We start from the raw sequence: 64,529 nt of genomic DNA, 5'->3' as shown, positions 1-64,529 counted from the left end.
GCCAAAGAAACTGAAATGTCAGGTTGGAGCAGAGAAGGGTTTATTGTAGGGCCATGTGAGGAGATGGGTGGCTCTTGCCCCCAAAGTATCCTGAACTCCTTGAGCCAAATTGCAAGGTATTTTTAAAAGCCAGGTGGAGCAGGGGTTGGGGGGTCACAGGATAAACTATCAGCTTGTGCACACTTCTTTGATTGATTGATGGTGAGGGAACAAGGTGGTATCACAGGGGTTAATATTCTCAGTCTTTAGGTCCCAGGGGGCCTGGGGGCTATGTGCTAGTGGTTCTCAAGGACTGAACTTCTTCCTTTTGGTTGGGGAGATTTTCACATTTATAAAACAACTCAGGAAGTATGCATCAGATACTGTTTACTAGGTTATAAGGCAAAGGAAGTGGAGGAAGAGCCTGCCCCAGAAAGCACAATAGGGTCTTACTTGCTTACAATTTGAGATAGAGTGTCTATTTTAAACACAACAATGAAGCAACTTATGCTTAAGCACCTTCAAGGTCATGGTTTTTTGTTTTATTTTTGTTTTTTTTTTTGTTTGTTTGTGGAGGTTCCCAGGCTAGGGGTCTAATCCAAGCTACAGCTGCCGGCCTAAGCCAGAATCACAGCAACGCAGGGTCCGAGCCAAGTCTGTGACCTACACCACAGCTCACGGCAACACCAGATCCTTAACCCACTGAGCGAGGTCAGGGATTGAACTTGCAACCTCATGGTTCCTAGTCAGATTCGTTTCTGCTGTGCCACGATGGGAACTCCAAGGTCATTGTTTATTGTACTAGTGTTCTGATTATGAAATACATAAACTGGAAATCTATTTCAGTGTGTGTTCATTGGAAAGGAATCTAGGATGTCTGTACAGCTATTTTTCAATCTGAGAAATAAATTTAGTGCCAATAAATCTTTTCAGTGGGAATCCCTATGGAGGATACTATAGTTTACAAACTGGGTACTTTTAGTATTCCCACCAGAGCTAGAATTGGATGTCTGGTCCTTCTCAGAATATAATGTAATAACCAGAGAGAGCACTGAGACCTCACAAGTGGAGATAATAAAAAAATAGATGGAAAGCAAGAAATAGAAAAATGCAAAGTAGTAAAAATGGAAAAGAAGAGAAGCCAGGCCCAAAGAAAGATTAGATTAGATTTATTGCAACAGGAGTTCCTATGGAAAATGTGGATGGGACCACAATTTCCTGCAGGACAAACTGGTGGAGACCCATCTGTCCCTCATGTTCATCTGGAAATAATAGAAGTTACTAACACAAGGGATAACCAGTGGAGAATTTTAAAAGATGCTAAGATGAGGGTGAGAAATAAAACATTGCCTGCCATATCAGTAAACAAAGGATGTTAGATTCATCAGCATTGCAGTCACCTTGAGCCAGTGAACTAAGGAAGGAAACAAAGAATACAGGCCACTATCAGCCTTTAGATTGCAGGTGAGCCCTGAGTGAATTCAGATGTGGGAAAACACAGGATATTGGCCCTAGAAAGCTGAGGTGCAGATTGAAGGAAAGATTTCAGTGAGCTTAGACCTTGCATTGTCCCATACTTAGAAAAGTGCTAAATTCCTTAGCTTTAGATATCTAGTTTTCAGTTATTAACAGTAATTTTTTCTTCCTACCACAAACCATGATGACCAAAATAACACTGGAAAAGCTCTGAAAATTAGACTCATTGGAATCATAGATCACAAAAGTAGGGCAGGATATTCACATTAAGGAGTTTCCTGGTGGCTTAGCAGGTTAAAGATCTGCAGCATGCCCCAGGAGCAGACAAAAAAAAAAAAAAAAAAAAGAAGTGTTCCTCTCGTGGCTCTGTGGTTAATGAACCCAACTAGTATCCATGAGGATGCAAGTTCGATTGCTGGCCTTTCTCAGTGGGTTAAGGATCTGGCATTGCCATGAGCTGTGGTGTAGGTTGCAGACAAGGCTCAGATCCTGAGTTGCTGTGGCTGTGGTGTAGGCTAGCAGCTACAGGTCTGATTCGATTCTACCCCTAGGCTGGGAACCTCCATTTGCCATGGGTGTGGCCCTAAAAAGACAAAAGACAAACAAAAGAACATGCACAGTAAATCAAAATGGGATGACTACCTGCTAAAATAAAAATTAATAAAATAAAAAATAGTATGTCCAAACAAAATAGCCAAAATGTCTAGGATAGAATAGAAAATCATCCATACTATCAAGAACCAGGGAAGTAAGTTGATAAAAATTCTAAGTATTAAAATTAGGAATGGGGGAAACACCTCAATTCAATAAAAAGTTTCAAAAAACTTACAGCTAACCTCATATTTAATGATGAAAGGCTAAATGATTTCTCCCTAATCCCAGGAAAAAGGTAATTATTTCCTCTCACCACCAGTATTCAAAGTCATAATGACAGGGATGGAATAGGATAGTTACTATTACATAGGTAGTTGTGGAAGTCCCAATAAGGGACCATAAGACAGAGTGGGAACCCTAGGAAACTTTGGGAGATGACTGTAAGTTAATTATTGCTCAAGAAAGCCATCAGAGGGAGGCAGGCTTCCTTGACTAGTGGAGATATGCCTCAGGTCATTGGGTGGGGGATGGAGTGAGGCCTGCATTCAGGTTCAGACCTAGGGCTGGAATTTTAGGACCGCCCTTCTGCTGATTTGAATGAGCACCATGAGGGTCCTAGTTTGACCTTATCAGGTCAAATACTCTCTTACCAGATACCAAGGAGGAGCTACTACTCCAAAAAAGGAAGAGGCAGTCTTTTCCCATCCCCACTCCCCTTGCATTATAAAACTGTAGCCCACCTAATCCTCAGGGCAGAGCCTCCTTGCCCGCCTGCTTGCACCTCCAACAAGTGACCTATCTTAATAAATCTAGTTCTTGCCTATCACTTTGCCTCTCACTGAATTCCTTCTGAGCTGAGACACAATGAACCTGAACCTCAGTAAGTCCAGACACCGGGTGAGTTATTTTAATTTAAAAACCATGGGTTCAAGTCCCAATCTGAGTTTAGGCTGTCTTCAAGTCCCAGCATAAGGGTTTGAGTCCCAGCATGTGGATTCAAATCCCAATCTGGGTTCTGGTTAGGTTCATGCTATTAGTGCTGTCAGTTCCAGCAGTGAAAATTCTATTAATGCAGTAAGATAAATTTTAAAATAAAATAATAATATATACTATTATTATTATTTTAAATAATAATAAGATTAGAACAAAGATTAGAAAGAAATCTGCCTTTATTTGAAGATCCCAAGATTGTCTATGTAGAACCCCCCAAAATATAACAAAGAAAAAAACCTTTCAGAATGAATGAGTCAATTAATAAAAGATTGCAGGATACAAGTTCAACACACAAACACTAATCACTTACTATATACTAACAACATGAAGGAAAAAATGAAAAACTTAATAGTATCTATACTCATTCAGTAGAAAGTGAAATACTTATATACAAAATTAAAACATTCAGGATGTGAACACTAAAATTTTAAAGTGCTGATGTAAAAAGAATGAAAACCTAGATAAATGGGATGCACACTCTGTTTATAGATTTGAAAACTTACAGTAAATAGATCAGTTCTTTTCCAAAGTGATCTATAAGGTTAATGCAATTGTTGCCAAAACTCAGCCTCTGTCCACCAGAGAGGAATAGAAACATGGAGACAGAGTTTTGGGCAAAAGAGAACCAAATAGCTTTTATTGCTTTGCCAGGCAAGAGAGGCAGCAGAGGCTGATGTTTAAAGACTGTGCCCCCCTTTAGGGAAGGATTGCAGGGATTTTTAAAGTCTAAAAGGAGAAAAACAGGGTTTCATGTAAGAAAAAGTATTGGGGCAAACATGCATTCTTCTTTCTTTGGGGGAATCTTAGTCATTGATCCTGGCTTAGAAGAGCTGGGCATGAGCTTGTTGGTGGTCTTCTGGTTTATTGCCTAGAATAACAGTACTTGAGAAAAGGGAATATTGATCAGAGATTAGAACAAACTAGGAAAGTTTCTGAAAAATATCATCATCTTCTAAGCTTAAATGAGATCCTGCTGTGTAGCACTGGGAACTATGTCTAGTCACTTATGATGGAGCATGATAATCTGCAAAAATAGAATGTGTACATGTATGTGCAACTGGGTCATCATGCTGCACAGTAGAAAAAAAAATTGTATTGGGGAAATACCTATTTAAAAAAAATAATAATAACAAAAACAACCCTTAAAAATAAAAAAAAAAGAAAAGAATTCAACTCATACAAAACACTATCTACCGGAAAACAAAAACAAAAAAACATGTAGTTGAACATCAAAAGGTTACTGCTAATCACAAAAAACATACATCTCACTGATATTAGTGCTTTTCTGTGTGGGAAAATGTGAATCTGGGCTTATTAAAATTATTCATTTTTTTTTTTTTTTTTTTTGTCTTTTTGCCTTTTCTAGGGCCGTTCCTGTGGCATATGGAGGTTCCCAGGCTAGCAGTCAAATCAGGGCTGTAGCCTCCAGCCTATGCCAGAGCCACAGCAACGCGGAATCCGAGCCGCCTCTATGACCTACACCACAGCTCACGGTAACACCAGATCCTTAACCCATTGAGCAAGGCCAGGGATCGAACCCGCAATCTCATGGTTTCGTTAACCACTGCGCCACGACAGAAACTCCAAGACAGGACATAGTTTTGAGGCATTAGCCTGCTGTGGCCTGCTTTACCTGGCAAAACAATAAAGCTGTTCTTTCTGCTTCACCCAAAACTCTGTCTCTGAGATTTAATTGGTCATGGTATACAGAGGCTGGTTTTGGCTGCATTTGTTTCACACGCACCCGGGATCAGATCGGATCGTGGAGCCTCGCCACCAGGCTTTGTATTCTCACGAATGGAATTAATTAATAATTAATTACTGTGTTGCTTTTGAATTAGTGTGTCATGGAGGGAAAGAAGAGTCCAGAACCTCCTGTTCTGACTCTTGACAGTTTCTTTTAAAACTAAAACCTCATCTCTATTTGTAATAGCCAAAACCCAAAAAGAACCAGATGTCCTGCGATGGGTGAATGAATAGACAAATGCTATTACAACCACACGAAGGAATTCTACTCAGCCATATAAAGGGAATGAATTGTTGATACATGGAACAACTTGGTTGAATCAAGGTTAAGTCAAAAAGCCAATCACAAAAGTTTACATACTATGTGATTTCATTTTCATGACATTCTTTTTTTTTTTTTTGTCTTTTTGCTATTTCTTGGGCTGCTCCCACGGCATATGGAGGTTCCCAGGCTAGGGGTCGAATCGGAGCTGTAGCCTCCAGCCTACGCCAGAGCCACAGCAACGCGGGATCCGAGCCACGTCTGCAACCCACACCACAGCTCACGGCAACGCCAGATCGTTAACCCACTGAGTGAGGATAGGGACCGAACCCGCAACCTCATGGTTCCTAGTCAGATTCGTTAACCACTGCACCACGACGGGAACTCCCACACCTGTGTTTTGAAGCTCCTTGGCCAGGGACTGAACCTGTGCCACAGCAGTGACAATGCCAGATCCTTAACCACTAGGCCTCTAGGAACTCCCTGAAAAAAAATTTTTTTTAAGTTGACTTTTAAAATAACGGTACTGAATCAGGTCCAGCTGCTCAACACTGCAAAACTCAATATTCAAGGGAGGCAAATGTTGGGGGAAAGGAAAGCTGCTCTTCATCAGAATGCCAGCAGTCTGGGATGAGGGTGGACACAGTGTGCCTGTAAAACCACCACCAAAGATTCTGCTCAGCCATGAGAGGGTTTTTGTCCTTTTGCCTTTTCTAGGGCTGCTCCCACAGCACATGGATGTTCCCAGGCTAGGGGTCTAATCGGAGCTGTAGCTGCTGGCCTATGCCACAGCCATGAGGGATCTGAGCCGTGTCTGCCACCTACACCTCAGCTCACGGCAACACCGGATCCTTAACCCACTGAGCAAGGCCAGGGACCGAACCCGCAACCGCCATGAGAGTTTTGAAGATGAAAAAGTGAAGTTATCTCAGTTATTCATTGAGATGGGAGTCAGAGTCCTCTACTCTGGACAGGCTGGTCGACTTCTTGTTCACACAGTTTGTTCCTGAGGTCACGAAAAAGGAAGTTAGGGGAAAAGTCTGGTTATCTGCTAAATTTCTTATTTCTCATTTCTACTTTTTTGATCTACAAAAAGGATCAATAGGTTAGGCAAGAGATTGTGTGATCAAAAGATTTGAAAAGTGTGCTAGGGCCAGATATGTACACAGCATGGGGTGACTCATTTGAGGTTAGTGACAAGTCAAAAAAACCCAGCAGATACCTCTATCTGAGATGAAGTATTTCCTGCAAAAACTGTGTATGATAAAATCTCTATTAGATGAAGCAAAAAACCAGGCCACCCCTTTCATGCACATAGAGTCAGAACAAGCTACCTAATTTGCAGGGTCAAGTGCAAAATTTAAAATGTGGAGTGCTTTGTTGAAAAATTATTAATAATTCCAAGACATTGATGGCAGGGCATTAAGGCAAGTAGGGGGTCCTTTTCAGCATGGAGAACTGTGCATGCACCGTCTGCATGTCCAACCAGCTGATCTTTCACACAGAATCATTTTTGAGCCTAGTCACAATTCCCCACTGACTGTTCATGCTCTGTGTTCTTGCTTCTTGAAGAGTGTACTTTTCTCTACTGAGCTACCTAATAGTATCGCTTTCCTTAGCAGGCCTCACTTATTTCTCTGAGATCCTTTTCATGATGCACTAGGATGAAATGTATCATTTCTGCTATGCTTGAAGAGACACTAGTATTCAGAGTATTTAAACCCAGGCACTGGTCAATCAGAATAATCTCTTGCAAGTGTACACTTAGCGGGCACATCTTTATCTGAGCCTTGGGAAAAAAAAAAAAAAAAGGTTGATTCTCCAGATTAAAGCTTCACCAGGAAGATTTTAGGTACTAAAGTACATAACATTTCCTTAAGCAAGTATGAATAACTATAACTGAGCAAGATCCTATAAAGCCTTCCTGGGACATACACTGATGCAGGCACCTCATACACCTAAGAGAAAAGATATATGCCAGGAGTTCCCAGTGTAGCGCAGTGGAAATGAATCCAACTAGTATCCATGAGGATGTGGGTTCGATCCCTGGCCTCGCTCAGCAGGCTAAGGATCCGGGGTTGCCATGAACTGTGATGTAGGTCACAGACACAGCTTGGATCCTCCATTGCTGTGGCTGTGGTTTAGGCTAGTGGCTGCAGCTACGATTTTACCTCTAGCCTGGAAACCTCCATATGCCACATGGGCAGTCCTAAAAAGTAAATAGATACATATATTTCCTTCTGTGTCTTCTAGAAACGACCAGTTTAAAAAATAGCTTAGAGCCCTTCCTTGTGCTTCCCTTCCCTGGCTTAATTGCACCCTAAACACAACAACCCATGAGCTACAGATTAGGCGCCCTGAGTACAACTGTCTCTGGGTCAAAGATTATAAGCACATGATTTTTTCTTAAGGGACTTTCCTAGATTGTTCTAATCTCTGATGACTATGTCCTTTTGGCAAGTATTTTTCTTTCAGGAAAAATCAAGATATGATAACCAGAAGACCACGGGTATCATGCTGAGATCACATGACCCCAGCTTTAATGACTAACATTCTCCCAACAAATGCATATTTGTCCTCACCCTGATTGTTATCTGGAACCCTGTTTTTCTCCTTTTTACTGTAAAACTCCCTACAATTCTTTCAATGGAGGACGCAATCTTTAAGGCATTAGCCTGCCGTGGCCTCCTTTGCCTGGCAAAGCAATAAAAACTTTCTTCTCCTTCCCCCCAAACTCTGTCTCTGAGTTTCTATTCCATAGTGGCGGACAGAGGCCAAGTTGTTTTGGCAACAACGCCTTCCTCCTCGTCCTCAGCCTACCTCTTGTTTGTGGAAAAGCTATGGTCTCCGAGGCCTCCCCTGAGTCACAAAAGTCTGGCTCAAGAGCTAATGACTGAAAGAATGTAAACATGCAGTGATAACTACAAAAAGTAGCAGTTGGTCCAAGAGAACTGGTACCAAATGGGGTCAAATGGGAATAAATTTGCATGAACTTTTGCTGGGAGTGAGCTCATTTGTACAATTCCATATCATTGATTATATTACTTTTATATGAATCACTTGAGACAGTCATTGCTATTGAGTGATGGTTAATCTGAAGGAGCTTTTTCTTCTCTTTTTCCCATTCAGTAAATTAGCCATATGGCAGTCACAGAACCTTCAATTCCTCTCTGAAGTAGGAACATACTAGATACTCCTAGTATATTATATACCTGGATAACAGTATCTAATGCACATTTCCTGAGTTGTTTTATAGATACTAAAATCTCCACCAAATGGAAGACGTTAACTACTTGAAGTCTATGAGCATTTAGCACCCAGACCTACTGGAAACGCGGATTCATAGTGGTAACCCCCATGAACCCGCCCTGTGACCTCACTATCAAGCATTGTGCCTGATAAATGCTTGGCCTTTAAAATGCTTTCCTGAAAAAGCATTTTTTTTAAGGGACTTTCCTAGATTGTTCTAATCTCTGATGAATATGTCGTTTTGGCAAGTATTTTTCTTTTAGGAAAAATCAAGATATGATAACCCAGAAGACCACGGGTATCATGCTGAGATCACATGACCCCAGCCTTTAAAATGCTTTCCTGAAACCCATCAGGGAGTTTGGGTTCTTTGAGCATTAGCAGCCCCAGACCCCTTGTCTGGCACCTACAATAAACACTGTACTTTCCTCCCTCCATAATGTGGTATTTATAGATTGACCATATGCATATGGGCCAGCAGACCCAAGTTTGGTTGGGTAACATTATTGGTAGCTGAATAATAAGTATGCTGACAGCTGAAGTTGTTTGAATACCTTTACCTAAATCATGGGTTTTCTCCTTCTGTGTATACCTGTCACCATAGATTGTGAGAGGATTTAACTAATAGGCTGAGATAATTTCTATAATAAATTACCAAACTTTGTGGTCTAAAACCAACCCAAATTATTATATTGTAGTTCTGAAAGTCAGTGGTTAAAAATGGATCTTATTGAGCAAAAGTCAAGGTATTGGTAGAGCCGGGTTCCTTCTGGAGAGCACAGTGCAGAAGCTGTTTCCTTGTCCTTCACAGCTTCTAGAGGTGACCTGCAATCCTCAGCTGTGGCCTTTTGCTCCATCTTCAAAGCCAATAGCATAACATCTTCACACGTCTCTCTGACTGTGACACTATTGCTTTTATTGCTGAAATATCAGCTGCCTCTGTACACCGATGCCAAATAGAAACATGGAGACAGAGTTGGAGGAAACAGAAAATGTAGTTTAATTGCCAGGCAAAAAGGACTGTGCCCGCCTTGGAGGGGGCACTGAGGAGTCTTACTGTGTTCAAGGACCGGGGTGTGATAAGCTCCTGGATATTTCCCTGACTGGTTAGTGGTGAGGTAATTGGGAGTCAGCAGCATCAGCCTTCTGGTTCCAAAGGTCTAGCGTCTATGTGTTTGTGGGTAGCATCCAGTTAACTTCTTCCGCCTAGTGGGGGCTTTAGCACCTGCAAAACAACTTCAAGGACATGGCTTAGAATATTACCTATAATCTCTCTCTTTTTTTTTTTTTTTTTGTATTTTTTCCATTTTCTTGGACCACTCCTGTCACATATGGAGGTTCCCAGGCTAGGGGTCCAATCGGAGCTGCAGCCACCGGCCTACACCACAGTCACAGCAATGTGGGATCCAAGCCGCGTCTGTGACCTACACCACAACTCACAGCAACACTGGATCTTTAACCCACTGAGCAAGGCCAGGGATCGAACCTGCAACCTCATGGTTCCTAGCCAGATTCGTTAACCCCTGAGCCACGATGGGAACTCCTACCTATAATCCTTGAAGAAGAACTACTTAAAGTCCTTGACTTTGTGGAGTGGTTCAACTACTAATCTGTCTTGCTTGGTGGTGTTCCTTTTTCTTTGTATTTTCTCACTTGTCTGATTAAATTGATTCTTTGACTAAAGTTTTTCTATAGATTAAAAGGCAGGTGGACGACTCGAGTGGGGATCCACTCTGGGAAGCCCTCACAGCATTCTGCTCAGTTACACTTTCCTCTATGAAGGAGCCATGTGATTAAATTAGGCCCACCCAGCTAATCCAGGATAATCTCCCCATCTCAAGATTGTTAATTTAGCTACATTTTCAAAGACTCTTTTTAATTTTTTTTTTCATGTAAGGTAACATATCCACAGGTTTGTAGGGTTAGAACACCACATATTTGGGGGGAACCACTGTTCTGTCTACCACATATATGTAAAGTCAAGCAACTACCAGGCTAAAGACGTGTTATTTTATTTGGCTTATTTTGCTCCAAAGACTGTGTTATTTTTCCATCTCTCTCCTCAAATGCATTCCTCTTTCATTAAATACATCTACTATCCATTCTGTTGTCAAAGGCAGAAAGGTCCAAGGGGACTGTGGGCAGCGGTCAAATGGGAATACATGTGTATGAGCTATTGCTGTCAATGAGCTCATTTGAGTAATTTCATATCGTTGATTATATTACTTTTATATGAGTCACTTGAGACAGTTCCTTCTATTGAGTGACGTAGTGACTGTCTCAAGAGACTTTGAAGGGGCTTTTTCTTCTCTTTTCACATCCAGTCAATGAGTCACTCATTTCTGTCTACTAAATATTGGTCCAATGAAAAAGGGTTTTTCTTTTGGAAAAGAAAAATAAATTCCCTTTTCCTCAGTGGAATTAAAATAACTCTCTGTGCTCTCTCTCCCCTCACATGGCAACTCCCTAAACACCATGTAAAACCATACGACTGTATCTTATGTGTGGTATCAGCTATCAGATACAGGTCTTCATAAGTTAACAGGGATATGGGTTAGGATATCTAAATCCACACAGTATAACAAAAAGCCCTTGTGTTCATTAGAAAGTTATTTTCTCATACTTCTCCTTTCATGACTTGTGCTCAAGCCATGGTTTCCTAACTACACGACAGAGTTTCTTTTCTTTGGGCATAAATTAATGCAAGTGTCCTTCAACTGGAACACTTCTCCTTCCATCTCAAACACCTCACTTTTTCTCTTAGCTATCTCCTATTCAGTTCTTCAGTTTGCAGATTTATTAAACATTTCCGTGGGAAAATGTCCCCGGGGTAAGTACCTCATTCCGTGCTCTCATAATCATTCCTTTCGCTGCCTTTTGCACTTTGTCATAATGAATCATATACACCCACTTAACTTTTCGGTTTCCTGAAAGAGACCATAGCTTGTCATTCTCCAGCACTCGCAACTGACTTTGCATGGTGATTCAAAGGTATGAAGCTTCAAAAATATGTACCAAAATGGTACATGAGTGACCATATCATTGTGACTCCACTCAGCTTTCAGTTTTCATAAAGAGGGGAATTCTTAGAGAAAGCAGGATGATATGCCTCAGGATTCACACAATCCATCTAATAAGGACATTTACACAGTTTAAAATAGAAATCTAGGATTTTATGCTCACAGACTAACCCAGAAATGTCACATGAGCCAACACTTGACCTTTATTTTTCTTACCTTAATTTCAAACTAATTTCCACATCAAATCATTTAATTGTGGGCTCTTGTCACAACAGTGAACTTAGAACAAGCTTACTTGGTCCCTCTCTCAAAGAGCTCATCTTAAAATAAAAGTAATAATATCAGCCTCATTATCTAGCTGGACCAATTAAATGAGACCTATTGAAATCTTTTTGCAATATTTCTGGATCACAGTGAGTGATAAACTGTAGCTTTATGTTTTCATGCTATGATCAAGATAGTAAAAGTAATGTTATTCATTCTGTCAGCTGTGTGAGAATTCCAAGAAAACATGCAATTTATCAAAATTTACTTCCTTTTCGGTTTAACCAAAAAAAAAAAAAAAAAAGAAAGAAATCAGGAAATAATGTTAAAAGGATAAACCTGAAAGTTTGTATGTACTTCTGTTTATAATAATACAAATTGAGAGAGACCAAGTTGATACTGAGAAGAGCTGGGTACAAACCAAAAAAAAAAAAAAAAAAACCAAAAAAAACAAAAACAAAAACAAAAAAAACAAGATGTTTCTAAAGGGACTGGAAAGTTTTCAAGGAACTGGAGAAACAGGAGAGAAGTAAGTAAGCATTTGGGGAATCACTCTTCTCATAGTGGTACCTTGGGGATGGGTTAAGTGCTCAGAATCTGGGCAGAGGGCCACACTAGCAGATACTTTCCCAGAAGTGTTAGCACAAGCCTGTGTATGCCCGACACACAGTGAGGCCAAACAAATCAAATCATCAGAGTTTTGAGCAGAGAAAATTTATTGCAGAGCCACGCAAGGAAATGGGTGGCTTATGCCTCCCAAATATCTTGAACTTCCTGAACCAAAATTGCAAAGCATTTTTAAAGGCAAGGGAAGGGAAGGGTATGGTTGGTTGTTGCAAACTTCCTGGTTTAGAAATCCTTTGTTCCTGTCGCTGTCCAAGGAGGTCAGGTCGGGCCGTTCCTGTCAACCTCTGACAGGATACAGGTTATGATTCAGAGAGGAGCTAAAGCACAGGAAATGTGGGAAGGGCCTGCCCCAGGGAAACCCCATAGGGTCCTGCTGAGGTAAATCTTGAGAACAAGTGTTGGACAAGGAAGGGAATACAAGTTTAGGTAAAGAAGTTAATCACAAACCTGACAGAGATACGCATAGGGTCCTGCTCCGTTTTATCAGCAGACACTGCTTTGAGAGTGGCTGGTGGCACCTGAGTCTAACACAGCTACTCCATTTTTACTTCCAAATGCATTTCTCTCCTCAATGGCCAAAGTAGATGTTACCATTGATGATTTTAGTGCTTTTCTAGATAAGAGAAGATGCAAGAATTGGGGCTCATAAAATCTTCTCCTGAAACTATCTAGCTATCTGAAGGCTGGTTCTATCAGTTCTTCTGAGCGCACAGAGTGCCTCATTCCTGATACCCACCCTGAATTCCCTTCAGGGGGTGTTGAAGGTCAGCGACTGCAGTGGCTAGTGACCGAAATCCTTGTAGAGGCAGATGACAAGTGCCAAATTTTAGTTGTCAGGGCCCCTTTAGTGTCATAAACTTGACCATGGTTTGGGGGGCCTTTCATCCCATGGTGCCAGGAGTGCTCATTCCCAAGTCAGGTGACCATTGCTTTGAAAGGCCACTCAGTGTGTTATTACTGGACTAGGCCTTATTTAACAGTGGAGAGGAGTTCCCGTCGTGGCTCAGTGGTTAAGGAATCTGACTAGGAACCATGAGGTTTCAGGTTCAATCCCTGGCCTCGCTCAGTGGGTTAAGGATCTGGTGTTGCTGTGAGCTGTGGTGTAGGTTGCAGACGCGGCTCGGATCCTGTGTTGCTGTGGCTCTGGCGTAGGCCAGTGACTACATCTCCGATTCAGCCCCTAGCCTGGAAACCTCCATGTGCTGCGGGAGCGGCCAAGGAAATGGCAAAAAGCCAAAAAAAAAAAAAGAAAAAAAAAAAAAAAAGAAAAAGTAGCAAAAAAACTCTAGACCACTTATCTTACAAGTCTTTTATGGTTCAGGAAAATAGTCCTTCTTGTTGCTTCTTCCCATATCCAGAGTTACACAATTACAATCATGGATCTCATATGCAACTATGTATTATCAGAGGCTCAGTCACACATTTGTCAATGCAAGAAGCAACAATTTTCTAAAACAGGCAATATGTCATAAGTTGTTGCAAATATCTCCTGGCTTCAGAGAGGATGTTTTTTTTTTTTTTTTTTTTTTTTTGCCATTTCTTGGGCCGCTCCTGCGGCATATGGAGGTTCCCGGGCTAGAGGTCGAATCGGAGCTGTAGCTGCCAGCCTACGCCAGAGCCACAGCAACGCAGGATCCGAGCCGCGTCTGTGACCTACACCACAGCTCACGGCAACGCCGGAACCTTGACCCACTGAGCAAGGGCAGGGATCGAACCCGCAGCCTCATGGTTCCTAGTCGGATTCGTTAACCACTGCGCCACGACGGGAACTCCAGAGAGGATGTTTTAATTTCTTCTTTCCTGCAGCTATTCATGGGTGGGCTGGATTAGAATGTTCTCTGTGAGCTGAACAAAGTTATTTTAGTTTAGAGTCAAGCTTGGGGGGTGGGGCAGGTTCCCTGAAATGGGCAATTATATATACTATAAGCTGTACAAAGGTTAAAGGAAAAGAAACGGATATAATATGGAATCGGATTTGTTATTCCCTACTACAATTCCCCACTGTCCATGTCCATTCCACAGTCTTGTGGGAAAAGGGGTGATGGTCTTTCTGGCTACTTCCTGCTGAACTGGGGTGATAAGGGGTGATTGTGGAACAGAGCTCATCAGCCTTGGACTGGGACTGTTTCTTAGAATCTTTAGTAAATAGCACAATTATCTTTTCTTTCTTTTTTTTTTTTTTTTTTTCGTCTTCTTTTTTTTTTTTTTTTATGGCCATAACCATGGCATATGGAGGTTCCCAGGCTAGGGGTCCCAATTGGAGCTGTAGCCACTGGCCTATGCCACAGCCACAACAATGCAGGATCCAAGCCGCATCTGTGACCTATATCATAGCTCACAGCAATGCTGGATCCTTAACCCACTGAGCGAGGCCAGAGATTGAACCCGCATCCTCATGGATGCTAATCAGGTACGTTAACCACTGAGCCATGATGGGAACTCCTCTCTTTCCTTCTTTATCTACAATTATTAGAACCTGACTTAGCTCTGTTGTCATCTAGTTTGTAATTGAACATAGGCTTTTGGTCCCAGTTCCCATACCTATTAATTTTCTAACTGCATCATAATTATTCTGAGTTCTTATACTGTTCTACTGAATAAGATCAAACAAGTAGCTTGACTCACTCTGCTCCAGCTATGAGGAAGGAGCCATCCGGGAGATGGGCCTCAAAACAGTAAATGCAAGTCCTCAATTAACAGAGTCGTAATTTAATATCCATTGAAATAGTTTCTTCCTCTCTAAAAATACCCTCATTTTAAAATCAAACAGGAGTTCCCATTGTGGCTTAGCAGAAATGAACCTGACTAGCATCCAGGAGGATGCAGGGTAGATCCCTGGCTTTGCTCAATGGGTTAAGGATCAGGCATTGCCATGAGGTGTGGTATATGTCACAGATGTGGCTTGGATCCCACATCTGTGGCCGTGGGGTAGGCCGGCAGTTGTGAGTCTGATTCAACCCTTAGCCTGGGAAACACCATATGCCACAGATTAGGCCTGAAAAGCAAACAAACAAACAAACAAAAAATAATTCCTTCTCTTGTTAAAGTCATGTGTTAATTTTATAATCAATCCAGCCATAAGAACTCAAAAAGAGAAAGAGAGAAATTTCCCTTTCTGTGCTATTATAAAGCAAGTTTTAATATACTTTAAAGGGATAAAATAGTTCAGAGTATTTTTTACCATCCATAGTGGAATTAAGATAGATGCCGATAATGAAAGAATAATTTAATAATACATGTATCTGAGGTACCAAAAGACTACTAGAGCTCATCAATGATTGGTAAAGTTGCAGGGTACAAAATTAATGCACAGAAATCTGTTGTATTTCACACACTAAGAGTGAGCTATCGGAAAGAGAAATTAAGAAAACAATTTCGTTTACTGTCGTATAAAAAGAAATAAAATAACTAGGAATAACTTTAACTAAGGAGGTAAAGATCTATACCCGGAAAACTCTAAGACACTGATGAAAGAATCTGAACAGAAGGAAAATATACTTTGTTCATAGATTGGAAAAATTAAGATTGTCTAAAATGAAAATACCACCCAAGGCAATCCACAGATTCAATGCAATACTCACCAAGATAGCACAGACTAGAACAAATAATACTAAAAATTGTAAGAAAACACGAAAGACCCCAAATAGCCAAAACAATCTTGAGAAAGAACAAAGCTAGAGGTGTCACGTTGTCTGTTTTCAAACTGTTACAAATCTATAGTAAACAAAACAGTATGGCACTGGCACAAAAACATATACATATAGATCAGTGGAACAGAGTAGAGAGTCGAGAAATGAACCCACACTTAAGTGGGCAATTATCTGTGACAAAGGATGCAAGAATATATAATGAGGAAACGACATTCTCTTTAACATACAGTGTTGAGAAAACTGGACAATTACACTCAAAAGAATAAAACTGGACTATTGTCTCACACTATTCACAAGAATAGATTAAAAATGGATTCAAGACTTAAGTGTAAGACCTGACACCATAAAACTTATAGAAGAAAACATGGATTTTAAACTTGGAGTAGAGTTTCTCTGGCTGAATGTTCACTTCTTTCTCTGGCAGTCACCTCATTCTTTTTAATAGTTCTTATTTTCCTTGATTAAATAAACAAGTATCCATTTGCCTCGCAACTGACATACTACTAGTAAAATTTCTTCAGGGTCTTTAAAAAAAATATATGTGCAAAACCCAGTCTATTCTGCTGTGGCAAGGGCCTTCTGAACAAAAAGCTGCTCTTCTTTCACTACCTATATTTAACTACCTTGACATTTCTATTTGCTGAGAAAATCTTAACCTCAAACATTTGCAGTTGTTCTTAAAAAAAAAAAAAAAGTCAGATCTGAAACAGTTAACTGTGGTTTTAGCTCACAGATGAAAACTGGAGACAAAATGCATGAGACCAACATTGTAGAGAAAGACTTTTTTCCAACTGAACTGAGTGTAAATCCAGGTAAGAAGTTGGACTGCATGGAGTGAGTGTGGGAAGCGGGGTAGTAAGGTGATGGAATGGTCAACAGGATGAGAGATGGAGTTCTGGAGGTCATAAATTGGTTTATAATTTATAAACCTATAAAATATAAGCAGATATTGAAATTCTTGTCCTAGCAAGTAAGGAGAGGGAATTATTAAGAGAAAGATGTAAGAGAAAGGAATTGGGTTAAATTTATGATGGAGAATGAAATGATTAACTTCACTGAGGAAAAAAACATACTGTAAAGTGCTGCACAGATGCATATTATTATTATTAAATAAGGTAGAAAACCTATCATGGAAGCTTATAGGAGAGGAAATATTAAAAGGTAAGTAAAAGATATTTTCAAATTTAAAAAGTGAGCAAGGAGTTCACTTCTGGCACAGCGGGTTAAGGACCCAGTGTTTTCACTATAGTGGCTTGGGTCACTGCTGTGGCACAGATTTAATCACAGGCTCACTGGCACAGGAACTTCCACATGCTGCAGGAGCAGCCAAAAAAAAAGAAAGTGAACAAGTAAAAACTTAGTAGAGTGCTCAAATGAAATATATTACATTGGATGCACCGTAAAAAGAAAAATTATATATAAACTATATAATATCACATATTACATATTTATATATGAATTTAAAATTTAAAAAATTGTGTGATGATTTAAGTGAAAAATGGTTTTTACTAATTATGGGAAAAAAGTCATAATTTAAGTCAGAAGAATTTCTTTATCTTTGATAAAAGTAGAAATCAATCAACTCAGAGAGAAGGTAATTCAGATGAGGAAAGATGATTTCTAATTCTTGTTAAATGATTTCATTTATTTCTTCATTCATTTTGTATTTTGAGTATATTTATAATAGCTGCTTATAATATTTGCCAAATATTTCCAACATCTGTGTCACCTTGGTGTGGTTTCTACTGCTTGTCTTTCCCCACGCAAGTTAAGCTTTTCATGACTATTCATATGCTGTATAATTTTGGATTGTATTTTGGACATTTTGAATAAATATTTTGTATGAGATTCTTTACATTGTTTAAATCTTTGGAGCACAGGAATATTTTTGATTTTAGCAGGCAATCACTCTGGCTAGCTTCAGGCCTTTTGTAGGCTCTGGTTCCAATGTCAGCTCAGTTTTTAGAGCCTTTGTAGTGTTATTCAGATATTGCTTTTTTTCTCTTCTTTCTTTTTTAAATAAATTTTTATTTACAGTGTTGTATTAGTTTCAGGTGTACAGTGAAATGAATCCGTTATACATATACATATATCCATACTTTTTTCCATAAATTGGAAAAAAGTTATTACGGAACGTTGAGTAGAACTTCCTGTGCTACTCAGTAGGTCCTTGTTAGTTATCTATCTATTTTATATTAGTACTGTATATGTGTTAATCCCATCCTCTCAATATATCTCTCCCCACCACGGTTCCCCTTGGGGTCACCCTAGGTTTGATTTCAAAATCTGTGTTTGTTTCTGTTTCATAAATACATCCTTTTGTGTCATTTTTACTACATTCCATATATAATTGATATCATATGATATTTGTCTTTGTCTGACTTACTTCACTTAGTAGATATTTCTTGCAAGTGCATCAACCAGTGGCCAATCTGAAATTTGGGCAATGTTCCATTGTGAAGAGTTTATGTTTCATGTCTTTGGTACCTTAATTGGGGTAAGGTGTAAGTATGCACAGCTTGTATGTGTGTATGTGTTTATGTCTGTTTGGGGGTGGTGGGGAGTCCAGAAGTTTACTAATAAGATTCAGAGTTGTCTTTACAAAGTTCCTTCCTCTTCATTCATTTACCTCTGAGTCCATGTACCTGTTTTAACTAGCTAGATTCCTGCTAGATTAGCATGGACATACGTCTGAGGAGTTCTTATTAATTATGCTATTAGATACCACTAAATTGTTTTGTATAAAAGAATTATATCTTTTGTGAAAATCCTTGTGTAAATATACTCAAAGCCATGCTTCTTTTTTCTAGCCTCCAGCCAGAAATTTGTGACTGTAATTTCCTCACTCTACTATGGACTTCTCAATGGTGGCTGCATCTGTAAGACAGTGAAGCAGGAGGAAAGAGAGCAAGGAGGAAAGAAAAAGCAAAGGGTTTGGTCCACCTTCTTAGAATCACAGCTGTATCAAATGGAGAGGATGGTTCACCTCCCTCAGGATTTCAGCTATTAGGTGTCATAGTTGCCACAGCCCTGCCATCTTGAGATTGCCTGAGGTCTGAGGCATACCAGAAGAGAATGGAGTATTTTCATATTCTCCCTCTGTGTTAGGAGCTCATTTTCCTACTCAAACCAGAGCTAGACTGCCTCTCCTGGAGCTCTCTCTGTCTCTGCCCTAAGGGATGCTCAATACAGGTTTCTAGGTATGTTGTATTCTGGGTACCGATACTGCAGGTTGGAGGAGATGTAAATTCAACACTGGTTGATTTGGTGGTAACTTGAATTCTGGTGTTCTCAATATGATTCCTTCTACTAGATAGTTTTTCTTTTATTTATTTGCTTTTTAGGCCCACACCTGAGGCATATATAAGTTCCCAAGCTAGGGGTGAAATCAGAGCTACTGCTGCCAGCCTATGCCACAGCCATAGCAACTTGGAATATGAGCCACATCTGCGATCTACACCACAGCTCACGGCAATACCAGATTCCCGGCCAACTGGGTGAGGCCAGGGATCGAACCTGCATCCTCATGGATACTGGTCAGACTCATTTCCACTGTACCACAATGGTAGCTCCTACTAGATAGTTTTTAGAGTCTTTAAGTAGCTGTTGGATGCATTCTGTCCAGATTTGATATTTACATTTAGTAGGGGAGACACTATGTGGTGTGCTAATTCCACTTACATTGAACCATAATCACCCATTTGTTGGGTGTTTGTTGAATACTTTCTATTCATAGGCACTGACCTAGATTCTGGTGGTACAATGGCAAGCAAAAAGACAAGGCTCTGTCCCAGATGAAGCTTACCATTAAATGACAAAAGATTTTTATTAATCATCCTTCCTTTTTTAACACAACTTTTTTTGCCTTTGGCCTTTTTCAAATCAGTGCCCACCTCCCAATAAGGTTTTTTGATTGGTCTATCCTCTTCTACTCAGAAATACTCATGGATATCTAAATTTTATAGTTGAGACCTAACCTGAGACTTCTATTCTGTTCTGTAAGGTATATAAATTTATCATCACGACCTAACAGAGAAAACTACCTTCTAAAAGACTTCAAAGACTTCAGATGTCCGGTAGGAAATAAGAGGCATAGAAATCATTGCTCCCATCTATACAGGAAAAAAAAAAAAGGCTGAAAAAACTAAAAATCAACATTATCTCCTTAAATCAATCAGAGAATCAGAGAGCTGTGGTTACATGGAAAACAACTGCCCTCATGGGAATTCCTGTCATGGCTCAGTGGTTAATGAATCTGACTAGGAACCATAACATTGCAAGTTCAGTCCTTAGCCTTGCTCAGTGGGTTAAGGATCTGGCATTGTCATGAGCTGTGGTGTAGGTCACAGACGCTGCTCGGATCCCACATTGCTGTGGCTCTGGCATAGGCTGGTGGCTACAACTCTGATTAGACCCCTAGCCTGGGAACCTCCATATGCTGTGGTGCAGCCCTAGAAAAGACAAAAAACAAAAAACAAAAACAAAAACAAAACCCCAAAAAACACAACTGCCCTCATGAAGAGAGATACTGCTGGATACAGAGACCACACTTACTGGAGCAGAAGACCAGGAATAGGAAACTCCACAGGATTCAGTACAGGTTCCTTTTACCCAGTATATCTTCTCTGGCTTTGTGTTCTGACACCAATTGGGTGTCTTACAATTCACTTCAACTCTGACACTAGCTAGTTGCAAGTCGCATCAGATTCCACAAATTAAAGAGCAAGGTCCTCAATAAGACTGCCTTTACTTCAGACGCCAGCCACCAGTGAGTTCTCCAGGCTACTCACACTTCTGCCTGGCTGACTACAAATTGGAGCTTTCCCACAACCCCCTAGGGCTGCACCCATGGCATACGGAGGTTCCCAGACTAGGGGTTGAATCAGAGCTGCAGCTGCCGACCTCTGCCACAGCCACAGCAATGTCAAATCCAAGCCACATCTGTGACCTACACCACAGCTCATGGCAACGTTGGAACCTTAACCCACTGAGCAAAGCCAAGGATCAAAGCTGTGTCCTCATGGATACTAGTTGGATTTGTTTCCACTGAGCCACAATGGGAACTCTGGATTTTTCACCATAAGAAGAGAGAAACCCAGCAGTTGCTACATTCTGCTGAATGGCATCTATAATTACCTTAACATTCACAGCAGGACAATGATCAGAGAGTAAGCCAATGCCTTCTGTGACTTGTAAGAACTGTGAAAATAGGGATTTTAAAATTAGAGGTGGAAAGAATTTTAAAGCTCTATAAAGTTAATAACTATAAAGTTAATAACTCCACTTCAAAATATATCAAGCAAGAGTGATGTCAGAGAAGACGGCAGAGTAGAAAGCTCCTGGAATCTCTACCTCCACTTAAACAACTATTGAACTGACAGAAACTCTCTAAAGTAAATAATTTGATACTCTGGAGTCTAGGTGAAAAGTTGATCTCAGTGAGCTTTAGCTTTCCTATTCAGCAGTGGCTACCATCTTCACACCTCATTATAGTAGGGAGCCAAGGGACTGCTGTCTGTGTTCTTAATGTAGCTTTCTAGAGCCAAGGTTAGCATTGAGGACATGGTTCTCCAAATATTGAGGTTACGTGTTATTTCTGATTGCTACTTTCATTGATAAGTGCTCAATAGCATATTTGAACAGGAAGCAGAAAGGATCAGAAAATCCAAAGATAGGATAGTTGAAAGTATTTAGTATAAGGAACAAAAAGGAAAAAAAAAGTAATGAAGATAAATGAACACATCCTGAAGATCTATATTACATCATCAAGTAGACTAACATATACGTTATAAGAATACCCAAAGGAAAAGAAAGCATGGAGTAGGAAAAAAAAATTTTTTTTTAAGAAATAATGGCTGAAAACTTCCCAAGTTTGAGAAAAGAGATGAATATACATATTCAAGAGGTTCAATGAACTCCACCAAGCTAGATAAAATCGAACAGAACCACATTGCTACAAATTATAGTCAGGTTGTCAAAACCCAAAGAAAGAAGTCTGAAAGCAGCAAAAGAGAAGGGACTAGTCATATAAATTGCTTAATAAGATTAACAGCTGATTCATCCTGAGATACCATGGAAGCTGGGATGGCATTTTTAAATTTATGAAAGGAAAAAAAATTGTATCAGTCAATAATTTTGTATCTGGCAAAACTATCCTTCAGAATGAAAACAAAATGAAGACATTTCTAGATATGCAACAACTAAGGGAGTTTCTTATCAGTAGACCTAGCCTATAGGCAATAGTAAAGGCCAAAATTAAAGTACATGAGACAGTAACTCAAAGGGAAGAGAATAAGTAACATTCATAAAGGTAACCCCACAGGTGTATTAAAGCCAGAATTACCACTCTTTCAATTTTATTTGTAACCTCTCTTTTTGATATGATTTAACAAAGAAAGTCATAAAACAATAATTATAAATCTATGTTAATGGGAATGCAGTATATAAATATGTAATCTATGACAGATACATAAAGAGAGACAGTTGGAGATGAATAGGGACAAAACATTTGCATACTATTTAAACAAAGTTCATATTATGAATTAGATTGTTATAAGATATTAATTGCAATCTCAAGGAAACAACAATAAAATTACTAAAAAATACACAAAAGAGGAAAGAAGAGAATCAAAATGTAATATTGCCAAAGATCAACAAAATACAAAAAATGCAATAACAGAGAAACTGAAGAATTAAGAGCATATAATGTACACAGGAAATAGATAATAGCAGAAGTAAGTCCTTCTTCCTCTTCTTCTTCTTCTTTGCTTTTAGGTACACATCTGTGATATATGGAGGTTCCCAGGCTAGGCATCAAATAGGACCTGCAGCTGCAGGCCTACACCACAGTCACAGCAATACATGATCTGAGCTGCATCTGTGATATACACCACAGCTCAAGGCAATGCCAGATCCTTAACCCACTGAGTGAGGCCAGGGATTGAACACACATCCTCATGGATACTAGTCAGGTTCATAACCCACTGAGCCACAGTGGGAACTCCTGTAAGTCCTTCTTTGTAAGTAATCACATTGAATTTAAGTGGATGAAACTCTTCTATTGAAAGGTAGAGACTAGCTTTAAAAAATGGATTTGGTTTAAAAAACCACACAGGATCCATCTATATTCCCTCTATAGGAGATTCATTTTACATATAAGGACACAAAGGAATTGGAATTAAAAGGATGGAAAAAGATTTTCCATAAAAATAGTGACTGAAAGAGAGCTAGGTGGCTATATTATTGTCTAATAAAATAAAATAAAGCAAAACAATTTACAAGAAACAACAAAGGACATTATAGCTTGATAAAAGTTTTGATTAGCAAGAAGATCTAATAAGTATAAACATAGATGTACTTAATAACATAGCTTCTAAATATATGAAGGAACAATTGAAAGACTAGATATAAGAAGTAGATAATTCTAAAATAATTGTTGGAAACTTCAATACTCCAACATTCAATAATGGGCAAAACAACCAAATGGAAGAACAACAAGGATATAGAAGTCTTTAATAGCACTATAAACTGATTAGACCTAGCAGACATATACAGAACATGCCACCAACAGCAGCATATACATTCTTTTCAAGTGCAAATGGGATAATTTCCAGAATAGCCCATATGACATGCCACAAAACAAGTCGATAAATTTGAAAAGACTGAATTCATACAAAGTTCCTTTTGCCACCACAATGGAATGAAAGCAGACAGCAATAATGAAAGGAAAAATGGAAAACACACATATATGTGGAAATTAAAGCACCCACTCTTACATACTCAATGATCAAAAAAGAAATCACAAGAGAAATTAGAGAATACGTCAAAACAAATGAAATGAAAACAAACATACCCAAACTTACGGTGTGCCATGGAAGCAGTACTGAGAGGAAAATTTACAGCTGTAAATGTATTCTTATGTATTATTAAACTATATAAAGTTAAAAGAAAATTATAAAAGTGGTTTAAAAAAGGAATAAAGGAGAAACATAGGATCAACTGGAAAACAAGGTTTAAAATAGCAATAAATACATATTTATCAATAATTTCCCTAAATGTCAATGGACTGAATGCTCTAATCAAAAGACATAAAGTGGCAGACTGGATAAAAAAACAAGAGCCAACAATACACTGCCTACAAGAGACCCACCTTAGGGCAAAGGACACATGTTAACTGAAAGTGAGGGGATGGAAAAAGATATCTGATGCAAATAGAAATGACAGGAAAGCAGCAGTTGCTATACTGTTATCAGACAATATAGACTTTAAAACTAAGGCCATAAAAAAAAGTAAAGAACACTAATGATAAAAGGATCAATTCAACAAGAGGATATTGCAGTTCCTGTCAGAGGGCTCAGTGATAACAAACCCAGCTAGTATCTATAAGGATGGGAGTTCAGTCCCTGGCCTTTCTCAGTGGGTCAGAGATCTGGCATTGCCATCTCAACAGATACTGCAAAAATACAAAATAAAATGAGTACTATGAAAAATTTTATGCCAACAAATTTGACAACCTAGAAGATATGGACAACTTTCTAGACACATACAGTCCATCAAAACTGAATCAAGAAGAAACAGACCAACTGAACAGACCAATCACTAGAAATGAAATTGAAGAGGTCATAAAAACACTCCCTACAGATAAAAACCCAGGACCAGATGGCTTCACAGGCAAATTCTACCAAACATATAAAGAGGATCTGGTGCCAATCCTCCTTAAACTTTTTCAAAAGGCTGAAGAAGAAGGAACACTCCCAAAGACATTCTATGATGCCCCCATCACCCTAGTTCCAAAACCAGACAAAGCTACCACCAAAAAAGAAAACTATCAGCCAATATTTTTGATGAATATAGATGTAAAAATTCTCAACAAAATTTTAGCAAACCGAATTCAACAACATATCAAACAGATCATACACCGTGACCAGGTAGGATTCATCCCAGGTTCACAAGGATGGTTCAACATACGCAAATCAATCAACGTCATACACTTCATTAACAAAAGAAAAGTCAAAAATCATATGATCATCTCAATAGATGCAGAAAAAGCATTTGACAAAGTCCAACATCCATTCATGATCAAAACTCTCGCCAAAGTGGGTATAGAGGGAATATTCCTGAACATAATCAAAGCCATTTATGACAAACCCACAGCAAATATAATACTCAATGGAGAAAAACTGAAAGCCTTCTCACTCAAATCTGGAACAAGACAAGGATGCCCACTCTCACCACTGCTATTCAACATAGTTTTGGAAGTCCTAGCCACAGCAATTAGATAAACAAAAGAAATAAAATCATCCAAATAGGAAGAGAAGAGGTAAAACTGTCACTGTATGCAGATAACATGATACTATACATAGAAAACCCTATGGACTCAACCCAAAAACTGCTTGAACTGATTAATAAATTCAGCAAAGTAGCAGGATATAAGATTAATATTCAGAAATCAGTTGCATTTCTGTGTACCAACAATGAAATATTAGAAAAGGAATACAAAAATACAATACCTTTTAAAATTGCACCTCAAAAAATCAAATACCTTGGAATACACCTGACCAAGGAGGTAAAGGACTTATATGCTGAGAACTATAAAACTTTAATCAAAGAAATCAAAGAAGATGTAAAGAAATGGAAAGATATTCCATGTTCATGGATTAGAAAAATCAATATTGTAAAAATGGCCATATTACCCAAAGCAATCTACAGATTCAATGCAATCCCTATCAAATTACCCATGACATTTTCGTAGAACTAGAACAAACAATCCAAACATTTATATGGAAACACAAAAGACCCAGAATTGCCAAAGAAATCCTGAGAAAAAAAACCAAGCAGGTGGCATAACTCTCCCAGACTTCAAGAAATACTACAAAGCCACAGTCATCAAAACAGTGTGGTACTGGTATCAAAACAGACAGACAGATGAATGGAACAGAAGAGAGAACCCAGAAATAAACCCTGACACCTATGGTCAATTAATCTTTGATAAAGGAGGCAAGAACGTAATATGGGAAAAAGAAAGTCTATTCAGCAAGCATTTCTGGGAAAACTGGACAGCTGCATGCAAAGCAATGAAATTAGAACACACCCTCACACCATGCACAAAAACTCAAAATGGCTGAAAGACTTAAATAGAAGACAAGACACCATCAAACTCCTAGAAGAGAACATAGGCAAAACACTCTCTGACATCAACCTCATGAATATTTTCTCAGGTCAGTCTCCCAAGGCAACAGAAATAAGAGCAAAAATAAACCCATGGGACCTCATCAAACTGACAAGCTTTTGCACAGCAAAGGAAACTCAAAAGAAAACAAAAAGACAACTTACAGAATGGGAGAAAATAGTTTCAAAAGATGCAATGGAGAAGGACTTAATCTCTAGAATATATAAGCAACTTATAAAACTCAACAGCAAAAAAGCAAATCACCCGATGGAAAAATGGGCAAAAGACCTGAATAGACTGTTCTCCAAAGAAGATATACAGATGGCCAAGAAGCACATGAAAACATGCTCAATATCTCTGATTATAAGAGAAATTCAAATCAAAACGACCATAAGATATCACCTCACACCAGTCAGAATGGCCATCATTAGTAAATCCACAAATAACAAGTGCTGGAGGGGGTGTGGAGAAAAGTGAACCCTCCTGCACTGCTGCTGGGAAAGTAAGCTTGTACAGCCACTATGGAGAACGGTTTGGAGATACCTTAGAAATCTGTACATAGAACTACCATATGACCCCACAATCCCACTCTTGGGCATATATCCGGACAAAACGGTTTGGAGATACCTTAGAAATCTGTACATAGAACTACCATATGACCCCACAATCCCACTCTTGGGCATATATCCGGCATATATCTACTTAAAAGAGACACGTGCACCTGCATGTTCATTGCAGCACTATTCACAATAGCCAGGACATGGAAACAACCCAAATGTCCATCGACAGATGATTGGATTTAGAAGAAGTGGTATATATACACTATGGAATACTACTCAGCCATAAAAAAGAATGACATAATGCCATTTGTACCAACATGGATGGAACTGGAGATTCTCATACTGAATGAAATGTCAGAAAGACAAAGACAAATACCATGTGATTATCACTTATAACTGGAATCTAATATCCAGCACAAATGAACATCTCCTCAGAAAAGAAAATCATGGACTTGGAGAAGAGACTTGTGGCTGCCTGATGGGAGGGAGAGGGAGGGGGAGGGAGTGGTAGGGATCAGGAGTTTGGGGTTATCAGATGCAAACTTGCTCTTGGAATGGATTTACAATGAGATCCTGCTGAGTAGCATTGAGAACTGCCTAGATACTTATATCACAATAGAACAAAGGGAGGGAAAAAAAATGTATACATGTAAGTGTAACTTGGTCCCCATGCTGTACAGCAGAAAAAAAAAAAGAGTGCAGAAAGGGAACATTGGCATGCAGATAAATTTCTACCTCATCTAGATGGTAAATTACTTGATTATGTGGGGATTTTTTGTGTCTATGGGAGAAAATTCACCAAATTGTACACTCAGTATTTGTTGTTTTGTCTAAGCTATATTTTAATAAAAATGTCCTTGGAGTATAAAAAAAAAAAGAAAGAAAACTAAATATAGAACTAAATATGATCCATCAATTCCACTCCTGGGCATTTATCTGGACAAAACTACAACTCAAAAAGATACTCCAGTGTTTATTGCAGCACTATTCACAATAGCCAAGACATGGAAACAATTTAAATGTCCATGGAGTGATGGATGGATTAACAGGATGTGGTATATAAATGTAATGGAATACTACTCAGCCACAAAAAAGAACAAAATAATTATATTTGCAGCAACATGGATGCAAGTAGAGATTCTCATACCAAGTGAAGTAAGTCAGAAAGAGAAACTCAAATACCATATGATTTTACTTATATGTGGAATCTAAAACTTGGCAGAAATGAACCTATCTGCAAAAAGAAACAGACTCACAGACATAGAGAACAGACTTGTGGTTGCCAAGGGGGTGGGGAGGAGGGAGTGGGATAGACCAGGAGTTTGGGGTTAGTCAATACAAACTATTACATTTAGGATGGGTATGGAATGAGATCCTCCTGTATAGCACAAGGGAACTATGTTCAGTCTCTTGGGATAGAAGATGATTGAAGATAATATGAGAAAAATAATTACATATATATAACAGGGCCACTTTGCTGGCAGAAACTGGCATAACATTGTAAATCAACTATAATTAAAAAAAATTTTTAAAATATACCATTGGAGTTCCCGTCGTGGCTCAGTGGTTAAGGAATCCGACTAGGAACCATGAGGCTGCGGGTTTGATCCCTGGTCTTGCTCGGTGGGTTAAGAATCCGGCACTGCCGTGTAGATTGCAGATGCGGCTCAGATCCCACATTGCTGTGGCTCTGGTGTAGGCCGGTGACTACAGCTCTGATTCGACCCCTAGCCTGGGAACCTCCATATGCCGCAGGAGCGGCCCAAAGAAATAGCAAAAAGACAAAAAAAAAAAACAAAAAAAAAACAAAAAAACAAAAAAAACCCCCCAACCACCAACAACAACAACAAAAAGAAAGTATTCTCTAGTAACATGCTCTAAAAATTCTTAATTTAAGATTAGTCATAAAGGAAGAAAGTGCCAATTAGTAAGCTGCAAAGGCCACTCATAGGTGGCATAGTTGAAAGCCTACAAACTTGATTCTGGCCTCATCTATGTCATTTACCAAATCTTTCTACTTGAACAAACCACAAAACATCTTTAAGCCTGTTACTTATCTCTATAGCAAAATCAGTTGTACTTGCACTACTGATTTCACGGGGTGGTTGTGAGGATCAGAGATTTTGATGTATATATTAGCACATTTTAATTTAAAAATACTAAATAAATGTAAGTTAAATTGTTAAATAAAACCACCATTGCATCAATCTTCAGCCCTTTACAGGAATATTATGAAAGATGGTAATGATACTTAATATTTATAAGATTATAGTTATAATGTTTAAGACAGGTAACATTTGATATTGTCAAGTTTAATCTCATTTGCATATTTATAAGATCTTTATACTACTGAAAACATTTTGGATAATGCTAGAAGACTTGGACTCAGACAATTTCACTAAATACATGCTTGTCTGAGGTGACAAGGAGATTTTGACAAGCTGCTTTATGATAATACAGGAGTCAACATTGAAAATATAGCTTTGTTTAGCTGTAAGGGCCCTGGTCTAAACATTGGTAGGTTTGAAAACTACTTCTTATTCATTAACTTTTTGACCTTCCTTGGACAGATGATAAGTTTTAGGAATGAGAACTCATATTTACACACCGGGGTATCTGCAGTGCCCAACCCATTGTACATGCTTGATAAATACTTAGAGTCAACCTTTATTTCTTCCTTTACAAGTCTGAAATAATTTACTCTGTCTAATTTACAAAGTATTTTAAGGATCAAATATATTGTTAACTATCCAGGTGTAATCTGATTGTCACTATAGAAATGAAAATGTATTATATTTATTAAGACCTAGCTTGTCTCAACAATTAGCAAACCCTTTCAGAATACTGCAATTTTAACCAGTAGAGAAACTTATCTAAATGTTGACTTAAATGTCTATGTCAGATCATTGAAACAACTCAATAGCACTGTATTTTGAGTACTAGAACAACTAAGGAAGTAGGAAGACTATGATGAAACATGTGAAAAAAAAAAACTGCTGAGTTTTCAGTTATTTAAGGAAAAAGAAATTCAGTTATGTAAGGAAGTAGAATATTGCTGAAACTGAGAAAAAAACAGATGTCTGACCTTTCCTATGAGCCAAGTGGGGCTTTGGATGTAGTTGGAAGAATCCTATGCTTATAGATATAAGATAAATTTGATTCACTATCTTTATAGTTGATTGATTGTATCTCCAGCTAATCAAAGCCTATTGACTAGTGATCGATACAAAAGGCAGGAGAAAATCTGGGCCTATGAAGACAAAAATATTTACCTGTAACATAGCATTTCTTCATTCTATTTACCATTGTGAGCAAGGTGGAAATAGCCTACGCTATATGGTTTCATTGATTTAGGTATGAATTCTAATTTTATTTGCTATGGAACCTTGAGAAATTTAGTTTTTTGTTTATAAAAAGAGGTAATAATACATGTTTTACAGGGTAAGTTTTAATACTATAGATAAGGTATGTGTCATGTATAGTTATGTATATTTATAGGCTGAATTAAATTTTCTTATTTTCTCATCTTGTCTAGAGACACTGTTTGTTTCCTCTTTTAAATCTTTCTTTAGTGTAACTACTTTGCTCGAGATTCAGCACTTTCATTTTATTCAGATTTCTAGGATTATAATCCTGACTGTCAGTTGAGAGTATGCTGTTGTGGTTATTGTTTTTCATGAGCAACGTGGTTCTTGCCAATTGGCACACAAGGTTAAAGGGTATGATGGGCTCTACCCAGCTGCCTTCTCCTTGAACTGTTCTATGTGTGCTTGCCTCAGATCTGTCACTCCTTGAGACCTCAGCTTCTTGGTCCTCAGAAAGTGCTATGATTCATGGCAGCGAATTTGGCTTATGTTCTCCGGTATCTGCTGAAGTGAGGACATCCAGAAGTGCTGGGGAACATCATGGTTAATTTTGTGTCAAAATTGTTCTGGATATATCTTTTTTTTTTTAGGTGAGATTTAAATTAGTGGACTTTGGGAGTTCCTGTGATGGCTCAGTGGAAATGAATCTGACTAGCATGCATGAGGATGCAGGTTCAATCCCTGGCATCACTCAGTAGGTTAAGGATCTGGTGTGGTTGTGAGCTATGGTGTAATTTGCAGACATGGCTCAGATCCCATGTTGCTATGGTTGTGGTGTGGGCCAGCGGCTGTAGCTCCAATTCAACCTCTAGCCTGGGAACCTCCATATGCCACAGGTGTGGCCCTAAATAAAATAAAATAAAATAAATTAGTGCACTTTGAGTCAAGATGATTGCCCTCCATAATGTGGGTGGGCCTCATCCAATCAGTTGAAGACCTAAATAAAGCAAAGACTGATTTCTTCCAAATGGAAGAAATTCTGGCAGCAGATGGACTTTGAACTGGTGGTAATTTGTAACTAGAGGACACGGAAGGAGCACTGAGGAGGAAGGGCCTTCAATTCCTGTTTCTGATTACTTCAGTTCTGCTTTCTCTTTTTGCTCTTTCTATTACAGTATGCAACTAACATTCAGCTAACATTAAAAGTGCTAATTCTACCATCAAGAACCCTGTGGCAACAAGCAGATACAAATGCAAAACTATTCAGGGGCTGGAATATCATTTAACTATAAAAAGAATGAGATATTGATTGGCCAACAGGGACCTGCTGGGTAGCACAGAGAACTCTACCCAATATTCTGTGATAATCTATGTGGGAAAAGAATCTGAAAGAGAATAGATCTGTGTACACTTAGAACTGCATCGCTCTGCTGTACATCAGAAATGATCACACCCTTATAAATCAACTGTACTTCAATAAAAGTTTAAAAAATGAAAAAAAAAAGAATGAAGTACAAATACATACTACAGTCCGGTAACCCTTGAAAACATTATGCTAAGTGAAAAAAGTCAGTCACCAAGGATCACGTATTGTATAACTTGATGTGTATGAAACATCCAGAATAAGCAACATCATAGATATACACACAGATTGGGGTTTGACTGGGGTTGGCTGTGCTGGTGGGAGATGGGAAGCAACCGCTTAATGGGTACAGGGTTTCCTCTCAGGGTAATGAAAATGTTCTGGAACTAGATAGAGATGGTGGTTGAACAACATTGTGAATGTACCTAATGCCACTGAATCATCCACTTTAAAAAGAGTTAATTTTACATTATTCCAATTTTATCTCAATTAAAAGTAAAAGTATTTGGGAGTGACCCTCTCACAATGCGGAAAAATCCACACGTAAGGTAAGTTCACATAGAAAACAAAAAAGCATTATCTGGGAAGAGTCCACAGAAGCAACAAAGGAGAACTGGTCAGGACCAGAAGAGCCCAAAACCAGGTAAGCGATGACCTGAAAAACTACTAGAAAATAAAGGAAGTGATCTGAAGCAGTGTATTATAGTATAAAGGAGAGGAATTGAAACTGTTTAAAATAAAGGAAACAAAACAGGCATGTTTTAAAAATAACTAAACTGAACTTTTAGAAATAAACAATCTAAAAGCTAAAATTTTTAATGAATCAAATAAATATCTGATTAAATTAGACTGAAGGGTAAGTAATGTACTGTAACTTTTAAAAATTGAGGAAAATTAAGAGATTAAAAAATATGTAAGACATTTAAAAAACTTGGATGATAGAATGAGAAGATGCCAGAGAAGGTTTAATGAGAATTCTATAAGAAATAAATGAAATAAAATGATAAGAGAAAAACAATATTGAAGGAGTCAATGACAAATATTTTTTCCAGAATTCTCTTTATTGGGTAATGAAAATATAAACTGTTAGAATTCCTTTTAAGAAAAATTTGTCAATATCCAATGAAATCGAAGAATATGCATATTCTTATTTATTTTTTTTTTTTCAAGCAGCATTCATGGCATATGTAAGTTCCTGGGCCATGGGTTGAATCTGAGCCTCCTTAGAGACAATGGCAGATCCTTAACCCACTGAGCCACAGAAGGAATTCCAAATGTGCCTATTCTAAAAGCTCTTAATCCTATCTGTAATAGAGCCTACTTGTAGTTTTCTTTCTTCTTCTTTTTTTTTTTTTTTTTTTTTGTCTTTTTAGGGGCATGTGGCATATGGAAGTTCCCAGGCTAGGGGGTCTAATCGGAGGTGCAGCTGCTGGCCTACACCACAGCCCCAGCAACACCAGATTTGAGCAGCATCTGCAACCTACGCCACAGCTCACCACAACGCCAGAACACTAATTCACTGAGCGAGGTCAGGGATTAAACCCACGTCCGAATGAATACTAGTCGGGTTCATTAATAGCTGAGCCATGACAGGAACCACAAGAATGTGCATATTAAAAATAAAGATTAGGAGTTCCCGTCGTGGCGCAGTGGTTGATGAATCTGACTAGGAACCATGAGGTTTCGGGTTCGATCCCTGGCCTTGCTCAGTGGGTTAAGGATCTGGTGTTGCCGAGAGCTGTGGTGTAGGTTGCAGATGCGGCTCGGATCCCACGTTGCTGTGGCTCTGGTGTAGGCCGGAGGCTACAGCTCCGATTGGACCCCTAGCCTGGGAACCTCCATGTGCCGTGGCAGTGGCCCAAGAAATGGCAAAAAGATGAAAAAAAAAAAAAAAGATTGAGTTCCTTCTTCCTGGGTTACCAATGCTGGTGCTCCTTTGATGATAAGACTCCCTTCCCAGGTTCCAAGTCCAGACTGACTCACTGTGTACATACACAATGGTCTGTTCTCTTTTTCTTTTTTGAAACCTTGAAGAAATGCAACCCTAACATATTTAATATTCTTTGTTCAAACAAGATATAAAACTGTGTTGAAAACCCCGATTCTCTGAAACACTTTCTCAAGAGTTATCTGCGAAGTGGGCTTCCAGGTTAGTCATCAGTTTGGCTCAAATAAAACTCTTTCCTATTCTTTTTTTTAGGGCCACACCTGCAGCAAATGGAAGTTCCCAAGCTAGGGGTTGAGTCAGCTGCAACTGCCAGGCTACGCCATAGCCAAGGCAACCCTGGATCCTTAACCCACTGAGCAAGGTCAGGGATCAAACCTGCATCCTCATAGATACTAGTTGGGTTCTTAACCGGCCGAGCCACAATGGGAACTTCACCTATTCTTATCACTGATTGCTTATTGATTATTTCTGTCAACAAATCGAATAAGTACTATTCAGAAAAGTGTCTAATTCTGATCCTGATTCAAAATCAGTTATGTAGTTACATTATGCACAATTCTAATGGGATTTGATGATTTGATTAGTTCACAGACCGTAAATAGTGGGAGAGAAGTAAGGGGTGAAAACGTGTCTAGAGAGAAACATGAAATTCAGTAGCAAAGAATTAGAGCTGGAGAAAAGACAAATAACCAGAATAAGAGGTATTTCCCAAACAGCTTGTCACTTCGAGTCTCTTACTTTGGAGGGTTTAGTAGTATGTACTTCTATTTGTCTTGAAGCCTGCATCATATTACAATAAGGTTTAAAAATCCGTGTTCGAAGCTGAGCATTAACACCCATCTCATTTTGTTCCATCAGCCCTGTTGAAGACAGCAGGTTGAGAAGAGTGGGATAAAGTGTGGAGACAATACACCCGTGATTGAAGATAGAAGAAAGGAAAAGCTATAGCAGTTTCCCTGTCAGTCTGAACTCCAAGGTGGGCTCTTGGGCCGGTTAACTTCAGGAGCCACCTGCCCTAAATGCTATGGTTTTCCTAGAGCAACACCTAGGTGTTGAGGTGAGACAATGCTCTGTTTTTTGTTTTTTTTTTTTCTTTTTAGGGCGGCACCCTCATTATATGGAAGTTCCAGGCTAGGGGTTAAATCAGAGCTACAGCTGCTGGCTTACACCAGAGCCATAGCAACACAGAGCTGAGCTGCCTCTGTGGCCTACACCACAGCTCACAGCAATGACAGATCCTTAATCTACTGAGCAAGGCCAGGGATCGAACATGCATCCTCGTGGATCCTAGTTGGGTTTGTTGTCATGAGCCACAATGGGAACTCTGAAGACACTCTGTTTTAGAGATACAGTAAATGACATACAAAGAGTATTTTGAGAGAAATGGGGTATATCCTATGCACTGTGAACCTATTCTTTAAGTTTCCTATAAATCTCCGGTACCACATATATGTCTTACTAATGCTTCGGAATGAATTTGCTACAGTGACTGGGAATGGTGTTGAGTCCTGCCTCAAGGATGTCACGGGGTGAAGATAAAAGCTACTTGCAGTAGAGCTGAGAGCCAAGTTCCTTTCAAGGCGTTATCAACATAGGACTGGGAGAGTACAGACAGAAGGCCCATGTGAAGAGGAAGTCACATTGCATTAGAGAACCAACAGGAAAGTTGTCTTAAACTTGCAAAAAAAAAAAAAAAAAAAAGAGCAAAACCAAACTCTCAGTTTTTCTAGTAACAGAATACAAGCAATTTTCTGACTGTCTTTTTGATAGAAAAATGTCTTTTAATATTTCTGCTAATTGGCCCTTTTGATGCCCAGGAGGTAAAATTTCATTACACCCCTATGTGATAGGTCCATGGAGCTGAAAAGCCTTCAGGGCATACTGGATTTCCTCACAGGTATGGGACAGGAAGACACGGAATTTTGTATCAGAGAAATATGGGATTAGGTTATTTGGGAAAGGAGGTTATGAGGAAGTTACTTTCCTTCCTTCTCCCTGAAAATCCACTTCTGTCCTCACTTGCCAGTTTTTCTCTCATCACAATACAACAATAAAACAGAACCAGCCTGAGTGAGGAGACAGAAACCTAGCTGCCACTACTCAGAGAGTCCCCCTCCACTCCCTGCACACTTCCAACCAAGTCTCAGATCCCCTTTTCTGGTTAACACCTACTTAGTTTAAATTCACCTCAGGCTTCATCTTCTCAGGTAAGTGCATATGGACCCTCTGGTGTCTGCACTTTGAGTGGAGGGACCTGTCACTTTTGTTCCCCAGGAGCCCCAAAGAGTAACGAATTCATCATTGCTCAATAAATGACTCCGAATACCCTGCTTAAGATGGGTTATTATTTGTTTTTTCTACATCACAAAAAAGAATCCCATAAAAATATAATTACCAAGAAAATTCCTGTTCTGATTAGTTAAATAAAAATCAGATATTTAAGTCCTCACCCTCTGGATCCTGGATCCAAAGCAGTATGTTTTTCTTTACAAATTGTTTTGCTTTGTGCTTATGTTTCACTTTTCTCTGAAAACCATTCGTGTGTGTCTTGATAAAATCCAAATGATAATGAGAAGAATGGCCGCATGGTGCACCTTGAGGAAAATTGGGGAAATGTTGACGTTTTTCTGTTGTCCTTTAGCACTGTTTGCTTAGTGTTTTACTTCCCAGTTTCTTTTTGTTTGTTTGTTTGTTTGGGGCCACCCCCGTGGCATATGGAAGTTCCCAGGCTAGGGGTCAAATCAGAGCCACAGCTGCTGACCTACGCCACAGCCACAGCAACTTGGGATCTGAGCCATGTCTGTGACCGATGCTGCAGCGTGTGGCAATGACAGATCCTTAATCGACTGAGCAGGATCTGGGATAGAACCTGCAACCTCATGCATATTAGTCAGGTTCATTGCCACGAACCTGGGATTGAACCCACATCCTCAGGTTCAATTAGTCAGGTTCTTAACCCTGCTGTGCTGAGCCACAATGGGAACTCCTACTTCTCCATTTCTAGTACCACTTTGAAACTCTTGACGTGCCAGGCCTGCCTCTGCTCTCCTCTACCTGGTCCACTCTTTTCAACATTGCTGTCCATCTGCATCAGACAGGTCTCCATCATTGACCCTTCCATCCAAACTCATTTGTCTCATTACCTAAGAGCCTGGCTCTCTGGAGAAAATAAAACAGCCAATGGTTTCATGTTAGCTGACTGAATCTCTACGTAAGTTGAGAAAAAGCAGGGCTGGAGTTCCTCAGTGGCTCAGCAGATTAAGGATCAGGGGTGGTCACTGCTGTGGCATGGATCTGAGACATATTAGGTTTTGAGTTCTGAGCAGAGAAATGATGGAGACAGATTAGGTTTTGAGTTCTGAGCAGAGAAATGATGGAGACAGATTAGGTTTTGAGTTCTGAGCAGAGAAATGATGCAGACAGATTAGGTTTTGAGTTCTGAGCAGAGAAATGATGCAAGGCGGGGAGGGGGAAGTCCCCACAGCGCTTTGCATTCTCATGGGAACCTGAGGCACCAGGCTGAGCTGTGAAGCTTCCACTTCTTCCTCTGGCTTGGAAGCCGAGAGCAGGCAGATGCCAGGAGGGATGAGTAGGAGCAGGGGGAGGGACACGCAGATACCAGTAGGCTGAAGGGCCTCTGAGTACCACAGCACAGAAGGTTCTAACCTCTGCCCCTGGGAACTCTGCCCTCAGCCACCACAGAGAAAGAAAAAGAGAGAAACAGAGAGAAAACCTAAAGCAGCACTTCTCTAGCCGAGAACTGTTGTGGCTAACAGTTTTGTAAAATCTCCTTTGATCATGAAACAGGAAGCAAGCTTGGTCAGGATGTTGACTTATAAGAAAACTTTTTTCATCCCATGTTTTAGAGTTTGATTAACATAGAGTTGACTTACAAGATGGTGATAATTTCTGCTGTACAACAAAGTGATGCAGTTATACATGCACACATATCCATTCTCTTTCAGATTCTTTTCTCACATAGATGATCACAGAATATTGGGTAGAGGTCTCTGTGCTATACAGCAGGTCCCCTTTGGCCAGTCAATTCTCATATACCTCAGTGTGCATATGCTCATCCCAAACCCAAAGGCCATCCCTCTCTACTCCTCCCTTATAATTTTTTAAGTGAAAAAACCATAATTTTTTCAAATTCTGTGGGTCTGTTTCTGTTCTGCAAATAAGTTCATTTATATCCTTTTTCTAGATTCCACATGTAAGTGATATCACATGATGTTTGTCTTTCACTGTCTAACTTTACTTAATATGATAATCTCTAGGTCTATCCACGTTGCTGAAAACGGCATCATTGCATTCTTTCTTCTGGCTGAGTAATATTGTACTGTATGTATGTACCACATCTTTACCCACTCCTCTGTTTATGGACATTTAAGTTGCTTCTATGTCTTTGCTATTGTAAATAGTGCTGCAGTGAATGTTGGGCACATGTAACTTTTTGAATTATAGTTTTCTCCAGATAGATGTCCAGGAGTGGGATTACAGGGTCAAATTTATTTTTAGTGTTTTGAGGAACCTCCACACTGTTTTCCATAATGGCTGTACCAGTGTATATTACCACCAAGAGTGTAGGAGGGTTCCCTTTTCTCCATACCCACTCCAGGATTTATGGTTTGTAGATTTTTTGATGATGGCCATACTGGCTGGTGAAAGGTGGTACATCACAGCAGTTTTGATTTGTTATCACTAGTAATTAGCCATGTTGAGAATCTTTTCATATGTTTTTGGCCACCTGTATGTCTTCTTTGGAGAAATGTGTATTTAGATCTTTTGCCCCCCCGCCTTTTTGTCTTTTTAGGGCCATATGCATGCCACATGGAAGTTCCAAGGCTAGGGGTCAAATTGGAGCTGTAGCTGCCAGCCTATGCCACAGCCACAGCAATGTCAGATCCAAGCCACATCTGCAACCTCCATCACAGCTCAAGGCAGTGCTGGATACTTAAATCACGAACCAGGCCAGGGATCAAACCCACATCCTCATGGATACTGGTAGGGTTTGTTACCACCAAGCCACATGGGGAGCTCTGATCTGCCCATTTTTCGACTGGGTTGTTTATTTCTTTGATATTGTGCTGCAGGAGGTGTTTATGTATTCTAGAGATTAAAACCCTGTCTGTTGCTTCATTTGCAAATGTTTTCTCCCATTTTGTGGGTTATCTTTTTGTTTTTTTATGGTTTCCTTTGCTGTGCAAAAACCTCTAAGTTTAATTAGGTCACATTTGTTAATTTTTGCTTTTATTCTCATTACTCTAGAGAATGGACATGAGAAGATATTGCTGCAGTTTATGTCAAAGAGTGTTCAGTTTATGTTTTCCTCTAAGAGTTTTATAGCATCCAGTCTTATATTTAGGTCTTTAATCCATTTTGAGCTTATTTTTGTGTACATTATTATAGAGTATTCTAATTTCATTATTTTGCATATAGCTGTCCAGTTTTCCCAGCACCACTTATTGTAGAGACTGTCTTTTCTCCATTGTATATTCTTGCCTCCTTTGTCAAGATTAGTTGCCCAAAGGTGCATGGGTTTATGTCTGGGCTTTTTATCCTGTTCCACTGATCCATACTTCTGGGCGTTTTTTGGTGTGTGTCATTACCATACTGTTTTGATGACAGTAGCTTTATAGTATAGTCTGAAGTCAGGGAGCTTGATTCCTTCAGCTCCATTTTTCTTTCTCAGGATTACTTTGGCTATTCAGAGTCTTTTGTGTTTCCATACAAATTTTAAATTGTTTTTGTTCTAGTTCTGTGAAAAACGACATTGGTAATTTGACAGGGATTGCATTGAATCTGTAGATTGCTTTGGGTAGTATGCTCATTTTGACAATGTTGATTCTTCCAATCCAAGAGCATGGTATATCTTTCGTACTGTTTGTGTCATCTTTGATTTCTTTCATCAGCATCTTATAGTTTTCAGAGTACAGATCTCTTGTTGATCTGCTGCTGGTTGTAAATAATCTTATTGTCTATCTCTAAGCCAAATACTCTCATTAGAATGTTGGAGGTGGAGACGGTCATTTTAAAGTAAACAATTTTGGATGAAAAGAGAGCCCTACACCTGTAATAGAAGAACACTGTGAGACGCATGATCAATTTTAAGAAAAGTCAAAAGAAGTTCTACATCTGGGTGTATTAGGGTGGCTCTGTCACAGCCCAGGAGCAAAGTCTTTTTTTTTTTTCTTTTGTCTTTTTTTTGTCTTTTTAAACACATGGAAGTTCCCAGGTGATGGGTTGAATTGGAGGTGCACAGCAACAGCAAAGCCAGATGCCAGATCTGAGCCGCATATGTGACCTACACTGTAACTTATGGCAATGTCAGATTCTTAACCCACCAAGCAGAGGTGGGGATCAAACCCACATCCTCATGGATACTAGTAAAGTTCATTACCACTGAACCACAACAGGGACCCCCAAGAAAACTTTATTAAAAAGTACCCACACTCCCAAAAGGGTGCTTTTTCTAGTGTGTACAAGGGATATCACATGGCTAGCAGGAGTTTTGTCTCAGCCCCTCAGAGTTCACTGGAGTGGTCTTGGAGTTATATTTGCTCCAGTCAAATCTGGCAAGACAGCTTCAAACCATGGGCCCCATGGGGCTTTGTTGAGGCAGGCATATCAACAGCCACACATCAGAATGCCAGATGGAGGGGATTTATCATGGGATTGGAGCCTCTTAAGACAGGGATGATTCCTGTGACTTTGCTCAGAAGGTAAGTGGCTTTGCCAAGAGCACCAACATAAGGGTTGTGTGTAGTAGGGGGTGTCTTCTACTTAGTAGCTTGGGATTACTAAGGCATTCTTGACTCTCTGCTTATTACTTCTGTGTTCCTGGGCAAGCTACTCAACTTCTCTGCACTCCAATTTGATTTTTTGTAAAATGAGCGAAAAAACAGTGTATCTGTTCATTTATAGGTAGTTTTCTTCAACTCCAATGCTTGTCCAAAGGGTCTGCAACCAGCTAGAGGTCAGAGTTTGTAACGTCAGTGAAGAAGGACCACCTCAGAGTCCCATAGAAAAAGACACGACAAGGCACCTCCAACTCCCTACACTTTCATTGCAAAGAGTAAACTCTTAGGAACAGGTTTCTGATGTTTTTGCTTAGATAATATTCAGATCTTTCTGGTGTGTTGATCAAGATTTCCAGACCTCTTTTTAGTTGAGAAACAACTTCATGAGACCATGACCAAAAATCCAGTTGAATAGGAATTAATGCCATAAGGCTGAATAAACAGATGAGGGATATTTTACCATGGTTATTTAGAATACTGCTGATGCTGTTTAATGCTGGATTTTTCAGAATCTGTAATGAGGCCCTTTTTCATTTTAAGTTGTCTGTACATCTTACCAATCCAATAGTTTCTTTGGTAAACTGAAATGAAACATTTTAAATGATATCTGATTTTTACTGTCTGACCTCGCTCACCCCCAGTTCAGAAATGTATTCTCTTTACTTTTCACGGAAGTACAGTCATCACAAAGTTTCAGAGAAAAGAAATCCCAGAAGGCAACAGTGAGGTTAAGCCACATGTCACTTCAGGACCTTGTCCCTGTTATACGTAGCAAATGTGAGTTTGATCAACATGGCCTATTGATGGATGATCAAACTCAAGAGCTTCTCTACTTGACAACATCCCTTAATGACCTGGGACCGAAAGAATGGTATGCATAGATGTCGGCAAAACATCCTACTAAACATCACAGAATCTAGGTGTTGTGAAAGAAAAAGAATGTAAAGGGTATTTCAGCTTTTCCCAAGGCAGTAAGAAAAAGCAGGAAGAAACTGCAGGTGCCTCTGTGATATTTCTAATAAGTAAACTTCGTCTGACTTTTATGAGGTTCAATATAATTTCCAAATATGCATTTCAAATTCTTGCAATAAGATCTACCTAAGAAGACACACCATCCCTTGCCTTCAATGCTAGAGTCTCAATGTGCTCCACAAAGACTTGCCTACACCCAAGGGAGACCAGGTTTTTGTGAATTTCATGAGTGTTTGCTGAAACAAATTAGTTTTCTTTGGAGCTGATATAGTGAGAACATGTTCCCTGCAGCTTAGCACCACATCCTTAGAGAACCTGTCTTTGAGAAGAACAAAGCAAAAAGCATCATTTCTTTCCTCTGAAATTCTTCTTGCATAAGAAGAGTCACGTGAATGCTCTGCAAGCTGTAGAAGCTATTGATGCAAACAAGACTCATAAGCAAAGTGTGTTGAAAAGTTAGTTACCCAACCCAGGTGCCTCTTTGGCCCTGGGTTAACCCAGTCATGAACAATGCGTACTCCGGTACTGAAAGGTACAACTTCTTTCTCTGATTGCCCAAATATGACTGATGCAATCATAGCATTACTTGCTGGAAAGGATGTGGAGAAAAGGGAACCCTCCTACCCTGTTGGTGCGAATGTAAATTGTTGGAACCACTGTGAAAAACAGTATGAATATTTCTTTCTTTTTTTTTTTTTTTTGTCTTTTTTCCATTTCTAGGGCTGCTCCAACAGCATATGGAGATTCCCAGGCGAGGGGTCTAGTCGGAACTGTAGCCACTGGCCTACGCCAGAGCCACAGCAACGAGGGATCCAAGCAGCGTCTGCAAACTACACCACAGCTCATGGCAATGCCAGATCCTTAACCCACTGAGCAAGGCCAGGGATCAAACCCGCAACCTCATTGTTCCTAGTCGGATTCGTTAACCACTGCGCCACGACGGGAACTCCAAAGATTTCTTAAAAAGCCAAATTTAGAACTACCATATGATCCAGCAATTCCACTGCAGGGCATATATCTGAAGGACACTGTAATTTGAAAAGATACATGCACCCTGATGTCCATCGCAGCACTATTTATAATGGCCAAGATATGGAAGCAACCTAAATGTCCATCAACAGAGATAAAGAAGATATGGCATATCTTCTATTGTGTGTATTCTAATATATGCATATATTTAGAATATTACTCCTTTGTAAAAAAGAATGAAATAAAGCCATTTGCAGCAACATGAATGGACCTAGAAATTACCATACTAAGTGAAGTGAGAAAAGGCGAGTATCATATGAGATCACTAATACACAGAGTCTAATAAAAATGATACAAAAGAACATATACACAAAACAGAAACGGACTCAAAGATTCCAAAAGCAAACATACGATTGCCAAAGGGGAAATGCAGGTTAGAAGGATAAATTAGCAGGTTGGGATTAACATATACACACTACCATATATAAAATAGATAATCAACAAGGACCTACTGTACAGAACATGGAAATCTACTCAATACTGTGTAATAACCTATATGGGAAAAGAATTTGAAAAGGAATAGATTTATATATGTGTATATGTATATGTATAACCAATTCACTTTGCTCTATACCTGAAACTAATGCAACATTGTAAATCAACTATACCCCAATATGTCTTTTTTTTTTTTAAATCTTATCATTACTTAACTCTGGGAATAAGCTCTTAATCCAGGCTTGAAAAGATAGATACCATTTTCTCGATTTGGGCCCAACAACTCTAATTTGCTTACATAGCCAACTGTCTTCCTATGATTGTTTGTGTGGTTCGCCATGACATGTGGTCCATCTCTGTCTGGGTTTCTAGCTTCTTAGTTTTCTCCATGGAGTTTTGTGGGGACTCTGCAGTATCATTGCCAATGGCTGAGTCAGGACCATTTCTGGCCTATATCTTACATAGGTAGATACAAAAAGGCTGTCTTATGACTTCAAAGAAATATCTTCAGCCTCAACTTTAGGTTTTGCATTCAGTTTTTTTTTCTTTTTTTGGCTGCATCCATGGAGGCTCCCAGTCCAGGGACTAAACCCATGCCAAAGCAGCAACCTGGGCCACTGGATTGACAACAGTGACCAACAGAGTGAAGAGAATAGTAATTAGCGTAGAGATGTTGGGAAAAATAAAGATACACTCATGAAGTTGACAGACTATCCAACAATTAGGCATGTAAACCTGATATTTCAATTATTCAAATGAACCTACTCTGGCAGCTTCATGGGTACTGTACCAAGAAACTGAATCATCCCAGTGGAGAAAGGTAATAAGGCAAGGTACACAGTGTAATGATGATCTTTGACTTCTTTCGATGGGATTGATAAAAATTCAACTGCTTCTTTTATAAAGAATCACCCTTTTACAGACAAAACTACAAACCCAAGTCAAAGCCTGCCAATGAAATTACAGGAGAGTGTAGATCCAAAATTGGAAGGGCTGTTTACCTGGTGGTGGGGCATAAAGTGTGCACAGTGCCATGAACATGACAGATGGTACAATGGCTACTCTTGAGATGGACTTCTAAGTTAATTAGAGATATTGGTACAAAATCAATTTGTGCCAAATTTGGAAGATATAAACAATATTTTGAAGTTAAAACTTAGATCAACATTTTCAATCCCCAGGACCAATCAAGTTTTTGCTTGTCTTCTTTTTGTCCGAGAAAGAGGAAAAGGACTCTGACATCTGCAACTGCCCAATACGCTTTCTAATCCGACTCAAAATGAAAGGAGGGGCTCAAATCAATAAAATTAGGAATGAAAAAGGAGAAATTAAACTGACTGCACAGAAATACAAAGGATCATAAAAGACTACTATAAGCAAATATATGCCAATAAAATGGACAACCTAGAAGAAATGGACAGATTCTTACAAAGGTACAACCTACCAAGACTAAACCAGGAAGAAATTGAAAATATGAACAGACCAATCTCAAGTACCAAAATTGAAAATGTAATTAAAAACCTTCCAAAAAACAAAAGTCCCGGACCTAATGGCTACACAGGTGACTTAGAAAGTCACCAAGTGAAGGTACTTCTGCCAAGACTTCGGTGAACACAAAGGAAGAGAAGACTAGTTCTGTAAATAAACTGGTAGACAGTCTACAACCCAAGGAAAATAACTGCTTACAATTAACTGAAATCTCAATCATAGTGTTCAATTGTCTACACATCATTCATCCTTAAGAAACAAACTTGGCATTCCCATTGTGGCTCAGTGGTAACAAACCCAACTAGCACCCATGAGGACGTGGGTTTGATGCCTGGCCTTGCTCAGTGGGTTAAGGATCTGGCATTGCCATGAGTTGTGGTGTAGGTCACACATGTGTCTTGGATCTGGCATTGCTATGACTATGGTGTAGGCTGGCAGCTACAGGTCAAATTCAACCCCTAGCCTGGGAACTTGCATATGCTGCAGGTGTGGCCCTAAAAAGACAAAAAAAAAAAAAAAAGCAAACTTCTTTAACATTCCTCAAATCTGACCTGAACAGATCCAAATGCTTTTTTTTTTTTTTTAAATTGCAGTTCATTCTGAAAAAATCCTTTCTGTCAAATAAAAAAAAAAAAGTTACCTTCCTTTAAATAAAGAATCTGTGAATGAATGGTTGAGGCACATGCCTCCTGAAGTATGGAGAACTGATAAATATCTCACAAACCAACATCATACTACCGGAGAACTACTGACAATGTATATTAACTATAGAATCCTTTCCGAAATCAGAAAAACTTCCTCTTCAAATGTAAATCTTTGGGAGGAATATCATGGAGCAGTGATAAACAAAAAGAACAATTGCCTGGGCATCCAAGTTGGCCAAGATGAATCTGAATAAACTGATAGTAACTTCAATCACAGCCAGAGTCCCTTCACAGCCAGAGTGATTTCCTTACATAGTAGATCTATTAATTCTCTTTAATTGTCCTGAAAATATTTTGATATGTACTGTTTTATTTACAAATTTAGTTATTTTAAACCCACTATGGCACAGTAGGTTAAAGATCTGACTGCAGTGGCTCAGATTGCTACAGAAGCATGGGTTCCATCTCCATCCTGGTGCAGTGGGTTAAGGATCCAGGCATTGCCTCAACTGTAGTGTAAATCACAGCCACGGCTCAGATTTGATCTCTGGCCAGGGAACTTTCATATTCTGTGGGTGCTGCAAAAAAAAAAATTTAGTTACTTTTATCTATAGAGGTAAATATACTGAAGTTAAATGAGCCATTCCTCCATTATACAAATTTTAACATTTTTTTGGCTTATAAAGACATAGTATTGGTATGCATAGGATATTCCAATGAAATTTATGCCCACATACAGATTTTATTCATCCAGAATTTATTTCAGTGTATATTACAAAATAAAATATTTCATTTCACGAAATTTTCACCCATTTGACTCAAGACATTGAGTATTGTCTTTATTCTTTATTGATTTGCTTTGCCATCCTGAAGACAGATTGAATACTTTTGTATGGAAATATATATTTATAGATCACCTATGTTGTTTCATTATCTGCCTCATGGCAAATTCATACAGGAAACTTGTTTAATTTTTTGAAACCTGTTTAATATCTAATAAGAGTATTCAATCCATTTATTATTCCTTTTAGAATTATCTTTGAGACTTCTATTGATTACTCTTTTATCTCAATTATTCTGAACACTTCTTTTCAATAGACTTTTTTTTTCTTTTCTTTTTTTTTTTTTTTTAGGGCCACATCTGAGGCATATGAAGTTCCCAGGTCAAATTGGAGCTACAGCTGCTAGCCTACACCACAGCCACAGCAATGTGGCATCAGAACTGTGTCTATGACCTACACCACAGCGCAAGGCAACGCTGGATCCTTAACCCACTGAGCAAGGCCAGGGATCGAACCCTCATCTTTATGGATTCCAGTCAGGTTCATAACCGACTGAGCCACAGCAGGAACTCCCTCAATAGACTTTCACATTTGGAGTTGGCTGAAGTAAATATTTTTCAGAGGAAGATATCTTTTCTCTTTCTTCTCACAACATTAACATCTGCACATGAAAAGTGTGTTCCCAAAATGCATATTTTTTTTCTGTTTTCTCATCCTTGAATGGAGTTATATCCTGCTGTGAAATGGGAAACTGTTACATCAAAAAGGAGAGCTCTCAGTATTAGGACATTTTCACTCAAGAATTGGCCACTTTCCGCCTACTTTCTCTAATATAAAACTGGAGAGCAGTTTGGTCATGTAGTGATAGTATGATTTCTAGTAATTGATAATGTTACCAAGCGTTGCTACTCTTCACCCTGGGTAAACCTAAGTGGTCTCTTGAGGCCAGGAGAAGACCGTAAAGCGTGCTTTCAGTTCAGAGAAGGTGACAGGCAAAGACCGACACGTCCAAGCCTGTGTTACCGCTGTTGGCACCACTCTAGGGATGCTGGTGCTCCAAACCCAAGGTCATGCAAAGTGGTTTTTTGCTGAAATTTTTGTATTCTGGCTCCCCAGATGGGGGAATGGGCTACCTTCTATCCTCAGTTGTGGGAATTCTATGACTTGTTTATTCCATCCTCAGAGTTGTAGGGCAGCCAGTGCACAAGAGTCCCAGGGTCCTCATTTCAGGTAGGGGCCTTCACTGGCCTTGTGCCCTGCCCTGATGTGATTTCCTGAGTGTAGCTTTTCTCATCTGGGGCAGTTTTCATGCTTGTTTTTTTTTTAATTTAATTTAATTTAATTTTTAAATTTTGTATTGTATTCTTTTTTATGGCCATACCTGCAGCATATGGAAGTTTCTGGGCCAGGTGTCGAATTGGAGCTGCAACTGCAGGCCTACACCACAGCCACACAGGATCTGAGCGCCGTCTGTGACTTAGGCAACGTCAGATCCTTCACCCACTGAGCAAAGGCCAGGGATTGAACCCACATCCTCGGAGAGACAATGTCAGGCTCATAACCTGCTGAACCGCAATGGGAACTCCGCCATGCCTGTTTTAAAGGCTGTCATTAGAAGTGCTCAGAAACTACTTTTAGGCCACTTCTCAGTTTTCTATCTGTCATGGCTCTGGTGGGAAAACTTCTACTTGTTATTAAGGAACTTGGTTAATTCTAGCCCATCAATTGCTATAGCTGTAGAAATTTCTTCCATATTGTAACACGTATCCAGTTTAAAATTCAATCAGGTACCATGCTGTATTTCCCCTGTATTACAGGGTATTTCCGTAAGATACTGGAAGAGAAGACAAGTCATTTTTCACTAGAAATCTCTGCATTTTTAGACATGTGCTGCCATTTGCTTTGAAGGTACCTACTTTATCCCAGTGAAGGATTAAAAAATGAGCACATGTAGGCATTGCTCATCTCTATTCATGTTCCCTTTACACACTATCATCATATTCAGCCTTGCTTCACTTAAATCTTAATGTCCACCCTTTTTATAAGCACAAATATTGAAGAAGTCTAATTGCTGTAAGATGTATTGAGCTATATATATGGTTCATTGTTTGAAAACAACTTAGCTGGATTTCCTTTTGTTCAACATCTGGAAGAAAACTATTATCTTTATTCTAAACCAGCACTATTGAATCAGCTTTCTGCCATGGTGGAAATATTTCCCATCAGTGCACCCAAAATTGTAGCCACTAGCTATAGGTGGCAACGGGGCACTTGGGAGTTGTCTAGATTTCTAAATTTTAGGTAAGTATAATTGACCTGAATATAAACACTCAAATGCGATTAATCATGACTACATTGGACAGTAGCTTTAAAGCTATGGTCTGGATTTAGACATCAAAGTGTTTAGAAAAGAATATTGTTCACCACTGATTTTTTTTTTTTTTTTTTTTTTACCACCAATGTCAGGATTTGTCAGGAGTGGCAAAATCAATACATATTTTAAAACAAACTCTTTGGATACTTCTTGTTAAAAAAATGGTACAGGTATAGGTCATATGCACTAGGAGATACCTGTTTGTTATGTTTACACAAATGAGTAGTTGAACAAGGTATTACTCAAGGACTGATTTCAAAAGACCTAATGCTTGTGGTCAGTCAGAAGAAATTGTGTTGGAGAAGCAGTAAACAGGCAGTGAAGGAATAGAGAGCCACGACAAACATCCTAATTATGGGAAAACTGTACTATGAAGTGTAATGCATGGTTTCAAGGATGGGCTTTGGTGATGAACAAGAGAAAGTGAGGCGTGGCACTTGTCCACTGTGTAATGTTGGCAAGTTACATAGACTCCATAAGCATCATCCATTTTACTACTAAAGTGGCAGTGATAACAATAGTTTTATAACTTTGAGGATACAATGTCTCAGATTAAATAAATACCACACATGTTAACTTTTCATATGATTAACTCCTCCCTGCATGACAGCATAAAATTATACAAATGCAGAATGATGCGAATATTAGAAAACAGCACCCTGGTATGCAGGGGAAAAAATACTTTGATAATGGACAAGTCAATAGAACTTCAGTCTTCCCAAATCCTCAAGAAAAGGAAATAACATGACTTTATTTATAGATGCCGGAGAATATAAATTGATACCAAGAGGAGGCAGTATATAATACATTAAACAGGACTCTGGTACAGGAAGAGATTTGGGTTTAAAACTTAACTATGTAATTCAGGGATTCTTTGACTTTAAACAAATCATGTAACCTTTTAAAGTCAAGTATAGGAGTTCCCGTCATGGCTCAGTGGTTAACGAATCCAACTAGGAACCATGAGATTGCGGGTTCAATTCCTGGCCTTGCTCAGTGGGTTAAGGATCCAGCATTGCCTTGAGCTGTGGTGTAGCTTACAGATGCGGCTCGTATCCCGCGTAGCTGTGTGGCTGTGGCATAGGCCAGTGGCTACAGCTCTGATTCGACCCCTAGCCTGGGAACCTTCATTTGCTGCGGGAGCGGCCCAAGAAATGGCAAAAAGACAAAAAAAAAAAAAAAAAAAAAAGTCAAGTATAAAGTGGAAATAATGATGTCTGTCTTGACTGTCATATTAGAGCTTTCAGTATTACTCAAGAATTGTGTTAAACTATCTTCAACTTTAATATATTATACAGAAAGGCCCCACTCTTCAGATTTTTGTTCCCAGAATCACTGCAGTTATGCTTTACTTGTTAATAAAGCAATAAATTCTAAAAGCAGTAGAAGTAAAATGATTCACTGATGAACTGACATTTACAAAATCAACAACCACCCACCCTCCCTTGCCACCTGGCTTTAGCCTCCATCTGTGTCATGACACCCAGTACATCACGAGATGCCTTTCGCCAGCTGTCAGATGTGAACATGACAGTATAGTGCACACAGTGTACTATGCAAATTAAATTTGCTTTCAAAGTATTTAAGATTTTACAGGAGCCATGGAAGTAAAATGAAAGATTTGTTTAAATCACAGGCCAAGTTATTGACAAATGAGAGAACATTGGAGCTATACTAAGTTAATGATTTAACTATAGAAAATCAACAGGGGCACCAAGAAGGTTGGTAGATGCTTCAAAGCAGAATGAATTGAAGAAGAAAATATTAAGAGATGCTCTTGGTTAAAAGTAAACTTGGAGGAGTTCCCATTGTGGCACAGCAGAAACGAAGCCGACTAGGAACCATGAGGTTGCGGGTTCCATCCCTGGCCTCTCTCAGTGGGTTAAGGATCCAACATTGCCGTGAGCTGTGGTGTAGGTCGCAGATGCGGCTCAGATCCTGCATTGCTGTGGTTTTGGTGTAGGTCAGCAGCTACGGCTCTGAATAGATCCCTAGCTTGGGAACCTCCATATGCCGCAGGTGCAGACCTAGAAAAGGCAAAAGGACACAAAGGAAAAAAAAAAAGAAAAAAGTAAACTTGGAAAGGTATTCTTTTTTTTTTTTTTTTGCAAAAATGATACAGCATATGATCATATTACAAAAGCCAAACATGATGTATAGTTGCTATCCTGATATTAAAAAATTAGGTTGAGGAGTTCCCACTATAGTTCAGTGGGTCACAACCCAACTAGTACCATGACAATTTGGGTTCGGTCCCCGGCCCTACTCAGTGGGTTAAACATCCAGCATTGCTGTGTGCTGTGGTATAGGTCATAGATGTGGCTTGATCTGGTGTTGCTGTGAGCTGTTTTGTAGCCTGGCAGCTGCAGCTCCAATTTGACCCCTAGCCTAGGAACTTCCATATGCCGCAGGTGTGGCCCTAAAAAGACAAAAAAAAAAGTCATTGGTAAAGTTTCTCGTAAGATAAAGGAAAATTAAATAAAGACATTTATGTGGTATAGAGGTATAGAGGATCTTTGGGAAAACTTTTTTTAAGAAACGATGTAGCTATAGTTTGAAGAGTCCAGGCTCTGCATCAGGCCTCACGGATGCAGATTCTAGTGCTAAAGCTACGTGGATTAACTTGTTCTCTCTGCCACTCAAGTTTCCTCATCTGGGTGGGGCTAACAGCCCTCGGAGAGCATTGACTAACTTGTTCTCTGTGCCCCTCCATTTCCTCATCTATAAAATGGAGATAACAGCCCTCGGAGAGTGGTTTGAATGGTTGAAGGAGATAATGTCTCTGCAATATTTTACGTGCTCAATACGATCTCAAAAATCATATGAATTATTTAAATACATAATAGAAATCATAAAAATATTTATTTTCGTTAGTTCCAAATAGGTGAAAACTTCTCTCATCTCTTCCATTTCTTGCCTCCGATCATATGTGTGTATACATGATCAAACTACTTTGAATGAACCGGATTTTATCAGTGCCATTCATGTATTTGTTTGTTCAACACATATTTGTTAAAGCTGCATTTGTCAGGCATTCTACTAGAAGATGTAAATCCAAAGATGAAGAAAAAAAATCCCTGATACTTACACAGATAACTCAATCTTCATATGGTAAGTACAAGGATATAAGAATTCATAGTTACTGAATGGTCTGGAGATCAACCTTAGTTTTTACTCTACCTGACTGCCTAAATCATTGAGGAAGATTCTTAATAAGCCGAGATCCATGTAGGTACAGAAGGGACTCAGAGAATAATTGCACAAATAACGTGCAGAAATAAATGGAAAGTGTCTGATTTGTTTAAAGGTAAGACTTAGAGGATTTTTTTTCATGTTCTAAGTCATATATTCTTTTAATTCTCTTAAAATAAGCATGTACTGCTTTGAAAATCACCCATAGAAACGACTGAAGAGTTTTGTTAGTGTCTCCAACATAGAACTCTCAGCCACTCTGAACCATCACAGGCTGGGGAAATGCAGGAGGCCCAGACCATCAACGCTGAGAGTCCCGAAGTCTGATGGGCGCCCAAAGTGAAGGCACCACTGACAGGCTTCCGGCGCACCCTAAGCCGACCACAGAGCCCCGCCTCCAACATCTCCGAGTCCGCCGCCCTCCACTGCAACCCCTGCCCGGGTTTGGACAGTTGCTCAAACGCTGACAGCTCCCTCTAGTGGCAACGTTTGCTTTCTTTACACGTGGGGATTGAAGAAAAGGCAATTTGAAGATCAACAGGAAACACGCTAAAGACTAGCCTGGTTTTAATGAAAATGCAAGTGGCAGGGCAGCGCATGCAGTCTTCCGGATACTTGCTACTAAAGACCTATAGTGAGAACTATTGTAAAGATACAGGAACTGGGGAGGGAGGCAAAAAGGTGATGGTGATTGTCTGTTAATATTCTTTGCAAGGCCTAGATTAAAAACAAAGCATAGAAGTTAAAGTTAGATATATAAGTAAGGGGCAACTAAGAAGCAAGACCTTAAATGGTCTCTAGCATATCAAAACCAATTCTGCAAAATCAAATTTATTATTACCAAAGGGAAACATAGTGGGGAGGGATAAATTAGGAGTGTGAGATTAACCTATACACACTACTATGTGTGAAATAGATAACCAGCAACAACCTACCACATGGCACAGGGAACTAACTCTACTCAATACTCTTTAATAACCTATATGGGAAAAGAATCTGAAAAATAATGGATATATGTATGTGAATAACTGAATCACCTTGCTGCACACCCAATACCAAGACAACATTGTAAATCAACTGTACATGTTTTAAAAAATAAAGTTCTCGCAGATCCCGTTGTAACTCGTTGGTAATGGACCCTTCTAGTATCTATGAGGAAAAGGGTACCTTCCCTGGCCTAGCTCAGTGGGTTAAGGACCCAGCGTTCCTGTGAGCTGTGGTATAGGTCACAGATGTGGCTTGGGTCTGGCCTTGCTGTGGCTGTGGTGTAGGCCCAGAGCTGCAGCTCCGGGTCGACCCCTAGCATGGAACTCCCAAATGCCATAAGTGCAGCCCTAAGAATAAATAAATAAATAAATAAATAAATAAATGTTTTCTTTTTTATGTTGTCATAAGTCTTTAATGTTTTAAAGTAAAAGATACAGAGTCATGTATCTCAAATAGTTTACCAATTATGGGGGTGTAGTTTTCCAGAAATGGGGGAAGATTAAGGATGATTTATAATACAACCAAGATAAAGAATATATAAGCTTTGGGAGTTCCCGTTGTGGTGCAGTGGTTAACGAATCTGACTAGAAACCATGAGGTGGCGGGTTCGGTCCCTGCCCTTGCTCAGTGGGTTAACGATCCGGCGTTGCCGTGAGCTGTGGTGTAGGTTGCAGACGCGGCTTGGATCCCGCATTGCTGTGGCTCTGGCGTAGGCCAGTGACTACAGCTCCGATTCGACCCCTAGCCTGGGAACCTCCATATGCCACGGGAGCGGCCCAAAGAAATAGCAAAAAGACCAAAAAAAAAAGAATATATAAGCTTTGTTTTTAAAACCTCATAATAGATTTATATTTATAATATGAAACATGCTAAATATTTATAAATAGATTTATATAATAGATTTTCAGTTTAATAATGTAATTATATTTTTTAAAATGTCATAACATTAGGTATTCAAACAAGTATGTATATTCCTGATGGTTAGGGGACAAGGATAAGTTTAAGGGACAAATTTTAAGATAGCCAATTTCCTTATATGTTCTTTTCCAACAAATAGTCTGCTTGAACAATTTTTAAGAAGTACAGTTAAAATAAAATATTGATAAGAGTTCCCAGTGTAGTGCATTGGGATCCAGGGATCTCTGCTGCTCCCAGCCCCCTACAGTGGGTTAAAGGATCCAGCACTGCTGCAATTGTGGCTCAGATCTGTTTCCTGGCCCAGGAACTCCATATGTCAAGGGGTGGCAAAAAAGAAAATAAATATATTGGTACAAATTTTTATTGGAAAGTGGGATAGAAATATTAATTCAAAGGAAAAAGGGAATAAAGTAAAATGCTTGACCCTTAAGGAAAAGCTTTTAAAATGTGTTTTATATAGATATTGGTGCATACCAAATCACAATTATATATAGATACACTTTTCAAAAAACTAATTCTGGAGGGTGACAAGGACTCCTTAAATCTGTGGGTCTACGAGATGAGCAGAGGCCATCTGAGTACTTAAGACAACGATAATCAACAATTTAAATGAACACAGATGTTAAAATCCACACATCCTGATAGTGGCCCTTCAACAAGTTCTCCTGGGAAGCTGGCATCCATAACACCAGTTTGAAATGCTGCCTCAGTAAGTATCTCGCCATCCTAAATGCAGAGATGATGTGACCTGACCTGGTTTGTATTGATTGTTTACTGAAACAATTTCCAACCTTGGAGGTCAGAGAATCCTGGCCACTGGCGAGAAGAGGAAGGGATTTCCATTGATTTTTCCCAAAGCCTCTGGGAGGACAGCATCATCACTGGCACAGAGTTCAGGTCCAGAAGTCAAAGCCAAGAGCATGAGCCACTCCGCCAGTCCTTCTTCCAAACAGCCCAGTTTCTGGCTCCGCCTGTGTGTTTTCAGTCTCAGATGAGGAGTCAATTAGGACAAGTCTAGTGTCAAAGATGCCCCAGGATAGACTTCCTGGATTTTAGAGGTTTTTTTTTTTTTTTTTTTTTTTTTTGTCATAAAACCATCAGGTTAAAAAAAGAAGAAGGGATCTTGTGTCAAACTTTTATCTATGAAAACTCAATTAAATTGAACAGATCAAATATAACCTTAACCCTGGACTCCTGTGCATGGAGGAACTTGGATGGCATCAAATGAGCAGGGATAGAAACACCCACTGTGGGGAGGGCCACGCTGGCCAGCCCGCCTCCTTGCTGGTCCATTTCTCTGGCTACAGTTTCACGATTATTATCCCAGATTTCAACAACCAAGTTTTTCCTTGAAAACCTTTTTGAGGAATCTACTAAGTTCTTTCTGTTTCAGTGGTGCACAAAATTTCCCCTGCTGCTTTATCCCTTTAAAATGTAGACTAGAAGCCTATCCCAAACCTCCCAGGTCACATCTATTTAATAAAGACTTAAATGTACTGTAAACATACCGACAAGTTTTGCAGGAAATACTCTTTGCTCCCTAAGCACACCATGCATGGCCACAGAAGCTCATCCGTTTGTTGATGCCAGGCGGGAGACAGAGTCAAGCTTTCTGGTGGAAAAGTCCCTTCCCTAGCTAAGAACATCAGTATCAGTTTGTTTTTTGATCGAATTTAGATTTGGGGTGTACTGTCTTGTTATGTGTTTCTTCAATTTCTCATGCTCCAATTTTCTCGATGCTCCAGGAGATTTAAAATCATAATCAGTTGTGATTTAAAGTATCATTCCTTTGGGCCCATGCTGATTCTTGAGAACATGCTATGGAACGGAAATGGCTACAACTAGCAGACAATTCTGTTGTCTTAGCTCCCCCAGAGGCACAGGAGTAAGGATGTGGTAAAGACTGTTCTCCATGTCAATCCCTTTACAGATTCCAAACCTCAAACAGTCACAGACAGAAGTCTGGGCAAGCAGGATGGACCTATTTGCATATCCTCTGACGTCGTCCAGGGTCTTGCAAAGTCCAGCCCAGCTGGCATTCACGGCATATAACATAGGGTATAATATATGAGTAGGAGCCATATCAGCTCAACGGCATTTAAAGTGATCTAATGGGGGAAGGGGTGGTCAGACCATGTAAGGGATAAAGCAGTTTTGCACTGGGAGCTGCAGCTGGCCAAGGTAACCTAACACTACCAAATCATGAAGAATTTTGTCACGTGATTCTCTGTTTTTTGGAGTTTTTCTGGACACAAACCCTTAACCGACATCAATTTGTATCCAGCAAACACAACTGGACGTTCCCCCCCCCCCTTTTTTTTGGTCAGCAAATTCCAAATTCTCTGCAAACTCTGCCAGATGGAAATGTCTGTTTCTGATATTGGACTTGATTTTGTGTAAAATCTGTTCGCGTTGTCCACATAGTCAAAGATGAGGTTTGGCATGTATTTACTTGAGCCAGGGCTGAACTGAACAATGTGACTGGGGAACAGCAGTCTGATCAGGTTAATGAGAACTAAGAGAGCTTGCTCTCAAGCCCATGGTGTTGATGAGAAGAGGGGACTCCCTCTTGTAGGAGCTAAACACATACTTTATTATCGCAACACAATTCTCAAAGTTGTGTTTACAAGAAGGTTTCTCACAATACCTCATTTTCCGTGGTGTCCTCTGGTGGGTGAACGGTGGTTCTGGAACTGGTTCTGTAATAGTAAGTTAGGCAATGCAACCTGGAACAATAAATTCTGCCTGTCTCAGATCACATTACAAATTGTCAACGCCAGCTATACTATTTAACAACTGGTTAATCAGTTGTTAGAATCGACATTTCTTAGGATCAACATTCTAAGAAATGTTGACTTCTCAATGTCCGAGAGTCACAAATCAGAATGACAGGTCAGCCTTCCGCTTCGTCGCCATAAGCTTGAAGTAGCCCCTTCAGGATCCGGAGCTGGGGCAGGGCCGTGGCTGAGGATGGGCTGGGGCAGGACCTGGCAGGCTGCCAGCCATGTGGAGCAGGAGGGATGCCTCTTGAGCTGAGGATTTTAAAAGCTAAGATGTACTACGCATATGTCATATGGTAGACCTACAGCAAACACATTCTCCGTCTTCAGAAATTTAAAGAAAATACTTTAATAAGCTTTGGTTCATATTCTCTCTCTCTCTTTTTTTTTTTTCTTTCTTTCTTTTTTTTAAGCTCCTGTAGGAGAATAAAAAGTTCTGGGACATAGACAAAATGATTTTTCCAAAATCTCTTTTCTGATATCAAATCCTTTTTCCCAGTAACAGGGACTAAGTATAAAATGAAGGTCCTCTTGATCGAATTGGAATTTTAAGAATATCCAACAAACGCACAGTCTTCTCAAGTTTACATAGATGATTCACCCAGATAAATCACATTTTGGGCTACAATATATGCAGTAACAAATTTAAAAGCATACAAAGCATGTTCTGGGAATAAAGTAGAGTGAAACTGGATATCAACAACAGAAAGATTGCTGGAGAATTCCCAAATACTTGCAGCTTAAAGAGTATTTTATTTTTTTATTTTTTGCTTTTTAGTGTAGCACCTTAAAGCTGATACTTTAAGGATGCAGTGGGCTCAGTGGAAGAAGGATGAGGAGTGCATGTTCTCAGCAACGATGATGTGCAAAGGCCCTGAGGTAAGTGACCTTTTCACTTGAGAAAGGATGAAGGTCAGTATAAACTGAAGTGTAGAGAGGAAAAGGAAGCATGAGAACTGAAGCCAGAAAGGTGAGGGGGATCCAGGTGCTTTTATTTTTTTTTTTTAGGGCCGTACCTGTGGCATATGGAAGTTCCCAGGCTAGGGGTAGAATTGGAGCTCCAGTTGCAGCTTACACCACAGCCACAACAATCCAAGGCACATCTGTGACCTATGCTGCAGCTTGTGGCAATGCTGGATCCTTAAGCCACTGAGTGAGACCAGGGATCACAATCACATTCTCATGGATACTAGCTGGGTACTAACTCGCTGAGCCACAGCAGGAACTCCCAGGTGTTTCTTACATGATGGCAGCAGTTGGAAACCTTACACTAAAGGACTGTCTCTTAAATTGGAGCTAGATAATGTAATGACATGTGTCCTAGATCAATGTCATATTGATTCATAAAAGAATAGATGTAATTTTATATAAAGCCATGTATACAATAACTGTATATAACTGTTACACAATATACAACATATAATAGTTATCTGTCCAGAAATAACATAATTTTATCCATATAGACTGTTTTTTCTCAAATGCTGTAATTTAAATTAAGTAAAAATATCAATAATATTGATTTCTTTAACTTGACCAATACATATTATTTATGGTTTTATTGGGCAGCAATTTTCTTAGTTTGTAGTTACGTATAAAGTTAGCTTTTGTACTGTGTCCCAAAGAGGAGTAATTTGGTGCTAAAATTTTACTGTTAATATTGTAGTCCATCCCAATACTACAATGTCACGTTCTCTTTGGCAAAAGTGCTTAATTTTCTGGACTTCATTACCTTATGTCCTCCTCTTATAAGTCATTATTCTTTTTTTTTTTGGTCTTTTTTTTTTTTTTTTTTGCTATTTCTTTGGGCCGCTCCCATGGCATATGGAGGTTCCCAGGGCAGGGGTCGAATCGGAGCTGTAGCCTCCAGCCTACGCCAGAGCCACAGCAACGCGGGATCTGAGCCACGTCTGCAACCCACACCACAGCCCACGGCAACGCCGGATCCTTAACCCACTGAGCAAAAGGCAGGGACCGAACCCGCAACCCCGTGGTTCCTAGTCGGATTTGTTAACCGCTATGCTGCGACGGGAACTCCTAAGTCATTATTCTTATTGTTGACTCATGAGTTCTTCTCCTATTAAGTTTCATGAGGGCAAGAACCATATCTGTCTTTTTTACTGGCAGCACACCGCACAGTGGCTTGTTCACACCATGATCCTTCTCTCTCTCTCTCTCCATCTCCTCTCTCTTTCTTTCTTCCTCTCTCTCTCTAGTATACACATACATGTAAATATGCACTTATATATATATAAATATATGTAATCATGTATTTATATATTAATGTATGTATTAATGTGCAGTTCATAGAATAAGCTTGATATATGTCTATACTGTATAAACTCATTTGTAATACATATGTATATACTATGTATACATGCATTTATAATACACAGGCACATTAATTTCTGTAAATTAATTTATACATGTGTATATAATATACACATAACACATACTGATGTGTAAATCATATAACATTTATGTATGCACATTATGTGTATATACTTATATAGACATTTTTAGATGTCTTGTTAAAGTTGTTTCAAGTTATCTGTAGAAGACATGCCCATAGTTTACTATCATGAAACAGAGATGTATAAGGCTGCTTTTAGAGTCTAAAGGTAATCTAGATTTTTCATAAAAAAGATAGTCATTAAGATAGCAACATTTTTTTTCTCGTCCAAGTCTCTATAATTCATCTGTGTACTTGTGAATTATAAACAGGGCTTGTTTCTTTGAATAAACACCTAGAAGTGCAATTGCTGTATCGCATGGTTATTCTGTTAATTTTTTGAGAAACTTCAATAATGTTTTCCATAGCGACTGCACTAATTTACATTCCCACTAATAGTGTATAAGGATTCCCTTCTCTCCATATCTTTTCTTCCACCTGTTATTTACCTTTTTGATAATAGTTATTTTTAGCAACTGTGAGGGGATATTTCCTTGAGCTTTTTTTTCTTTTTTTTTTATTACTCAAATAAATTTATCACATCTGTAGTTATATAATGATCATAATAATCCAATTTCACAGGATCGAGCTTTTTTAAACTTAATGAATTTTATTATATTTATAGTTATACAACCATCATCACAACCCAATTTTATGTTTCCTTCCCTCAACTCCCACTTTGTGGTTTTGATTTGCCTTTTCCCTGATGATTTGTGAAGTTGCCCGTCTTTTATTGTACCTATTGGCCACCTGTATGTCTTCCTTTGGAAAACATCTATTCAGATTCTCTGCCCATTTTTAAATCAGACTAGATGGGTTTATTGTTGTTGTTTTGCCATTGAGTTGTGTGAGTTCCTCATATATTTTAGATATTAACCCATATCACATATGTAATTGGAAAATATTTTCTTCCATTCAGTAGGTAACATTTTTATTTTGTTGATAGTTTCATTTGTATTCGGAGTACAGTCCCACTTGCTTGCTTTTGTTTCTTTTGCTTTTGGTGACAAATCCAAAGAAATCATCACCAAGTCTGTGTTAGAGAGCTTACTGCCTATTTTTCCTTCTAGGATGTTTTTGGTTTCAAGTCACATTCAAGTCTTTATCCCACTTTGAGTTAACTTTGTGTATGATGTTGGATAGTGATTCGGTTTCATTTTTCATGTGGCTATTCAATTTTCCCAACACCATTTACTGAAGAGACTATCCTTTTTCCCCATTATATATTCTTGGCTCCTTTGTCATAAATTAATTGATCATATATGTGTGACTTTATTTCTGGAATCTCTACTCGGTTCAGTTTTCTATGTACCTGTTTTTATGCCAATGCTGTTGGTTTTATTTTGAATTTTGTAATAAATTTTGAAATCAGAGAGCATGATGCCTCCAGCTCTCAAGACTGCTTTGGATACTCAAGGTTTTTTGTAGTTCCATATAAATTTGAGAGTGTTTGTTCTATTTCTCAGGAAAAAATGCCGTTATAATTTTGACACAGGTTGCACTGAATCTGCAGATTGCTTCAGAGAGTTGGGATATTTTAACAATATTCATTCTTCCAATGTATGAGCATGGAATGTATTTCCATTTATTTGTGTTCTTTAATTTCTTTCTTCCATGTCTTATAATTTTCAGTGTATGGGTCTTTTAGATCCTTGGTTAAATTTACTCCTAGCTATTTTATTTCTTATGATGCAGTTGTAAATACAGTTGTTTTCTTAATTTCTTTTCCAATAGCTCTTTATTAGTGTATAGAAATGCAACATATTGAAACCCTGTACCAAATCCTAAACCTTTGTGTTTTGAAGTAAAAGACTTTTCCTTTAGCCTCCCAGGCCTTCCGTCAGTCTCAAAAGGCTGATTCAAATGTTAACGATTAGGAAATATTGTTACAGCTAAAAACTAGTTAAAACAGTCTCCATTATGTTGTGCTCTGCCTTGGCCCAGTAACTTATTATTAATATTTACTTTCTAATTAGAACTTTATTGTGCCTAGCGCCCAGCTTTTCACAAATGATCTTTTCCTTGCTTGATTGCTTTCTTCTACTAATGGTTACTTTCTAGTTAGAGTTATATTGCACCTCGTGCTTTCTTTTGTAATTGGAACACTCCCTAACACCTCTTCCTTCTAAGCAATCTTCTTTCCAGAGCAAATGTCAAGGAACAATAACCCCCAAGACAGCCAGAAACTATCACCAGACTGATGATGCCAGATTTGATCACTCTGAAATGATCTATGGAGGGAGAATGATACAGACGCCTTAATCAATAAGCCTGTCTTTCAAGCTAAACCTATAAAACCCTCTGCTATCCCCTCTCAAGGTAGGAGTCAGTTTTGAGGCATTAGTCTGCTGTGGTCTCCTGTGCCTTGCAAAGCAATAAATCTGTTGTTTCTAATTCTCCCAAAATTTTGTCTCCAAGACTTAATTGATGCAAGTGTACAGAGGCCATGTTTTGGCTACAAAATTTCTGTGTATTGATTTTGTATCCTGCAATTGTAGTGATTTCATTTATTAGTCCTAACAGTTTTTTGGTGGAGTCCTTAAGGTTTTAGTGTCTTCAAATAGTGACGGTTTTACTTCTTTTCCAATTTGGATGCTTTTTATTTCTTTTTCTTCCCTAATTTTTCAGTTATTAATGTTAATAGTTGCCTTCAATATCTCAGAAGACTATAGAGTAATAGGAACAACTTTCTAACGATGCCTTTCTCAGAATGCCTTTTTTTAATGGCTCCATCTGCTGGAGAGAGTCCACACTGCTTTTTGTTATCATACAACATATGTGGGGACAAGCTAAGCAAGTTCCTAGAAATATCTGAAATTTTCCAGGAAATGAAACTTCCTGCAACCACTGTTAGCTGCATTGTGAGGGGGCTGGAGAGAGGATTGAAGCATCAGCTCCTGCTAGAGAGTTTTTAGCCTGTCCTTCCAATGGCCTGGTTTATGGATTTTAGATTTGCCTAGCCAGCCCCCATAACTGTGTAACCCAATTCTAGCTATCTGTCTGTCTATCTATCTATTATCTATGTATTTAAAATTTCATCATCTACCTGTCATCTGTATTTTTTATCCCCCACAGTGCATAAGAAAATCTCTTGGGATAAATTTCTTTATCTCTATCACCTATCATTCTCTTATTATCTATATCTACCCTACTAATTTTTTTTCTGTGGTTAGAACCCTGGTTAATTCAGCTCTCATCCCTGGGCCTTCTGGTGACCTTTGTTTACCAGAAGAGGGATGTCTCTTATCTTAGGAGTAATCTATTGAGACATTCTTTTGTTCATACAAGCTCTTCAATTGGGAACACGAATCATAAGGTCATGGCAATGGGGCCCATGCATCTTTTCAGGCTACCACTAGAGGGTGACATGGAGTCTCTGAGTAAATCAAATTTGTGAAAAGTAATCTACTTGTGTATTAATACCTTGGTTGAGATTTTGTACCTACAACTGAGGTTAACCTTCATTTATTTTCATTTTTATATCCTTTTGGATTGGGTGTCACAGTTACTTTGGCCATAAAAGACAATTTGGGGTGTTTTTGCTTTTCCAATAATCTTTAAAAGAAATTGCATAAGACTTGTTTTACTTTTTTTTTTTAAAGAGCCTGGGAAGTTTTAATTTATGTGTTCAACTTTATTTATACTTAAGAAAGAAAGTTTGTTTCTTCTTGTATGAAATTTTGTGTTTATATTTTTCTAGACACCATTTCACCTAAATTTTCAAATGTTTCGTCATAATATTGATTATACTACCCTTTTTTAAAAATGTCGACACAATCTGCTGAGATGTGCTGTTTTTATTTTTGAGATTTTTTTATATGTGCTTTCCAGCGTCTAATCTTTATCAATCTAAAAGTAGGTTTAATAATTTATTTGGCTTTAAGAATATAACAGTATTTTTTATATCTTATGTCCAATTTGTTATTTTCACTCTTCATTTGTATTTCTTTCTCCTTTAATTTGGATATAATCTGCTATTTTTTTATATCTTTATACAAATACTCGATTGATTGTCAACATTTTCAGCATATTCATTTCTGACATATATTTTCTTTTTTTGTCTTTTTACCATTTCTTGGGCCACTCCTGCAGCATATGGAAGTTCCCAGGCTAGGGGTCGAATCAGAGCTCTTGTTAGAAATTGGGTTATGTTAGTGACAGTTCACACAGGTCTTACAAAACTCAGTGGGTTTATGAGGTCAGACTGGGATAGGGACTTGGAAAATGTAGGTTTCTTTTTAAAATGAAGGAGAAAAATAAAAATAGTTACTACTCAGCCATAAAAAAGAACGAAATAATGCCATTTGCAGCAACATGGATGGAACTAGAGACTCTCATACTCAGTGAAGTCAAAAAGAGAAAGACAAATACCATATGATATCACTTATATCTGGAATCTAATATAAGGCACAAAGGAACCTTTCCACAGAAAAGAAAATCATGGACTTGCAGAATAGACTTGTGGTTGCCAAGGGGGAGGGGGAGGGATTGGGGTGGTTGGGGAGCTTGGGGTTAATAGATGCAAACTATTGCCTTTGGAATGGATTAGCAATGAGATCCTGCTGTGCAGCACTGGGAACCATGTCTAGTCACTTATGATGGAGCATGATAATGTGCAAAAATAGAATGTGTACATGTATGTGTAACTGAGTCACCTTGCTGTACAGTAGAAAAAAAATTATATTGGGGAAATAACTATTAAAACAATAATAATAATAATAATAATAATAATAATAATAATAATAAATTGTTAGGAGAAAGGTGGGCTTCTCAGAGAGGTGGACCAAAAAGTGGGGACCTGCATGGATGAAGAGGGGAAGAGTTGAGACCAACAAGGGTAACAGTTCAAAAAAAATGTGGGGGAAATTACTCAGGGTGAACTTTTAATTCATGGAGTGTGACGTGCCTATCTTTCTCTACATGTTACCTTTACAATATCAGCTTTGCTAATTTTCACGAAAGACATCAATTAGGTAAGGGAAGTCTAAGCTCAGCCCCTAGCAGATATTAATTCTATCTTGGTCCTGAACTATTCCCACTTCTCCACATGGATTGTGTAAACACAGAAAAACAACCAAGATGGAAATCTTTAGAAAATAACAGGGTTTCATTCTTCTCTGGGGATAGATTGTGCAAGGCAGGCTTAATATGGATAGGAGCTCTCAGACCATCTAGTTAAGTGTGGTTTAGGGCTGTGGCATATGGAGATTCCCAGGCTAGGGGTCAAATCAGAGCTGCAGCTGCTGGCCTATACCACAGCCACAACAACACCAGATCCGAGCTGTGTCTGCAACCTACACTACAGCTCGTGGTAATGTCAGATCCTTAATTCACTGAACAAAGCCAGGGATTGAACGTGCATCTTCATGGATACTAGTCAGGTTCATCCCCCCAGGCCACAATGGGAACTCCCTGAGTCTGTTTTTTTTTTGCACCCTATCTCCCCAACCACATATTAACATTTTACTTCTGTGAACTCTCAGAGACAATTTAATACAACAGAAATTTTTTTGAGTATTTATTATGTAGTGGGCAATATAAATAGCACTAGAAATATATATATAAAAACCCCGATATTGAACCCTTATAAGATTTACAGTCAAGTGAGGGAAAGGACATTAATCAAGTATTCACTCAAAAGACAATTATATGTAAAACCAAAAATGTGGTTAAGTTCTAGGGAGGGTTATATAATGTTGGGATATTTGACATTGTCATGAAGTTCACGGAAGAGTTCATAAAAATTGAGCAGAGCTGTAGAGAATGTTTTGGGAGATGGCGAAGAGAGGGGGGAATTTCAGGTCTAGTGAACAACATTTGCTAAGGCAATGTGGTGAAACACAGTATGAATTCTAAAAATTGTCAAAAAAATAAAAATTTGCTTAAGGTAATTGTGGCCCTGAGAATCTGGGTAAGTTTGGTGTTGGAAGAAACTGAATAAGTAAGGAAGACTTAGCTCTGATAGCAATTTCCAGGCCATGGAGTTTAGTACTATTGTAAGGAAAATATTGAAGTATTTTAAAAAGGAAAAGTTGTATTGTTAGCGCATATTTTCAGAAAAAAAATCACTTTGGTTTCACTGTAGGGAAGTATTGGAGTAAGAATGGAACAGGAAGACCTTGTTGTTGCAGTTATTGAATATTTTAGTACCTTTGTATTAAGAGCATGACAGTGGTGATGGAAAGAGGAGGACATAGTTGAGAGATATTTAGTAAAATATAAAACTTGGCGATATGAGGTGGGGAGTGGAGAGCAGTCTAGAGCAGCCGAGTGATAGAATGATAACGGGATGGAGTCTGGTTTATAGATTCCATAAATGTCTTGTATGGCATATAAATTTTGGGTATGGAGTGCTAGAAGATGGTTCTTCTTTTGATAAAATTTAATGAATTATTTTTATATGTTGAGTTTGAAGTATCTTTGAGATTTTTATGTTTGATATGTTAAGTAAGCAGCATCGTATACAGGTCTGGTG

General features: G+C 38.9%; 2 long non-coding RNA genes and 1 pseudogene across 2 annotated transcripts; 2 read left to right on the top strand and 1 right to left on the bottom strand.

The window, feature by feature from the left end:
• Positions 16,468-20,035, top strand: LOC106507520. The gene is made up of 2 exons (XR_001303554.2): positions 16,468-16,672; positions 18,671-20,035. It is a non-coding gene; the product is annotated as an uncharacterized LOC106507520 (long non-coding RNA).
• LOC110260744 lies at positions 33,545-34,932 on the top strand. Its single transcript, XR_002344112.1, has 2 exons — positions 33,545-34,261; positions 34,691-34,932. It is a non-coding gene; the product is annotated as an uncharacterized LOC110260744 (long non-coding RNA).
• Positions 51,148-63,020, bottom strand: LOC100624127 (annotated as a pseudogene).

Source organism: Sus scrofa, chromosome 5, assembly GCF_000003025.6.
Source record: "Sus scrofa isolate TJ Tabasco breed Duroc chromosome 5, Sscrofa11.1, whole genome shotgun sequence".
In the NCBI taxonomy this organism is placed as follows: domain Eukaryota; kingdom Metazoa; phylum Chordata; class Mammalia; order Artiodactyla; family Suidae; genus Sus; species Sus scrofa.
The sequence above is the reverse complement of the archived record's forward strand: the minus strand, read 5'-3'. Positions and strand labels throughout refer to the sequence as shown.